General features: G+C 38.8%; 1 protein-coding gene across 1 annotated transcript; it reads left to right on the top strand.

Moving 5' to 3' along the window:
• Window positions 1-5,274: 5,274 nt before the first annotated feature.
• On the top strand, window positions 5,275-59,059 carry tspear.S (thrombospondin-type laminin G domain and EAR repeats S homeolog). The gene is made up of 12 exons (XM_018238964.2): window positions 5,275-5,825; window positions 18,491-18,708; window positions 20,192-20,430; window positions 22,934-23,024; window positions 23,906-24,065; window positions 26,589-26,720; window positions 29,035-29,267; window positions 46,957-47,143; window positions 48,153-48,382; window positions 56,512-56,699; window positions 58,175-58,276; window positions 58,628-59,059. The coding sequence occupies exons 1-12, from the start codon at window positions 5,732-5,734 to the stop codon at window positions 58,779-58,781; spliced, it is 2,028 nt and encodes a 675-aa protein (XP_018094453.1). The 5' UTR covers window positions 5,275-5,731; the 3' UTR covers window positions 58,782-59,059.
• Window positions 59,060-68,953: the final 9,894 nt, after the last annotated feature.

Consider the following 68,953-nt stretch of genomic DNA (forward strand, 5'->3'; position numbering starts at 1 on the left):
TATGTGTTCAAACATGGACAGTGAACAACAGAAAAGATGATATTCTTGCAATTTGCAATATTTTTATGGTGAAATTAAGTCAAAAGAGAGAGCAGAAAGCCCCCCCTGGGAGTCCTAACATGTAGAGAGTGGGGGGACGACGACTTGGGAATGTTAGGTGTAGGATAAAGGGAGGCATTATGGGGACTGGGGTTTGGGCTGGAGTTTGGGAATAGGAGAGCTATAGCTAGTTTTGAATGGCAATGGCCAGGGAGAAGAAACCATCTTACCTTGGTGTGCATGGGAGCGAGCAGCTTCCCCTCCCCCAATTTGGTGATAGTTACATAACTGTCATATCAGTGGCTAGGTGTTGCGTCTCTGCAGGGGGCAGCCAGAAAGGGTCAATATCAATGTTATGGCATATCCATATGTGATGTGCGATATCCATATGTGATGTGCAACAGATAGGCCTGGGGCTAGGTGTTTAGCAAGGGTTACTAGGAGAGGGATTAGGAGGAGGAGACTTTGCCTCAGGTTTAGGGGCCCATTTATTAATAATCAAATTGCATTTTTTTCCCACAAATCTCAAAAAATTTTGGTTTTCAGGTATTTCTAAAAAGCTCTAAAAATTCTATATTTATTAAGTGGAAACCACCACGCAAAACTTTAATACCAAACTTCCCAAGTAAAATTTGTAGAGGTGCTATAGAAGTCAATGGGATCTGCACTGATCTTATGGGGCTATATTACCATTAATGGAGAACTAAACCCTACAAATGAATATGGCCTGAAATGCCATATTTTATATACTGATCTTATTAAACCAGCCTGCCTGCATCAGCACAGATATTTACTGTTAAAATAAACTCGACCTAACTCCCATCCATGAATTCGGCTAATTTATTTACTAATAATTTTTCTCGGAAAAAATAGAATTGAGAAAAAACCTGACAAAATCAAGCGTCAATACGAATCTTACAACTTTTTCAAAGTAGCGTGACAAACTTGAGTTTATCGAGTTTATTCGAGTTTTTGAATGAAAATACCCCAAAACTTTTACAACAATTCAACAGGTTTTAGATGGAGTTTTTTCGAATTCTGACTTTTAACAGCTTCGGGGCATAATAAATGTCAAAAAAAGTTTTTTTTCCCTCTAAAAAACAAAACTCGACTAGAAAAAATTGAGTTTTAATAAATAACCCCCTCAATGTACAAAATGTCTACCCTACTTCTTTAGTTAAGCCTTTAAGTTGGGTTTTCTGTTTCAAGGAAACATTACTGTACAGGAATGAACTGATACCTGAACCCACTGAAAGGAACATAATCTCTGAATGTCGAATGCCGATATAATAGAGCATGTTCTACTTTTTACTACATTCAGGGTTGATATCCTCTCCCATGGGTACAGATTCATAGGGGATACAGAGATCAGCTAGCACTTGTGTTGCCTTATGGTGGAAAGCATAAATATCAGTCGCATGCCAATGCATACAAACATTTTCAGAAAGAAGGAAACATTCTTTTTTTCCTGTTTAGTCCACTCCCACAGGATAGACTGAAATCAGTTAATACAGTTAATTGCTGTATTAAGGAGTACATAAAAACCTGCCATATGAAACATACCAAAAAAATGGTTTGAATATGAGTTGTAAATTTTCATATGAAACAAGAACAGGCACACAATAAGGGGCCGATTCATCAAGGGTCGAATATCGAGGGTTAATTAACCCTCGATATTCGACTAGGAATTGAAATCCTTCGACTTCGAATATCGAAGTCGAAGGATTTAGCGCAAATTCTGTGATCGTACGATCGAAGGATTATTCCTTCGATCGAACGATTAAATCCTTCGAATCGAACGATTCGAAGGATTTAAATCCAACGATCGAAGGAATATCCTTCGATCAAAAAACTTAGGCAAGCCTATGGGGACCTTCCCCATAGGCTAACATTGACTTCGATAGCTTTTAGCTGCCGAACTAGGGGGTCGAAGTTTTTTTTAAAGAGACAGTACTTCGACTATCGAATGGTCGAATAGTCGAACGATTTTTAGTTTGAATCCTTCGATTCGAAGTCGTAGTCGTAGTCGAAGGTCGAAGTAGCCCATTCGATGGTCGAAGTAGCCCAAAAAACACTTCGAAATTCGAAGTTTTTTTACTTCGAATCCTTCACTCGAGCTTGATGAATCGGCCCCTAAAAGTCACTCGAATTAATAGAAAGTCATGTATATGCTTAATGGTTATGAAGATATTAAAAGTACTTTTTCTCTGCCCATTTTGCCTAGCATTGCATCACATATTTGTGTGTTTCACTAGTGGGTGTAGAGGGTTTGGCAGACTCAGTGTGTTTGACAAAGATTATGGACACTTAGGGGTAGATTTACTTAGGGTCGAATATCGAGGGTTAATTAACCCTCGATATTCGACTGTCGAAGTTAAATCCTTCGACTTCGAATATTAGCGATTTAGCGCTATTCGTTCGATCGAAGGAATAATTGGTCGATCGAACGATTAAATCCTTCCAATCGCACGATTCGAAGGACTTTAATCCATCGATCGAACGAAATTCCTTCGATCAAAAAAAGCTTAGAAAGCCTATGGGGACCTTCCCCATAGGCTAACATTGAGGTTTGGTAGGTTTTACTTTGCGAAGTAGGGGGTCGAAGCACAAGGGTGCCGACCCTTGTAGGCCTCTGTACTTGTTTTTCTGTATGACCCTGTACTGTCTCTTCTTAGACAACCTTGCATAAGTATCATCATGTACTATAAACAATATTATCAGCTTGCCTCAGACAAATATCATGTTAACCCTTCATCAGTAATGCTTTTTGTGATGAGATGATTTATTAACAAATAACTTTCTATTAGTTAGGGCACAGATTATGTTTTGTTCTCTGATCAAAACATTGTCCTCCAGTGGCCACTTTCCAATATGGCACTTTCCATTCAGGTGATCCATGTGTGTCACACAGGGTCCTTTTCATTCTATAATATTAGGAGTGATGATAGGTGAAGAGGAGTGTTTTGCCCACCACTGTTTTCAGCTGGATGGGAGCAGAGGACAAAATATTACCTATGCATCTTGTACTGCCATACTTTAAGGCTGATATTAAATGGTGTCAGGGTCAAAACTAGAGTAGGCAGCTACCAAGAGGTGCACCAGCCATGATACAAGGTGAAAACGTTAACTCACGCAGCATTTCACTGCAAGTTAACAGGAGTGGCAAAAAGCTGCTCCTGATAACTTTAAGAGCTGCAGGTTTTAAACCATAAATTAATCTCTTCTAGTGTATGAGAGCGCACTTGCTCTAGCTGCACTAGCAATGCGGATTTAGGTTTTATTTGTGTTTTCTCCACCAACATTTTCAACCAGGTGTGACATTAGCTAAAAAGAAAGAAATGCATTAGAAATGCAGCTTTCCAACATTGAAATCTTTGCTCATTCAGTAATTTTTATTATACTCTGTGACGTCCTGGATCATTCCCAGCCGAGGGCAGATACACATCCTAGAATCTGTTAATATTTGACTTTAAGAAGTGTGTGGTCAGATAGCAAAGGATATGTCGGCATTTCTAAAGTTACCAGTGTAGGGCTTCACGGCTCAGTGGGTCAACAAACACATCCTAACCTTTCAGCTCCCAGCAGCTGCTTCATACCCTTCCTTCTTCTAATAGGAGATTAACCCCTTTTTTTTTTTTTTTGCAAAGAGCCATCTGCAAGATTTAAAAAATGGGAGTTTATAAAAATAGATTCCATCTGAAAAAGTAGGTGTCACAGGGGAGAGATGTATAGCATTTAGATTTACGTAAGAGACAGGCTACTATTTCAGCTACATATTTGGCTGAAAAATGATTGGAAATGCCATTACATACATTTATTTTAAAGCACTGGCCAGTGGATATCATGAAAAAGTCAATGTGAACAGTGCATGCTATGTCAGTAACCATCTCAGTCACAGGACTTACTGGTGGCTCTGCACGTGGCTGTAATATGGCAGTGAGACATAATATAATAAAAGCTGCAGAGTTTTGCTGATGCCTGGTTACATCTGAGATGTTTGTTTTTGTACAGGTGACCAGTAGATGCCGCCTGCTGATTTGTTGCTATAGGTGACCTGCAGCATATTTGCATTTATTATATCACTGCCTTATATTCACCATGGCTTACCATATATTAAAAGAGACCAAATAAGTGTAGCAAACATTACACTGGTTCCATTCTCTGCAGTGTCAGACTGGGGAGGCTGGGGCCCACCAGGGATACCATCCAGGAGCCCCTACCATCCAGGAGCCCCTACACCCCCTCAGGAGCCCCCATCCCAGTCCTGTCCCATCCCAGTCCTGTCCAGGCATGATACCCAAAGCCCCTCTTCCTCTTGCATGTACTTTTTACTTGTTAGGTGGGGTTTAGAAGGAGCAGTAGTTTCCAGTGGTGTGGTTGTGTGATTCTCTGGCATCAGTGGTGCTCCTTAGGGGGAGATAAAATGTATATGAGTTTAAAATGTTAACCTATGACTTTGTGTGGAATAGGCCTATCGGAGGAGGGCATATGACATGAACCAGGAAAACACAGTGGTGTACTGTTACACAAATACAATATACGTTTTCTATCAGAACCAGATGTATATGTGTATTGAGTGATAAACATTAGACCTGCCATAGTGTATGCTCTGCTGAGCTGAAATTAAACATGGTTCATAAACTCTGATGCAAAAGTGGTCTTTGTGGCAGACTGACTGCTATATCTATCACATGGGGGTAGGTTGGTTTAATATTATGACTTGATTTTTTACTTCCAGACACTACATGGATTATGTTTCTCCAATACACTCTGCTTCTTGTATGGATATTCAGGGTTCTTACTCTTTATGCAAAAACAATGGGAAATAAAGAAACAAATAGCTACTCTTTTCAGGTATTTTTACTGTACATTTCTGAAATCACAAATAACATAGTAATTCTATATTTCTTTTCGTGTGTCAAACTAAAGATTTGACATGTTTACTATTCATTGTCTTGAAAATGTGCAAGATTTGTACATATGTTTAGCCATATTAATGCTGGACAGCCTTTGGCACAGGTTTATAGGATATCAATAGAGGAGTGGCGCTACCCATGCTATCCTTTCTGAAGAAGTGTCTGGGTATTTTTGGAAGAACACACAAGCCCATTTATCTACCTTGTTACAGTATAAGCATTTACACACACACTCTCAGGTGCACGGGCTTTATGTAGCTCCACCCATAATGGTAATATATTCTATGAAAGGGAAGAGTCATTTACAGTGGGAAATTCCTTCACCTGGGGAGGGCTGGGCAAAAGATGAAAAGATCTTGGAAGTTAGAGGGCTCATTTAAATGTCTGGATGTTTGGCTTTTCCTTGAACACTCACCTGCTCATCTCACAGATACATAGAAGCTTACCTGCCATGTCCTGACAAAACAACTGGCTCTGCAACTTCTAACTCATTTCTCCTGGCTGCACACCAGACTTTTTCATGTTTAGATGGTGTTGTCTTTCTTTCATCAAATAAGAAGAAGCTAGAGATGAAGCTTTTATGATGGTCATGCTGATGGGCGGCTTGTCCTCTATAGATTCTTCTCTAGAGATTAAGAAATGGCTGAAAGAGGTAAAGAGTACCATTTTGGACTATGAGGACTTGGCTGCTATTCATGAACAGAGTGTGGATTTAGGAAAGTAAGGTGACAGAGAGAGTATTTTTTCATGGACCCCAGCTCCAAGTTACTCCACCGATGTCTGCCCTGCTACTGGTCTGTTTGTGGCTTGTCATCTACGGGTATAATGCTGGCCTAACTACAGGACTGACATCATGGGCACCTTGCACGGGTAAGGAACGGCTGTTTAAGTCCTGTAATGTAGCAGGTGTAAGATCATTCTAGCCAAAGTAACATTGTGGTGCATTTACAGTGACCAGCTAAAATCTGCACAAAATCTGCAGGTAAAACTGAAGACATAATATTTTAAAGAAACCTAGGCAATTATAGTATGTATATACACACACACACCTAAAAATACATGTTGTTTCAGTATGAATGTTCTTTGTAACCTCCTCAAAATTAGTTGTTTGACATTGTGTACGTAACCTTAGGATTGAGTTGAATCTGAACCTTGCAAAAAGTGTCCAATCCATAACAGAATGCTGAATTTGATGCATTCCTACTTTAAGTGCAAAGATCTTGAAGTTAAATAGTATTGAGTTGTAACTCCTAGGGGGTATATTTATCAAAGAGTGAAGTTAATAGTGAAGTTCCGCCAATAGAGTGAAATTCCGCCACTTCCCATTCATTTCTATGGGGTTTTTAAAGGCGTATTTATCAAAGGGTGAAATTTCACTTTCACCCATGGATAAATACGCCTTTCAAAATCCCATAGAAATGAATGGAGAGCTGCGGAATTTCACTCTAGTGGTGGAACTTCACTTTGTGATAAATTTACCCCTTTGATTTACTTTACTATAGTTCATCAAATAACTCCAGAATGTATTGCCGTTTTGCACAGTTCTACAATATTAATACTGTGCATACCTCTGGTAATGTTAAAATAACAGCCGGTTTTTCACCTTGTACCTACAATATAGTACATGACATAATTCCATGTAGTCAGCTGTGAGACTGGAGAAGTTACTCATTACAGAGCAGTAAATGACTGGTGGAAATCTTTTATGTCATTTAATTTTTATCAGCTTTTTGGGAAATATTTAATTTGTTTAGCAAAAGCTGGTTTTGGGGGTGAGAATGTTTCAAGGAGTTATTTTTGTGTACATTATAAATCATGTTATTGTGTTTATTAAAAGAAACCATTCCAGTATTCCTCTCATATAATACTGCTCCAGCTCCACTTCCAGACACATCACCCTGTAATCAAAAGACTTATAATTCCTGGTTTATCAAAGGTAGAGTTGGGTCAAGTAGTATTGGTGCCCAAGGCTAAACAACCTGGCCTGACGCCCTGCTTGTCTACCCCAAATATTGCATTGCAAATAACAACATATACACATACTGTATATACAGAAAGGTATAACACACAAAATACTGTATATTTTCCTTATCTTTGTCCAGATCTGTGCTACCGGACTTGTCACCATTTAGAAGTCATGCAAAATTGTATTCTACAGCTCCAATGGGCTCTATAATGTACAAGGTAGAGAAAAACAGTACTGTAGTTTAAATCAGTACAATAATATAAATGTATTCCTGTGCATCAGCTAGCAGTGTTTCTACTTGATATGTATTTCACCTTGTCAAGAGTCTTTATAATAGGCACCTGGTATGAGAGAATAATTGATTTTGGCTTTCCAAACATTGTCTTGCACATTAGTAGCTGCCTCATTGAAACCTATAATCTCATTTACCCATAACATTTAAGCACCATGGTTTGTTTCAGCAGGAGCGGATGAAATTACTTGTATGTTTGAAATGTTGAAGGCAACCTGCACAATACATTTGGAAAATATACATTCAAAGTCCTTGGGGTATATTTATCAAAGAGTGAAGTTAGAGGTCGCCACAGTCCTCTAGAGTGAAATTCCACCACTCTCCATTCATTTCTATGGGATTTTTAAAAGAGTATTTATCAATGGGTGAAAGTGAACGGTCATCCTTTGATAAATACACCTTTCGAAATCCCATAGAAATGAGGACTGTGGCGACCTCTAACTTCACTCTTTGATAAATATACCCCCTTGCCTTGCTAAGAACTGATTCTCGGTCTGGGCACTGCCATCCTGCAATGCTTTTCTTCCCACCTTTATTGTACAGATCAAATTTTCAATCGCGCCTTGAGACCTTACAGGATACAGATAGAATTAAACATAATAAGTTGTCTAAGGGGGTCAGAAACTTGATCTTGGATACTTGTATATCTATACCAGAACACCAATCATAGACTGACAAAATAGATCTTGTGCACATTTTGCAAAGGATTTAGACATGAGTGGCCCAGACTTTTTACTCCAAAAATTGCATGCATCCAGTTAGTTTCAAGATATTAGCGTAAATATCACATACATAACAATAATCATACAAGAAAGTAACTTTAAAAAAGTTTTTAAATGTTATTTCCCATTAGTATAGACAGTGATCCCCAACCAGTAGCTTGTGAGCAACATGTTGCTCCCCAAACCCTTGGATGTTGCTCTCAGTGGCCTCAAAGCAGGTGCTTATTTTTGAATTCCAGGCTAGGAGGCAAGTTTTGGTTGTATAAAAACCAGATGTACTGCCAACAGAGGGGCAAATTCACTAAGCTTCGTAGTTGCGCAAGCGTCCGATTCGCCACACTTCGCCAGGCGTATTCACTAAAATCCGAAGTTGCGCTCAGGGGAAGTGTAAGGTTGCGAAGTTGCGCTAGCTTTAATGCGCCAAGCAAAGCGAAGTTATGCTAGCGATGCTTAATTTGCATACAGCGCCAAATTGAAGTTACAATGGAGGAATATGTAGCAGCACTACACAAGCCTGGGAAACCTTCAAAACAGCAATTAAAATTTTTATTTTGCCCTACACATGTGCCCACTGTATAGTTAAGGTGCCATGAGTTAGGAAATGTAGGGGAGAAGGAGGGTAGCCCCAAAAAAAATTTTGATCTTTTTCAGCCTATCACCCATAAAAAAAGAAAAAACGCCACTTGAACTTTTTTTGAAGCAATCCCTATCTACTCTATTGCACTTCGCCTGGTCTGAGGTGGCGAAGGAAGTCTGGCGTAAAAGGCAGCGTTCAGAATAATTTGCGCGTCAGTGAATTTGCGTAGTTACGTCCGTTGCGCAAATTCGCCAGGCGTAAGGGTGCGAAGTAACACTAGCGAATTTACGCCAGCGTCCGTTAGTGAATCGCCGAATTAACGAAAATGTGCTACACTATCGAATTAATGCTAGCGTTAGGCGCTTTGTTGTTTAGTGAATTTGCCCCAGAGTCTCCTGTAGGCTGCAAGTCCACATATGGGCTACCAATAGCCAATCACAGCGCTTTTTTGGCTCCATCCAGGAACATTTTCCATGCTTGTGTTGCTCCTCAACTCTTTTTACATCCGAATGTTGCTCACGGGTGATAAAGGTTGGGGATCCTTGGTATAGACTATTGCATAGAACAACAAACCTTATGTGTATACATAGTGCTTGAACTTAATTGCCAACCAGTCTGTGCTGATTTTCCAGATCCTTGTAGATTATACAGTTGATAATTCATTTCACATAGTATCATTTTATCTGTCCGTGTTGTATAACTGGAAATATTTCCATTAGTGAGAAACTTCATAGTGAAACTGAGACCTATCAGAAACTGCACTGTTCTAAGTTTGCTGCACTCACTGTGAGTTATCCTGTTGTATAAGATTCCATTGTACCTTCTTATGCATATATGATTACAGCATTTTCACAGAGTATTGAGAAGCTATTTTGAGTATTCAAAAAACATTAAAACTGAGCAGAAGCAAATATGGAGAAGTATATTTCCAGCATCTGCAAAAGTTTCCACAATACACTCAAAAAATGCACGAAACAAAACCAAATACGAGTGCAGGGATTATCATGTGGTCTCTGATATAGTAGATTAAATTATTTTCCTTCTGCACAGTGGGGCGACAGTGGTTACATGAGCTGCAGGGTCAGGCTGGGAGCATAGGGCAGAGACAAGTAAAAGTGATGAAATGATATTTTGTCTGCAGTGTTTTCATTTCACCTACAGAAATAGTGATTGCTTGCAGTGTGTGGTTTCTTGAGATATATAATATACTATATGTGTATATTACCCAATTTTAAAGGGGAACTAAACTAAAATAGATAGGGTGAAACTAGAATGGGCTGCAAGAAGCCCCAACCAGGAGCTTAGTGGAAGCAGCCTTCTGGTGGATACCAGTTAGGGGTACAGTAATTAGTTAGGCTTTGGACTATGACCAAAGGGGAAAAAATACTGTCTGCTATAACAAAGGGACGCTAATGGAAAACGTTGGGTTGTTGAGGGCAGCTTGATATAGTGATCCCAAGAAAGTGGGTGGAAGGAATTTGGACCAAATGGCAAAAGGAGGTACTGCTACACAAAAATCCTGTTGAGTTATGGGAAAGGCTTTATTGCATAGAGTGCTTATTGAATGACCGGATGTATGCTCCTCAAGGATGTATGCCCTGATGTGTTGGTTGAGAAAAGTGAGTGTCTGCTGTGTGTTTTGTGGTACACATTGGCCTATTCCAAACATCTTTGCTCCCTTTGGATTTATTGCATCAGAGAGAAGTAGTTGTTTTGTTCCAGGTTTCTAAACCCCTCATTCGTAATCTATCTGGCATTGACCCCATGCTCTCACTTATAAAGCGAAAAAAAAGTACCACCTGCATATTAAGTTGTGAGACGCTGCTGAGCTGAAATCCTGATATTAGTAAAAGAAAATTGCCAATATCCTTAAAGCTAGTTCAAATGTAATTGGAAAATTATCAGAAGAGTAGTCTGAGCATGTTTACTCTAATTAGTTTTACTTTAGATACCGTTAGATTTTATTTTCTGTTCTGTCTTGCTTACCAAGAGGTTTAGGAGTGAATTAATGGAGATGTAGATATTTTGAAGGGTTTTGCTGCAAATTTTACCAATCATTCTCCTGTCTATGCTGACTAAAGAAATGCAATGTGAGAACAGTGGCTGGTTTGTCAGACTGTATGAAAGAATTAGCCAAAGTAATCCTCAAAAAGATTTGCACTGTTGTGGTTATTTGCTGCCAAACATCACAGGCCAATCTGATAAGCCAGTCAGAAATAGGCCACCCAGACATAACGGAGGAAGACGTGTGTTTGCCATTCGATGTGATACCCATGCTATTGAGAACTATGATACCCATGCTACGGAGAACTAAGAGAGCTATGAATAATTGCTTAAAATGGTATCAATGGGAGATGGCCTTCCCGTAATGCTGAGTTTTTTGGATAATGGGTTATGGAAAGGATAAATACTAGGTATATTATTCCCTATTATACATAAGCAATGTCACAATTATTATATTATACCATATTTCTGCAATTGTGGCATCACAAACATACTATTACTGTACATTTGCAAAGCACTGACACCACAAGCAGATTTTTATATGGACAAATTTGAGGCATCTTCATATCATTTATTATGTACATACAACAATATATTAATTAAGCATTAATAGTTTAGCAGGATTAAGCAGATTCCTCTGTTATAATTAACATTTCTTATAATAGTGTAGCAAATGACACACAATTAGTTGTGTTAGGAGAAGGCACCATTTAACTGTAAAACAGTATTATTTTATTATGTGTATTATTATATTTTTTTGTTGTGCCAAAGCCCCTAGGATATTCACAGCAAAACAGGTAAAATAGGAGCATGTATCTTGCTTGCCCTCTAGCAGTCACTAGATTAACATTCAAAGATTTTTGTTTAACCTTGTTAAAATAAAAAAAAAGGTTTTTACTCTGTTCTTGGATTATTGCCATCACATGAATAGTAAGTACTGTGTATACATGCATGTGAGATGCTTTAAATGTGTGATTTAAAGAATTAACCGTTTAATGTAGGTAAATATACTGTATTTAACAGTCGTGATCCTAAATATTGTACTCAAGAGACTTATGTGATCTACAAGAAAAACTTTGTCTTGCTGCATCGGTAACCCCAGTAACAGAACTGCTCGCAGGTTCTTTGGGGGATCTATGGTATGGGATTTATAGCTAAATGAATCATGTAATATTCAGCGAGTGACATAGCAAAGGAAAAATGCCTTTGTTTTCTTGTTCTTTCAGTGTTGTCACAATTTCTTTCTGCTGCACTGGTGTCAAAGAGAAAGAGATGATCAGAGAAATATTATGTTTTGTAAAATGAAATGCACCATAAGCAATCGTGACCCCCCAAATTTATAGTGATCTCTGCATTTGTGTAACTCTAGAATTCCGAGCTCTACAATAGATTATGTTTGACACAAGCTATGAATAATGCCCCCAACCCTTTTAAAATGTATAAACAGTTTTTAAGCTATGCTGCAGGACTATAGGAGTTCCCCATCAGCAGTCCTTCAGATGTTGCAAAACTACAATTCCCAGAATCTTGGGACAGGTGTTTAGCTAAAGCTACATTTTAAGATAAATTTGAAAATTCCCAACATAAACTGTCCCTTAGAAGCCTATGATCTGAGATAGCAAAGCTGAGATAGCAGAGCAGCTCTTACAATTGGTATCCCACACCCATAACAAACCCCAAAGTGCCTTTAACAACCACCTTTCGCCTCCACCACTCGGGTGCCGCCAGCTCTTAATAGACAAGGGCAAGACAGGGAACCATGCGTTTTACTGAAACTGAGAACAAGGAACGTAGTCGGGGTCACAGGCCAGGTCAATATACCAGATGAGCAGAGCAGTACAATAACAGGAGAAAGTAGCGTAATCAAAGTCACAAGCCGTGTCAATATACCAAATGGGCAGCGCAGTACAAAACAGGAGTCAGAAGCATAATCGGGTCACAGGCCTGTCAAAATACCAGATCTGAAAAAATGGTCAAAACACAGGCAGGGGTACGAGACGAAGTACACATAATCACACCCAGGAACTAATGAATAGACCTTTACTTTGGGCAATGAAAACTACACTTTAAATAATTTGAATTTCACACCACCGAAGACGATAAATTCAGAAATAGCCGAGCTTCGCGAATCCGGAAGTATGCGTATTCAGGAGAACGGTGCCAAAGTAGACTGACATGGCGGGCTTCCCCGTCACACCCCCACTAGACCCCCAGGGTGAGTTCTTACAGCAGCTCTTCATTTCAATTATACTTACAGATATTAGTATATGTACTGTATGTATAATATCCAAACAGCTAGTACACATTTAAACTCATATATCCTCTGTGTGATAAATGCATGTAAGCAGTATTACAACCAAGCTGTGCCATTGTACCTGTGCACGTGAATTATGACACTGGCACACATGCAAACATGCACATGCCTGAATTACCTGATATTAACATTGTAATCAGCTGCAAAACAATATTTAAAATGTATTATTTTATATAAATAACCTATAAATGCACTTGTGGACTTATGTATACTGGTAATGCCTCCACTAACTTATGCTTACAGCCCACTGAGTATGTGCGTGGTGACCCCCTGTTACAGGTTTGAAATCCTAGATCATTGCTGCTGAAACTTTAGGCTGGTGCAATACGGTCATTATATAATACTGTATATAACATTTTTAGCCATATTAATTTTAAGGTTTAGGTTCTCTTTTAATATCTCAGTCCTGCAGTCAGAATAATTCTGGATGACAATAACCCCCTCCTTTGTCAGCTGGCCAGATAATTGACGTTAGGGTCACTGGCAAGCATATTTATAGCATCCCTTTTTACTTGCCATAGGTTTTTGGACTTGAATTGGCTTGAATTGATTTAGGGGTTTTAGGGGATTCGAACATACTCTTCACCTTAAATGGAGTGATATCTGTTGAATTCCCAGTCCTTAAGTGTTCCCTTTATTTCACTGGCCTTTTAAAAGTGATGGGTTTCTTAGGGGCACATTTACTTAGCTCGAGTGAAGGATTAGAATAAAAAATACTTTGAATTTCGAAGTCTTTTTTTGGCTACTTCGACCATCGAATTGTCTACTTCGACCTTCGACTACGACTTTGAATCGAACGATTCGAACTAAAAATCGTTCGACCATTCGATAGTCGAAGTACTGTCTCTTTAAAAAAACTTTGACCACCCACTTCGCCCACCCACTTCACCCAGTAAAACCTACCAAGCACCAATGTTAGCCTATGGGGAAGGTCCCCATAGGCTTTCCTAGCAATTTGTGATCGAAGGAAAATCGTTCGATCGATGGATTAAAATTCTTCGAATCGTTCGATTCGAAAGATTTAATCGTTCGATCGAACAATTTTTCCTTCGATCGTTCGAACGAAGGAAATTCGGTAAATCCTTCGACTTCGATATTCGATGTCGAAGGATTTTATTTGCCGGTCGAATATTGAGGGTTAATTAACCCTCGATATTCGACCAATAGTAAATGTGCCCCCTAATGTCCAGATTGGAGGTTCTTGTTGTAGGTGCGAATGAGAGACCTTTGGAGAGGACAGTCTTTTTAGTATCAGTCAGCTCACAAGTGCTAAGATTAAACATTATTTTCTTGGTGGTCGTGTCAACTTTTTGTTTTGTTGGTGCCCCCACCTCTTGTGTGGATATCACTTGCTTTTTTTATTCTGAGCAGAAGCAAACAAGTTATTTGGCACAAAGCCCCAACAGTTTTAATGCCAAGTAAGCTGACAGGTTATCCTGGGAGTTGTAATTAAACAATTTTCGGCCACCCACCTGCACATTCCCATAAAACTACAGTTTGCCTTCTGTTTAATGTATAAATAAATTTTATAGGAACAATAACTTGCATTACTGTTTGTGCAACAGCACGTTATAGTCAGTCTGTATATGTCTGCAAGCTATAACAGAATCCAAAAAATTCCGATTTTTTTGCGCGACAATCTGAAAAAGTCGCGGTTTGATGCGACAATCTGAAAAAGTTGTTGCTTTTGTCAATTGTTTTGTGGGTTTTTTTATTGATAAATAAGGGAAAAAGTTTGGTCGAACTTTTAATATTTAAAAAAATCTGGAAAAATCGGATTTTGATAAATAACCCCCTTACTCTGTAGGAGCTGCCATACTACCTCAGAAATGTTGCTTATTGTCAATGTGGCATATTGTTGCCATAAGTGGTGTCAAATATATTATTCCAAAAAACAATAAAGGTAATAGTAAGACATATAATAGTAAGATAGATAAATAAAATACTTTTAAGGTGCGCTGGGCAATAGATCCTTGTTAAACACATATTAGCACTCTATTGCTTGTCATACATATATCAGTTCTATGAGCAATAGTTCTAGTCTAGCTGTGCTAAAGATTGAAAGTCAGCAGGTTGCTTATTAAGAAAGCTTCATCATTTAACCTTGAAGCAGAAAGGTACCAAACATGCATATAAAATACATATTGTTTTCATGGCTGGAATAGCTAGAAGTTCTGGAGCCCTGCAGCAAAATCATTTCAGAGGGTCCAAATCTTTGGAAAATTATATTTCAAACCAACCAATTGTTTGTCAGGGTCTCCAAAGCGGCCTACATTCTCTTGGGTCCTTGAAATAATCTTAAAGAGCAATACTAACTCAATCATATCCCTGAGAAATGTTATCAAGGCCAAAAAGTCCCTTTCCTTTGGATTTCTTGGATCAACATAGTTCCTGCATATTCTAATGTATTTCAATGGGAGCATTTCACAAATTTTAGGTATGTTATCCCACATGTTTTTAGTTAAAAATCCCTTTTACTAATGTGACATCCCGTATTTTATGTTTTTTTGTTTACAGTGTTTTTACAGCAAAACTCAGATTTTACTTACCCCCATTTAACAATTGGATTTTAATTTTTTTCTCCTGTCCCCTGGAAAAGCGAAGTCAAGGTTTGGGGCTTTCACACAAGATTTTTTTTATTCCCAAGATAGTAATTGATTGTTCTGTCATGTGGTAAATGCAGGTTGACTCAAAATATCCAGCTGTATATATCTATAGATGTTCTAGTAGATCGTCTATAGATGTCTGCAACCAGATAGGAAGTTGTATTAAAATCAGCCTTTGATAATATTACCTGGGCACTGTGGCCAGCCCAATATTTCACTCCAGAAAGAACAACAAAATCATAGACTACAATTCACCTACCAAGTGATAATTATACAGGGAAAACTATGGCCAGAAAACACAAACGTTTGGTATGAAGAGTTCTTTTTAGTGACCCAGTTTTGAAAACTATATGGTTAATAAATTCATACAGTATGTCAGCTGTAGTTAGTGTTACCTTTTAATGCATCAACATGATAAAACTAAATTGTAAAATACAGAACCTTTGAAGTAGAACATATATATGAGATTTTAAAAGCACTTGAACCCATTTGATATACATATGTTGGTCCATTAAAATGTATAGTAAACTGCAGTCAGCCTTCTATTCCAGGAAGAAATATTCAACCTGCTTTCTTCTTACTGCAGAGTATAGAACAATAGCTGCTACTTCGTTTTTCTACCTTTCCTTTAATGTGCTATCTACCCTGAGTGTAGTACAAGATAAGGAGGGATGCTGTTCGGTCTATGTTGTTGGTGTAGTAACTGGTCCGTTTCCTTAGACGGGGGGGCCTTATTTATTACAGTCCAAATTTTTCAGACTATTAAAATAAAAAAAATCCGACCAAACTAGTATCCATGATTGGACCTTATTTATTATTAAAAAAGCATGAATTAATCGGATCGGGGACAAACACCCAAAAAATCGAGTGAAAATTCATTTTGTATGATTATTTCAGAGTTTTTTTACTGAATTGCACGATTTTTTTGGGCTTTTTCCCAAAAAGGCCAAATGTTTTGGATTTTTGCCCAAAAAAGTCCAATACAATTGGATTTTCGAGCTAATTCCTGAGCAGATCACAGAAGCTTCCAAATGGAACAGGGACCTCTTCCGTTGACTTATATACAACCTTAGTAGGTCTGAGATTCCCAGATATTTGGATTCTGACGTTTTCCATCCTCGGGGTATAATAAATCTTGAACAATTCGAGTTTTTTTAATCCACTAAAAATTCAGATTTTATAGTTAAAAAGCTCAAATTTTTCAAGTTTGTGGCACTTGGACTTTAATAAATAATCCCCTAAATGTATGTGTTCTGTTTGCTTTACAGTGATGGCACAAACATAAGATTTGTGAACCGAGAGAATACTGCGCTACCCGTAGGTGAAAAATCTCCAAAATATACCTTTGGTGTCCATGGCAATCTCAAGCACTTAAATATATGAAATGCTCAACCTCCAAAAATTTCCATACCCTACATTTTTGCATCCAAAGTGGTTTATAATGCAATCTAAATAGCTATTGCTTCTTTTTATAAGCCAAAACCACTTTTTATGCCAGAATTTTACACTCAGTTAGGAATTTGCATAATATAATTAAACAGTTTTATAAATAACCATGATTTTAACACAGTGTACAGTGTAAAAATCAACAGCACTTTTTTTTGTACTACAATGCTGTTTTGTATACACATTTAAAACTGTGCCCACTGTGTAAACATATATATTTATTATATATTATACTGTATACTATATTTATGATATATTTAGACTTGTTAAGTAAATGCTGTGTTTTATAAGAAAATACTTTTCATAAATTGGATTATGAAAAGCAACTTTTATATCCATATATAATATGTAATATGAGTGATATATACAGCATATATATCAATAGATATAAAGAATTAAGCATTAGAAACCAAAAAACAGGCATATCCAGCTTTTTTTGTTAAATGACAAACTATTCTGTATTGTCCGAGGAAGACACAGTTAGCAAGCTTTGAGAAAGCTAAACTTATTATATTTCTCCTTCGTTTTACTCTGCCTATGTAAGGATTCTACAGATAGCAAATTGAGATATTTTTCAGACATTATAACCAGCCATCAGGAACTCTGTGAGCAAAATGAGGTTTCCTTTTCCATGCTTGCCCTTGCTGTATCTCTTCAAAGGATCCTGCTTCTAAAGGTAGATTCTCTTGATGTCTACATGATATCCACCACCTCCTAAAATAGAATTGTGAAGGACCCCTAAGAAATCTAGCAAACTGAGGCAGAAAAGCTGAAATACTTTAACAAGAAAGGAAGAAGCATTAACAAGGCTCAGCAGAATAAACTCTTCATTATTGTCTAATCAGAATAGCTTTCAGTGGTTAGATCAGGACGGGTTCCATTGAGGCTTAGCCTGGATCACAGTACTTTGTTCATCATGTAATTCCACTAGGTTTTAGACTGGGTGCGTGAGCAATATCAGCAGCACAGAACAAAATCTATATACAAAGCATATTGTGAGGGCCATTCTTACATGTAAACTGTGTACATTTAATCATATAAATTTTATGCATTGAGTATTAGTTCTATGTGTTTTATCTGCTCTCTCTCTCTCATCCTTAAGAATTCACCTGCATTGGGCTTATATTGTGTAACCAATACAGGTATGGGACCTGCTATCAAGGATACCGGACCTGGGGTTTTCCAGTTAATACCTTTAGTCTGCTACAAAATGATTTAAACATTAAATAAACCCAATATGATTGTTTTCCCCCAATAAGGATTAATTATATCTAAGTTGGAATCAAGTGCAAGGTACTGTTTTATTATCACAGTAAAAAGGGAAAAATGTTTTAAAATGTTTAATTATTTAATTAAGATGGCGTCATTGGTGATGACCTTCACATAATTTAGAGCTTTCTAGGGTTTCCGTATAATGGATCCCATACCTGTACATTCATTCACCTGAATAGTGGTGTTTATTGAGGATTTTCTGGTTGTGTTTGGCTTCACTTAGGTGTCTTCCTCTTTAGATGCCCATTTGTCAAAAATCAAAATATGTTTTTTTCAATGGAATATAGTTAATGAAAATAGCAATAAACATGATTGTTTGCTATCATCCCCTTACAGACCTTCGCCCATTGGACATGCTGTCTGAAATGACAAACTCTAGCAATGGCTTAAGGCATATAAGGATGGTTCAATCACAAGGATCTCGTGGATTCCATCTCTCTACATTACCCCATGCCCTCAGCTTTCCATCGTCACGTCTCTTCCACAACTGCCCACTCTTCCCAGAAGAATTTTCCCTGGTTCTCACTGTGAAGATTCCCAGAATTCCACCAAAGGTGACATATGACTTTTTTTTGAGTATCTTCTACTAACAGCCATACTAACTGCCATAGTAATTAAGATTACGAAATGATGTGCATGGTTGAGGTCAATCTCTTCTTGAGACTTCCATATTCTCTAATAATAATCTAATTTATCAACTTTGCTTCCACTCAAAGGGAAAATCACCTTTAAGTTAACTGTTTCATATGTGCCTAATGTAGACATCTTCGAATTTAGTTTTCATTATTATAATGTATAGTTTTTCCAATAATTAAAGTTCATATTCTGCTTATTTCAAACCTGCAACTGAGAATGCAGAACAAAAAAACAGATTTAGGGGCTAATTCACCAAGCTCGAGTAAAGGATTCGAAGTAAAAAAAAATTCGAATTTCGAAGCGTTTTTTGGGCTACTTCGACCATCGAATGGGCTACTTCGACCTTCGACTACGACTTCAAATCGAAGGATTCGAACTAAAAATCATTCGACTATTCGACCATTCGATATTCGAAGTACTGTCTCTTTAAGAAAAAACTTCAACCCCCTAGTTCACCATCTAAAACCTACCGAACCCAATGTTAGCCTATGGGGAAGGTCCCCATAGGCTTGCCTAAGTTTTTTTGGTCGAAGGATAATCCTTCGATCGTTGGATTAAAATTTAATCATTCGATCGAACGATTATTCCTTCAATCCTTCGATCGCAGTTTTTGCGCTAAAATCCTTCGACTTCGATATTCGAAGTCGAAGGATTTTAATTGCCAGTCGAATATCGAGGGTTAATTAACCCTCGATATTCGACCCTTGGTGAATTTGCCCCCAACTGTTTAGTCTGTTTCATTTAATATTTCACTTTTTTTGTATAAAAAAATTAAATTCCGAAAAACTTCCTGTCTGGTTGGTAATAAATCCTTAACAACTACAAAGCATTTAAAATTCCAAGATTGAGAACAAAAAACTTAAACATTTAACAAACCACAAAACCATATAAATGGAACAGAAGACAAATTGCAAATTGACTTAAAATACTGTAGTCTACATGATAAAGAACATTTTTAGGTGCAATACCCAACTCACCTCAGGCATCAGCAGCCCCAAGTTACTAAGGGTGGGGCTTTCCAGATAAGGGGTCTTACTGTATTTTGGATCTCCATACCTAAAAATAATGTAAACATTAAATAAACCCAACAGGATTATTTTGTCTCGAATAAGGTTACTCATATCGTAGTTAAGATTCAAGTACAATACAGTATACTGTTTTACTAGTATAGAGAAAATCGTTTTAAAAATTTGAATAATTTGATTAAAATTGAGTCTATGGGAGATTGTTTTACCGTAATCCTGAACCTTCTGGATAACAGGTTTTTGGAGAAAGGATCTTATACCTGTAGTTCCAATAAATAACCAAACTGGTACCCCACAAAAACAGTGGTAAAATAAAAGCCTACATTACATTAATTTTTATTTTCCAGTTTTGATGTTGTGTTTTGGTTCTTTGCAGAAAAATGAATACCTGTTTACTGTAGTCACAGAGAGGAGCAGACATGTACTTCTTGGAATGCGATATTCAGAAAACAAGGTCCACTTTCTGTTCTGGAGCCCTGAACACACTAATGAATGGCAGACTAAAGTCACCTTTCGAGGAATATCATTGGCCGACAACCAGTGGCACACACTTATCCTAGCAGTGTCTGGGATTTCAGTCTCTCTCACTGTGGACTGCAGTGTTCCTATAGACCTGTAAGTGCCTGATACTTATTGGGCATATTTATTATGCTGTGTAAAAACGAAATTTGCTAGAAAAACTGTGTAAAATAAATCGCAAAGGTAAGTGAAATTTTATGCCATGCGAACAACAGATTTGATGTCATTATTTTACATTGCTTCTGGTGGAAGTCTAATATGAAAAAAAACACTTAAAATGTTATGCCATTTATATACACGGTGAAGTGTGGTGATATGTGGTATACTTACACATGTACCTTTTAATATGTAGAACATGAATGTTCTGTACACACAGTAAATGTGCTTTTATTGATTATATACGGGATAATGCATTGAAAAAAAATCTCTTTTTATAAATAGATTATCTTCCCATGCTAACGTAGTATAAAAGGAAGAATATTTCATTATAGAATTTGATCTGGAGTTAGATACATAAAATCCCCAAAACAACAGACAGTGGAGAGGATGTAAGGTGAGAAAGAAACCCAACATATTTTCCTGCCATTGAGCTGCACATAAATCTCTGCTCAGTGTCGGAAAGGGACACCAGGGGCCGCCCAAAAACCTTAGATCACTCTCTGTACTATTAATTCCTCTCTTTTCCTTACATGCTATAATCTATTATTCAATCTATTTAGTCTCTTTGTTCTCATAGAAATAGGTAATGGCCATGAAATAGGCCAAATGTTTTGAAGCAGGAGGGCCCACTGACACCTGGGCCCACCGGGAGTTTTCCTGGTATCCCTGTGGGCCAGTCCGACACTGTCTCTGCTCAAGAAGGATCTAGCAATGGTCTCAGCTAACATAACACCTAAGGTGTCAAAAGATTAATACAGCACCAGATCTAATTTAGATCACTCCCTTCTAATTCTCATAATTCAGCATCTATGATTTAAATAACAGGGGCTGAGCCCCATGTGACTGAAGCAATCAGAGGCTGTAGATACAATTCAATAAAAGGCAACACTTTTTCGAGATAATAATCAGTATCCTGTGGGATACTTAAGGTTTTCAGGAGGTGACTTCAGTGACAATTTAGATAGGAGCATCCTCCATTGTTATTACCTGCTCAACCCCTGTGGAAAAAATATATTCGCAACATTTATACTTCAGAGGTGAATTGGTTTTTGTTCTTTAAGAAAACAAAGTACTTAGGAGACTACATATTTATAGATAGGGTAAGCTTGAGTAACAAATCAAACATTCTAGTGCTACCAATGTGTTACAACACCTTGTTAGAGCCCAAATTGGCTTAATCTTCCTAGTATTGCCATAAGTATCATTAATAAAATAACTGAGGCAATAATTCCTAGCTTTCAAATAGCATATAGTAAATGGAATAGAAACCTCACAACACTGTTTAGTGAGGAGCAATCGGAAGACGTCTTAGAGAAAACGACAGTTTCTTAATATTCTGTAGAGATGAGTTGATTCAAATTAAATTCTTTCTTCAATTTACTTAACTCTGAACAAACTCTATTGAATGGGGAAGATACAGGCTCACATATGTAGGACAAAGAGAGGTGGGAATGCATATAATCTGCCCACTATTTAATCAGTACTGGAGTCGATAAAAATTATGTAAATTAAACTCTTGCACTCTTGGGGGTTATTGTCTCCAGAAATGTGACCTTTTGATGTTGTAGATGGCTTATCTCCCACTGACAATCCAAGAATATTAATTTGATCTCTTATATTTTATACCAAGAAATGTTAATCATATGATGGCCCAGCCCCTTCATATAAGTATGAATGGTTAAACAATATGAATAAAGTGCTACCCTTGATTAAACTCAGGTATGAAGCAAGAGATAATCTAGATGCATTTCAGAAGCTATAGGGAACTTGTTTAGAAACACAGTTGTGAAATAGCCCCAAATACTGTATGTTGAAGACCATACCCTTGAATGCACTGATTTGGCTAAGGCTTTCTTCAAAGCAAACAACAGCAACAAATCTATATGACAAAGAGTAATGTTATTGCAATTGTGCTGTAATAGATACTGTAACTGTCAGCATTTCCGATTGTTCGGTAGTGGTGCAATTAACTATCACAAAAAAATGTATATTAATATGTGCCTTCCCACAAGAAATGCTGTAATTCTAATAGAAACTTTTAAAAGTAAATCCTATTTTAGTACTGCCCTTGGCTTCTAATGTGGTAATGTAATAAAATGTGCAAGGTTTGCTCTTTCTCTAGTAACCCATAGCAACCAATTAACAAGTAGAATGTATTGGTCAGCTGTATGATTAGTTGATTGCCCTTTAACGGATAATGGGTCTGCATTTTCTGCAGATTTCTAGGGATACAGTTTAAAGTGAATTTATTTTTCTAAATACATTCCAGATGCTACTCTATTACAGTTGCATATATTTAGTTACTTTAAGAAAAAAATCAGCTTGCATTCCAGGGTGTAAGTGTTTTGTAGTTTCTATTGCCAACTGTGGGGATAAATATGTAATTACTCTTTAGTTTGTTGCAACCACTGAGGCATTATTATTTCATATTTGCAACCAGAGTCCTAAATAAACCATTCCCTGCATCTTTAAACACCAGTGGCTCTCATATATATGTTGGAAGCAGAAGACGTCAGAAAGGCTTTTTCACAGTAAGTAAAGATTATTATTGATAATTACTCTGCAAAGTGAGTTTGTCAGAGCAGTTTGTTTATCCGGTCTTTATGAATGAACGATCCTTTAGCTCAAGTTGCTCATTATTTATTCAAGCAGCAAAGCACCATCCTGATAAGTAACACAGTACACAACATAAATGAAACCATTTATAAACTATAGGGATCATTTATGAACCTGGAAGGGCAAAAGTGCAAGAGCCCCCCTGGACCCTCCTGATGAAAAATCTGAAAAGCATAGCTTCATGACCCACATTCTAGACCAGTCCCTATCACCTGCCTTACCACCTACATCCTTAATGTCCCTTAATAACAGTGACCTAGTTGTGAAGCCTCCTCGATTTGTAATTGTAGATAGGTTTCATTCTTCTCATTCTTCTAATATTTAATGGGTGGTTTGTAGCATATACCAATGATTACCAGATGAAATCTTTACCAAAAGGGATTCCTTAAAGGGATTTCTTTATTTATTCTGGCTTTACATAAAATTAAACTGCACACTTCTGTCCCTCCTAAAAAATATATAGTTATCCAGAATTCAGAATGAAGAAATGTCTCGGGGCTACTGTACACAGGCTAAATTTCCCATTGCCGTTACCAAGTGCAAAGAGTTTGAAACAGTCTGCTACAAGTTAGAAAAATAAATCCAAAGGTCTGATTAGTTGATTTGGCCAACTGTACTGGGGCAATTTACCCCCTATGCTAGTTGATTAGACCAGTGAAGTTTTAAATGCATTTAGAAAGGCACAGCAGGTGAATAAGTGGCACTTTAGTTTGGTACAATCAGCATATGGGGCTATGATGACTCTTTAATTACCCTTGCAGAATATTTTAAGAATTAACTTTATTCTGGTTTGCAGGGTTTGTTACGGCAGCTTGTTCTTCTACCTGGCTCTGACGCTACATCTAGGATTTGTCCGAACTCTAAGCCAAGGCTTGCAGAGCTGTCCATTCCTGAGGTGCTGAAGGAGCTGCCTATAAAGATTGATGATAGTGGTGCCCATCTGAAGTATCCATATGGTCAGTAGGGGAGGCATTCCCATCGTAGAGAAAGTTCATACAGTACAGTATTTGCACGTTTATCGAAATCTACATAAAGTAGCGAAGTACACGTCAATGGCAAGATTACCAAATAGTGTTCTTTGTTGCAATGCTTTGAAGAGTCAATTGGATTTGTGGAAAGGCCACAAAGGCCCAGGCCTAGCGCGCCAGAAATTTAGGGGGGCGGTATGCCACCCAACCACACCCGCATTGGTTTGGAAGCACTAGGGATTTGCAGGGGATACAATAGATTTCAAAAATTCCTATACACCAATCCCCAGTACTCTGAACCTGAGGATGAAAAATTCTGTATGTGCACAAAGGAAGGGGAGCCGACAGGGGTAATGTATGGCAGTGGGCCTAGGGGTGCCTGCTATGTAAATGTGGCCCTCAATTGTAGAGTGATACATGTAGAACTAAAGGCTACTTCAAAAGGCAGTAATTGGTAAGCTATTAGATGGAAAAACAATTCCCCTATGGTTTCTAACATTACACAGAAGCTAATATACTATCTTGAAGTGGATTTAATAAATGGAAAGTCTGGAAATATCATTAGAGACAGAGATATATAGAGAGCAAATGAAATAAGTGAATCACTTAACAGAAAAGAAAAGGGAAAATAGGATATACAGTATTTACCAACAGTGCAAAAAAACATAGGACAAGCAAAATGTTTTAAAGAGATAGAGCCATTAACTTTAAAATGGATTCTATCATGATTTTTATGGTGTCGTTTTTATTTCTAAATTATACTGTTTACACTGTAAATAATTTACTCTACCATTTACAATAACAATCCTGAACCAACAAGTATATTTTTTAAGTTGTAATATTGGCGTGTAGGCAGCCATCTCATGTCATTTTGTCTGGTCATGTGCTTTCAGAGAGTCCCTAAGGGCAGAGACAGATAAGAAGACTCGGGGACATTTAGTCGGCCGGTGACAAAATGCCTCTTCTTCAGGCGATTCTCTACAAACTGCCTGGGATGACACTCGGAGCACTTTGTTTTCCGAAGTTGCCCAAAGTTGCCTGACGAGGAGACTTTGGGCGTCTTTGGTAAACGAAGCTCACCATCTCACCGGTGATTTCGATTCTAGCCAGCGGGGAAGCAGTTAGGGGAGATTAGTCGCCCGAAGAAAAGTCGATTTGTCGCCAGGCGACTAATCTCCCCGAATCTTCTCGTCTGTCTCTGCCCTAAGTCCTTTCAGAAAGCACTTCAGGATGGAACTGCTCTCAGTTTGGCTATTGTTTCTCCTCAATATAACTGAAGAAGTTGGAGTGGGGCTTGGGTTTTTTCTTAGGTGATGTTCTTATATCTAGCAGGGATCTGTTATTTGGTTAGATTCCCATTATTCTGTTGATAGGCTGCTGGGGGGGACGGCTTGACATCACAAGTCACATGACTGAGGGCACCTAAGAAACTGACAACATGCCCAGTCTCATGTCAGATTTCAAAATTAAATATAAAAAAATCTGTTTCATCTTTTGAAAAATATATTTTATTGCAGAATTCTGCTGGAGCAGCACTATAAACTGATGCATTTTGGGAAAAAAACATCTTTTCCCCTGACAGTATCCCTTTAAAGTTCAAGTACTCCATAGAGGTGGGGCTTACACTTTTCTGCAAATGATTATTCAAAGCAGTGACCCTAATTTAACTGCATAAATGTGTTTATGCACATATATTTTTTCATACAGTATGTATATGCTGCACCAGTTGGTCTGATGAGTATATCTTTATAATGTCCCCTCGATTTGGTTACACTGGTGCTGTGGAGGGTGAGGATTATAACCCACATTAAAGGAGACGGAAAGGCAGTTTATTGCTAATAGATAAGCCACAATAGTGCAAGCTAGAATGCTATATTTATTCTATAATATGCTTTACCATACCTGACTAAACCGCTCTAGAAGCTCACTCTGTTTGTTTAGGATAGTAGCTGCCATATTAGTTTGGTGTGACATCACTTCCTGACTGAGTCAGGGACGGGAGGAGGGAGGAGGGAAAAGGGAGGGGGAGAGGAAGAGAGGAACAAACTGATGCTCAAGCCCATGCCCTGGAGGTTTAAGCTGACAGTAGGAAGCCTGATACAAAAGCCCATGTGTACACAATAGAAGGAAAGAAATGCATTGTTTCTTATGCCAGAGCACTCAGAGCAGCATTGTATTACTATATAATATTACTGGTGCATTTATATAGGCCTTTGTGATAAAGCTGATTTCGTTTTAACCTTTCCTTCTCCTTTAAGGGAAGCACTTGCTCATTTTAAAAGATTTACATTGTATTCCATTATAGCGTATTTAATCATCTCTTGGCAGCAACAGGGTTAAACCATCAATGTGCAGCAAGTAACAAATGGCACTGCATGCAGCACTTACACATGAGCGTACACTTTCAGCACAGTAAAAATAAAACAGCATGATCTTTGAAGTGCTAGACAAAATGGTTGTTCCCTGCTGCTAGTTAGAACTAACTAGCCTGAATTTTTCTTTCTTCATCAGAAACTGATATGAAGATGACTTTGGGTCCTCAGCCTCCTTGCACTGATAGGGAGGTGTCTAAATTCTGGATGGACACATCTCTGAAGGGTCTGTTCCTTTGTAATGGTGACAAGTGGATTCCAGTGCTTGAAAGTAAGGAAATAAATAAACTAACCATGTCAAATACGGCAATTGGACACTGTAAAATAAAATACACAGCTTTATAGATTTTCTGTTTATTTTACACATCATTTTGCACCTTTTTCCAGTGTAAATAACTATACACAGCGTGATAGACAGGCCTCAAATCAAGTCTCTTGAGCCTGTGTGCACAGAAAAGTTGTAGTAAAAGGTTCACTGTGCTAATACCCACACAATAATGTAGGCTCTAATCATAGATGGAGCGTAATTGCTTTGCTTGGGGAGGCTAAAGGTGGCTATAGCCAAATTATAGGCTAATGTCAGGCATAGTGGGTTTTACTATGGTGTATGACAGGAACCCCCTCTGGGGTGTCCCTTAAAGGTGTTAGAAGGATTTAGGGAGGCTTAGCTTGCCCAAGCCTTAATGAAAATCCTCCTATGCTGTCCATATCTCTGTGTGCATCACAAAATAAAGGGATACTGTCATGGGAAAAAAAAATTTTTTCAAAATGAATCAGTTAATAGTGCTGCTCCAGCAGAATTCTGCACTGAATCCATTTCGTAAAAGAGCAAACAGATTTTTTTATATTCAATTTTGAAATCTGACATGGGGCTAGACATATTGTCAATTTCCCAGCTGCCCCAAGTCATGTGACTTATGCTCTGATAAACTTCAATCACTCTTTACTGCTGTACTGCAAGTTGGAGTGATATCACCCCCTCCCTTTTCTTCCCCAGCAGCCAAACAAAAGAACAATGGGAAGGTAACCAGATAACAGCTCCCTAACACAAGATAACAGCTGCCTGGTAGATCTAAGAACAACACTCAATAGTAAAAACCCATGTCCCACTGAGACTCCTTCAGTTACATTGAGAAGGAAAAACAGCAGCCTGACAAAAAGTATTTCTCTCCTAAAGTGCAGGCATAAGTCACATGACCTGGGGCAGCTGGGAAATTGACAAAATGTCTAGCCCCATGTCAGATTTCAAAATTGAATATAAAAAAATCTGTTTGCTCTTTTGAGAAATGGATTTCAGTGCAGAATTCTGCTGGAGCAGCACTATTAACTGATTCATTTTGAAAAATTTTTTTTTCCCATGACAGTATCCCTTTAAGCAATCAACAGTATATGATTGTTCTTTTACTCAATAGATCTTATTTCTACTCCTCTTCAAAACTATTCTGAAGTTTGTGGAATGCATTTCAGAGCAATTTATATGCTCTATTTAATCATAATGAAATCATTTAGAAGTAGCAGCTTCATTGCCAGAACATACAGCAGGGGAAATCATTAAACGCGCCTTTTCTACTTTTTTTCAAACTTGACTCAATCTATGAGAGGTTAATATTTTCTATAACCCGCGGCACAAACCATTCTAAGATGAGATAGCCGACACTTTGGTTCAAAGCTGCAAAGTGCACAGCTGAGATGTACTGATGTTTGACTTCCAGTTATGGCTGTAAAAGCCCATAACAAAGCTACTTGGTTTTAATCTATAAAGAAATCACAGGTTGAACAGATTTTGATTTAAACAAAAATGTGAAGTCCTTGGAAGTGCTAATATTAAACAATGTGAGAATTATGACCCAGAATCTTTGAAAAAGTGTCTTTGTAAGAAACACTTTTATCAGTAAAGTGTGAAAGTTATTTGCTTTTATATTAAAATACAAGTTTTTAATGACTTGCAAATGCACATGTGAAAAGAGGGGTGCTAAAATATGAGATACTGACGTTCTCTAGCTGCAAGGTGAACGGGATGCGCGAAGGGCACAGCATAGGGGCATACAGCACAAAATAAAGAGAAAAGTCACTATAACCTTTCAAAAAAAATATTAAGTATAATGAACAATAACATTTCTTAAATTGTAACATCATTTAAATGAACTATTATAAGATCTTTTTAGGTTCGGAAATAGACCTACTAGTATTTCCTTCCACTTCCTTTAAACATTTGCAAAAATGCTATTTTAAACAACACTTGTGATTTGACTTACATTCCCCATTTAATTTAAAACCGGAATCAGTGACTGCTCCCACTAGGATCCAGATAACGTAGAGTGCTATGTGTAATAGGTGTCATAAAGACTTATTGTGGAAATAAGAAAGGGCTGATAGAAATTGTCTTTGGCAGGAATCCACTTGGCCCTGGGCAGGAGATCCTCTGGTTCTCTTGCAGGCCAGAGTTATGATAGCATGACAGATATGATTTATTACTTTTAACCTGCACCCCATACCTCAGGGTTGTACAACAGCCACGTGAAGTGATTCCTGAAAATATATGTCTAATGCCATGATCAATGTCTTTCTTCTCTGTATTTTTCTAGGGAAGGAGAAGCTAGACTATGTGGAAAACTATCAGAATTTGGCCACCATTTCTGAGACCATGGGACTGGAGATCTTTCTTATCCCAGATGTGGGGCATTTTGCTGTGATGGCCAACAAGAACACTCAACCTGGCTCTGTTCTTTACAGATGGACTGATGGAAAGTTTGTCGTTTATCAGTACTTTAACACCTACCAAGCACAAACCTGGAAACATTTTATAATTGGCAAAAGGGTAAGGATGTCATTTGAGAAACATACTATTAGTGTCTGCTGTTGTAATTTATAGCACTGTTTCTTTTCAACATTTTTTTATTGAGTATACATACAGTACAAAAAAAATAATCATTTATATATTTTTCACTTTTTCTATATAGCACTGTTTCTAAGGTCAGTCTCACTAGTAAGATCTACATTTAATGATGTTGAAGTGCAAGAGAACTCCTTGCTTCATGCATCTCTCCAAATAGGAGGAAATCTTATAATTTCTCGCTCCGGGCCAGATTTTGTATTGTGTTGCAGTACAAATGTTCTCATTATACAATTGTATACACTTATACAATGTAAAGGTATTTGTAACATAAATATTTGTGGACACGTGTGGCCCTACTTTTAATGTTTGAGTAGTTGTATCAGAGAGGGCCCAGTGAGGCTCTTGCCGGTGTGCAATTTCAATATATATCTTTGTCAACCAGAGCAGCTTCCCCGTGGTTTGGGAGATGGTCTTGGAAAAGATTTTGTTGTGCCCTGGGGACAGTGATAAGACCTTGGTGTTGATTATGAAAGTGAGCCCTTTGTGAAAATCATCATTGGTTTCTGAATTGGTCTGCTATTTATGGGATCCACAACGTAAAAGTCAAGCAGAATATTGATACGAGAATTTACCATAATCTGACATGACTGGAAATGTGCCCTCTAGTTTTTTGTAAGTATGTTGCCTACCTAGGTGCCATTATAACATCATACTTGTTTTTCATGCTTTATATGGAGTCATTAAAAGACTTTTCAGGGGAATGTAATAAAAGTCGCAAAGAGCAAAACGATTAGCACAAATTAAAATAAAAAACTCTAATTCCGCAATGTAATAGTCTTCCTTAAAGGAGAACTAACCCCTAAAAATGAATAGGGCTAAACATGCCATGTTTTATATACTGAACTTAATGCACCAGCCTGAAGTTTCAGCTTCCCAATAGCAGCAATGATCCAGGACTTCAAACTTGTCACAGGGGGTCACCATCTTGGAAAGTGTCTGTGACATGCTCAGTGGGCTCTGAGCAGCTGTTGAGAAGCTCAGCTTAGGGATCTGCACAAATTATCAAGTAGAAAATGAGGTTGGCCTGTAATATAAGCTGATGCTACAGGGCTGATTATTAAATTCTGGTGCTAGTTGCACTGTGCTGCCATGTAGTAATTATCTTTATTAATTACCTATCAGCCTTATACTGTGATATTTATATACTATGTGTACTGTATATTGTGAGTGGGTCCCTAAGCTCAGTAAGTGACAGCAACTCAGAGCATGTGCAGTGAATCAGCAGAAAAGAAAATGGGGAGCTACTGGGGTATATTTGGAGACACCGATCTTTACTGCTAAAGGACTGTGGTTGCAAGGGGCTGGTACAGAAGCCCAAAACATAATGTACAGCATTTCTAGCTACTTCTTTAGTTTAACTTTTCTTGTCCTAATATACTGTTATTACATTGCGAATTTCAATTGCACATTGCCTACTTTTGAGAAGTGCTTTAAGGTGTTGTAATCTTAGAGCAAACATAACAACTTTTTCAGTAAGAAGTTTTATGACATTCACTGAGCACTGGCGCAGACTATAAAATGTGAAATTTGCGCAAAGGAAAATTTGTTCGCACAAAGGCATAACTTTTCGCATTGCAAATATTTTTTCAGTTACCGAATTTTATTACATTCACCTCCATGTCTTACTGATGACTAGTCAAGCAATATGACAGCGCTGTAAGCTCGGGATAGACAGAGAGATGATAATATATATTATAGTATTTCTTATTTAATTGTTACACCTGCAGTGATATTGGGGTAGAGTGTCTTAGGCAAAGTGTCTATTTCCCTTCACCTGTGGGATTTACTTGCCCTTTAACCAAAATAATTTTAAATGGCACCGTCTGTGTTTCCAGATTTTATACTTACAGACGTTTAAAGGTATTGCTTGCGTAGTAAATAGTTGTTGCCCCTTGTTTTTCAGCGCTGTTGGCATCCATGGGTTTCTAAAATGTAAATATGCTTGGAATTAGCATATAAAAGTCAGCCCATGGGTATTTCCAGCTCCAATATGTTTGCTCCTCATAAGTCGATGGTAGTGGCCGGCGTTGTGTGCGTGCGATGCTGGGCTCCCTTGGATGATGTCACAGCCGACGCGTTTCACCTCGCAGGACTTTCTCAAGGCTTGGAAGGCTGGAAATACCCATGGACTGACTTTTATAAGCTAATTCCAAGCATATTTATGTGAGTGCAATTTTCTCTTTTAAATTTATTTATTAAAGGTTTTTTACACAATGTTGAGCACATCTTTTTAGAAACCGATGGATGCCAACAGCGCTTAAAAACAAGGGGCAACAACTATTTACTACGCAAGCAATACCTTTAAACGTCTGTAAGTACAAAATCTGGAAACACAGACAGTGTTATTTAAAATTATTTTGGTTAAAGGGCAACTAAATCCCACAGGTGAAGGGAAATAGACACTTTGCCTAAGACACTCTACCCCAATATCACTGCAGGTGTAACAATTAAGTAAGAAATACTATACTATATATTATCATCTCTCTGTCTATCCCGAGCTTACAGCGCTGGTTTATTCTACACAAATTTTACTGCTGCTTATAAGAAGGAGAACGGACTATCTGAACCGGCAAAGGGAGTGAACTACAGAAACCTTGGATTTTTCCTTTTTTATCTAATTAAGCAATATGACAGTTCAAACACTGTAAATCTATCGCAAAAGTAGTGACATTATATGGACACAATAAGCTATACTCTTCATATTTATATTGTATATATGTATGTGTGTGTGTGTGTATTGTTTATACAAATAATACACTTTGCATTCCAAGGAAAATACAGCTAACATACTGTTCTAAAAATCTGTAACATATTCAAATTCAAAAATAGGCCATAAGCGTATTGAAATAATACAGTATATATTGTTGAAAGCCATACCCATTACTGAAAAGCAGCTATAATTATGAACAAAGCCTTTTCAGCTCAGTAAAATTCAGTAACAAACAATGGCCATAGAATGGGTCATGCTGAAGTGCTCAGTGACTTCAACACTGGAAGATTTATCAAGGGTCGAATTTCGAGGTGATGGGAGTTTTTTTAAACTCCCATCAACTCAAAATTCAAATAGAAAAAGACCAACCGAAACTTATAAAAAAAAAATTAATTTTTTAACTTCGAGTAAATAGGATGTATTCGAGACAGTACATGATATATTTCGATATTCGAATTTTCAAATTCGAATCGAATTTGGACTATTCCCTAGTTAAAGTACACTAAAATTAGCTTGAAACATGAATTTAAAAATTCGATTTTTAAATTCCACCCTTGATAAATCTGCCCCTGTATGTAATTTTTCTAACAAGTCAGTTCAAAGTTCTGACTCATAGAAAGGCACTGGTAAAACCTGTAGTCCATAAAAATCTAATTTTCTTAATTGTAACATTGAGGGGCACATTTACCTAGGGTCAAATATCGAGGGTTAATTAACCCTCGATAATTAACCTAGCCTAGGGGGTAGGCTAACATTGGCCTCGGTAGGTTTTAGGTGGCGAACTAGTTGGTCGAAGAATTTTTTAAAGAGACAGTACTTTGACTATCGAATGGTCGAATAGTCGAACGATTTTTAGTTCGAAACGTTCGATTCAAAGTCGAAGGTCGTAGTCAGGGCCGCCATCAGAAATCATGGGGCCCCCACACAACAAAATTTTCTGGGCCCCCCTTGCCGCCCCTCCCCTGGCCACACCCCTTCCCTAACCACACCCTCCCACCAGTACAAAGGTCACACGGACAAGCACAGAAACAGTAAAAATCATTTTGGCAAAAGGGTTATTAAGCCTGCCACCACATCAAGGTAGACTCTTTAAGCAGGTACCTGCTCTAAGATAAATTGTACTTACAATTCTACATATAAATTGTACAAATAAGAGCCATTTGGTTTAACCCCTTGGTCAAAAAATAACCGGTCCTAATAAGGACAATTGAAATGTGCCCCATTAAGAACTTTGATTAGTATAAATAAAAGATATACAACTTATCAGGGGCCCTTCCTTGGGGGGATCAGGGGCCCTGCATTGGGGGGATCAGGGGCCCTGCATGGGGGGATCAGGGGCCCTGCATGGGGGATCAGGGGCCCTTGGAGCTTTAGGGGCCAGCATGAGGCTTCAAGGGGCCCTTCCTTGGGGGGGAATCAGGGGCCCTTCCTTGGGGGGATCAGGGGCCCTGAAAGGGGGGGATCAGGGGCCCTTCCTTGGGGGGATCAGGGGCCCTGAAAGGGGGGGATCAGGGGCCCTGAAAGGGGGGGGATCAGGGGCCCTGAAAGGGGGGGGATCAGGGGCCCTTCCTTGGGGCTTTAGGGGCCAGCATGAGGCTTCAAGGGGCCCTTCCTTGGGGGGGATCAGGGGCCCTGCATTAGGGCTTCAGGGGCCCCGCATGGGGCTTCAGGGGCCCCGCATTAGGGCTTCAAGGGGCCCGCATTAGGGCTTCAAGGGGCCCTGCATGGGGCTTCAAGGGGCCCCGCATTAGGGCTTCAAGGGGCCCCACATTAGGGCTTCAAGGGGCCCCGCATTAGGGCTTCAAGGGGCCCGGCATTAGGGCTTCAAGTGGCCTGGGGGCTTAAGGGGCCCGCACGGCGGTTTAGGGGCTCTCATTGGTGGTCAGTGGCTCATTGGTGGTCAGTGGCGGGATCAGGGGCTGACATTGGTGGTCAGTGGCACTTACCTGCAACTCCAGTGGCGACTTCTTCTCCTGTGCGGTCTTCTTATTCCTCCAGCGGTGTCTTCAGCGTCTTCGGCGTATCCAGGAAGCCATTCGATCTCCAGGAAGATGATCCTTCTCCAGACGCGTCTTCTATCTTCTGTGTGCAGGCGGCAGGCTGCGGCGGTTTAAATAGAGTTGCGCCCGTGCGTACTGACGTCACGCGTACGCACGGGACGCAACAAGTGTAAATTTCGCCGGCTAAATGAATTCAGTGCGGCGCAGCCGGGCCCCCCTCAAAGTTAAAAATCCTGCAGGCCCGGGAGGACTGTACCCCCTGTGACCCCCTGATGGCGGCCCTGGTCGTAGTCGAAGGTCGAAGTAGCCCATTCGATGGTCGAAGTAGCCATATTTGACCATTCAAATCAAACTTTTTTTCCTCTATTCCTTCACTCAAACTAAGTAAATGGGCCCCTGACAGTCCAATACTATCTCTGGAGGCAAAATTATCACAATTTACCACTTTTACCACTATTTTTTTGCGAGGAACATTCATTCTCTGCATATTTTCTCTAGGTGTAGCTGTGCTATAATAGCTTGTACTAGCTATTGGCATATATCTCTCAAAACAGTGTAAATAGAAAGGGCCAGTTCAGGATCCAGCTGAGTTTCACTGTATTGATGGCTTTTCAGCTGACTCTTGCTGCTACTGGATATGAAATACATAGAGGACATAAGGCTTATGTACAAAATGCTGATCACCAGGCCAACAGTCACTATCAAGTGCAATACAGGGGTTTAATATTTCAGGTTTCTTATATACAGAACATACTGTATGGTAAGACCTGCAGAAGCCACAGTTACATTAATGGAGAAAGAGAGAGAGACAGTAAGATTAATTTACCAGCACAGGTGCAGTAACCCTTAGCAACCATTTAGATATTTGACTACTGTTCAAGACAAATCAATGATAATTGCTGATTAGTTGCTATGGGTTACTGGTTGGATGCAAATGAGCAACTTAGATAAAACCTGAAGTCTTCTGTGACCATCCCAGAAGAGTGAGTTTTGCTGATCCCCAGCAGAATGAAATCAGCAGATAACATTAGTGTTTCTTTACTAAATGTATCATTTTAAAAGGTGTCATCCTCAGGAGATATGTCACTGAGCTACTAATCTCCCCCAAATGCCACCAGCCTAAAGCAGACTGGACTTTCTTTGTGAGTAAGCATCATTTGTCATACAAGGGAGAGGAGGACTGCTTTATCCTACTTAACATCAAAGACTTTGTCTATAATAGAGGAGTGTAACTGCATAATTATATTTTATGAAATGTGATTATTTTCTTATCTGTCTTCCTGCATTGTATCAGGATATGTCCACGTGAAACTAATAGTGCATGAAGTGTCCCTGTAGCCATATTGTTCCAGGCAACTTCGGGCGATTTCGGAAAATGAATCGCCGCGTGTGATTAGCGCAGGCGATTTTTCATTTTAGCCAGGCGCAGAGCGAGGGGAGGCATTCGGGGAGAAAAGTCGCGGCGATTAGTCGCCAGGCGACTAAATCTCCCCAAATCGCCCAGTGTGTCCCTACCCTAAAGCAAGTAGTAGCAGATGAGCCCTGCACTTAGATTACTGTCCTCTTAGAAGAGGTTTACTGAAAGAAATTATTATATTTACAAACTTAACAAGAACATAGATTCTAACCCAGACACAAAGTTTATATCTGAAGAAGGTAATCAAGTATAGGATAAGTTTAGCAGTAATGTGTCACCCAAAGGCAATCTCTCCAAAGTGTCTGAAAATACCTTGTAATGCAGAAGATTGGGGATAGCTCTTGCAACATACTACACATGCAGCGATCTAGCTTGATTGCCGGAAAATGCTTTCTTTTGTAGTTTTCTGCTATTAAGATTGACACGGGTAAAGTGTCACGTACTGCAAAACTAAATGGAACACACAGGTTTCAGATAAGCCATCATAATTCTCCTCCTTTAACAGGGTATTTTTGGATGTATTGTGTTGCCCCCTGGAGAGGTGATCACCAAATGCAAGAAATCACTTTGTCTCTCATTGTCCTGAAGACTTTACAGCTTTTGACAACTGAATATGACAACTTTTGTTCACAGATGATGCAAACGTATTATTTTATTCAATTTAAGTATGCAAATTAGGGTTCAAATTCTGTTCTGTGTTTGCAGAAATCGTTTATGGCTTTGTTCCGTCTCTACTCCTTAAAACGGTTGGTCTTACATTTTGCTGCCAGATTTTCAGCATGACAAGTGAACAAAACACTCATTTGTTACATGCCCTTAGAAGGGCAAAAATATAATACCCCTGTATTCAAGTTTGTATTTTGCCCCAAGTGTAGTGTAGTGGGTGTCTAGCTCTAGGCCCTTCATCTAAACATACAGGGGTTCTAAATTTCTTCTCTCAGTCTAGGGAAGTTAAAGACACATGCCCTAAACCCTGTAAATATGGGCAGGGCCAGCCTAAGGGTAAATAGCACCCTTTTATAAGAGTGTAGCGGGTTCCCCTTCACAATTTGAAATGCACAAAGTGCTCCTTTGATCTACTGATTAAAAACAGGCCTCAGTTAGCTACAACTTATCATTCAGTACATACTGGGGCTTATAACCAGATATTATACAATTACCTTTACTTTGAGTATCTGAAATTCATGATTCAGAAAAAAGGTTGACTATGAATGTAAGAAATTGAGAATGTAAGAAATTGAGTGTGTGTTTAAAGCTGGCCATAGATGTTGAGATTTTTAAAAGATCCGATCATCATCGTGAGACCACGATTTTCTCAGAACGATCTTACAAATTGACCATCAACTAAAAAGACCAATTTGCCAGGAAAACAAAGGGGAGCTGCCTGCTTGGCCCTGCAAACATAGATAGATTACACTGAGACCGACAAAGATTTTTTAACCTGCCCGATCAATTTCCTGACAGATGGCCGAAAAATCGTAAGATGTACGATCGTTCGAATTCCACTAACTCGGCAAGCGAAATCTTTGCTTCTATGGGCACCTTAACACTCTGTCCCAATTTAGTACCTAGGATGTATACGGGGGGTCTGGGGTCTGGCGTCAGGGGAAAATTTATATTATTAGAATATTTACAATAAATACATTACAAACCAAGCTATGCATCGTTGACACTGCTGCAAAATGAAAGCTCCCTCCACAACTCCCTTGTCTCTAGCACTTGCTGAAAGCCAGTGTGTATAATTTAGAGCTTTAAATGTTTTCAGCTGTGAAGATTTTTTTAAAAAAAGTTACATCTAAAAGAAGAAACAAAAGACCCACTAGGGATTAGGAAGTCTTTATACCCTGAAGAGTCTGCTTTGTACTTCAGATTATCTAGGGCAAATATCCCTGCACAGAAAAGACAAAGAACAACCCCAGTCGGCTAGAGATAAGATCTTGTCCCAGATACAGTGGTTTGTAATTGAGCAGCGGGTATTTATTAAGCTTGATTTCCCTTTATAATGTGGCAGACACATGTCCGGCCTTATCTTTTCTAGGAATGTTGTTGTGATAAGTTTGAGGAGCAGAGCAACGCTGGGACTTAACATTTTCTTTTATGTTTGGTCAAAAACAAAGCAGGAAAGGCGATGAAAAGATTTCTGAGTGATTATAAAACACCCCAGGAGGTATGAGGTACAGGCACGGGCACGCTGGGAAGAAATTAAGATTTTCTCTAAACAGCTGTGCTATTGGCTTTGGTAAGATAAGGAAGTTGCCTTTGCTGTGCATGGCACAGATCAGATTTATGAGAACATACCTAACAGCGCAAACAGGGTTTTTTACGTATCAGTCCGTTTTTTTAAATGCCATTTGACTGGATACCTCTGAGTAAATGTCCAATAGAACTGAAATGATGACACAGGCACCTGTGCCACTGCAAATAATGAGTCTCCATGTGCCAAGGGCTTTTATGCAGGTCAGGAAACTCTGGGGTTTTCATTTTTAGGGAAACTCCAGTTGTACAGCTGTTATTATGTTCCATTAGCAGCTCATGGCAGTTAAGAAGTTTAAAGAGATATGTGATATACCATTTGTTTGGTGCTAGAGATGCTTGGAGCTCTCAGTGTGTTCCATCACTTTTCATGATTTTTAATGGTGTGGGACAGTTTCCTAAGCCTAGCCCCCTGCTCTTCTGCTTATCTGTCTGACAACTTTGCTGAGCTGGCTGACTACTGTTACTTTGTATCAGCAGTCAGCTGTCCTTTGACTGCATCCTCCAAACCCCTCAATTCCCTGCACATGTGATTTCAATAAGGAAAGGAATATTTTTGGTTATGGAGTTCCTGCATGCTGTCTGTAAGCTGTGGACAAGTTATTACAATTTGTAACATCAGTGTTTAGTCCCTCCTTCCCTGACAGGATTTCAAATGATGCAGAAAGAGAAGAACTGTTAAACAGCTGGATTTCAGCATAGAAAATGGCATTTATTCATACTTTTTGAAGAAACAGGTAACTTTGATGGGTATATTAGGGGTTTCTGTGTTGTTTGGGTCTGTTTAAAAAACTTTGGTTTGGAAGCCGGAATTCCCCTTTATATAAAATATGTGATCATTTTGATCATTTTTTCACCAATAGTGAATAGAGAGCTGTCTTGTTCCCCTATTGGGTACTGTATGACATTTATATGGAAAATAAGGGACATATGCAGACTCCCCCATGCTATAGTCTAGGGGTTCAGTGTGATCAGGTGCCTATCTTGCTTTTTTCAATTATTATTTCATTTTCTTTACTTTCAATATTTATTTGAGCTGCTGGGTTCGGTCAGATGCAGCTGCCAGGAGAAGAAGGCATGCAAGGCCTGAGCAACAAACCCGACCTGGTGTAGATCATATGTATTGCAGTTGACCACTATGGACAGAAAATCCTGTGAGTAGAAGTCAGCTGATTCTGCAAGTAGGAAGTCATCAGATGACAGGCAGTGAAAGGAATCATACCAACCTCCCACTTTCTAGTTAGATCACTTTTATTCACTGGTAATAGTATTCAGACCCAGGGATGGATTTACATAGCAGGCACCCCTAGGCCCACTGCCGTTCGTCACCCCTGTCCCCCTCCCCTTCATTTTGTGCACATGCACAAATTTTCATTATCAGGTCGGGAGAACTGTGGATTGGCACATGGGAAATTGAAAAAACTATTGTATCTCATGATCAATGCGGGTGTGGTTGGGCTTCATGCCACCCCCTAAAATCCTGCCGCCCTAGGCCCGGGGCTTGGTGGCCTTTCCACAAATCCGGGCCTTTTGAGACCCAGTGCTCCCCCCCTCATACTGAATAGCAAATCCTACACTGAAATTTTGTTTATATCCAGACCTTACTTCAGTTGCACATGTCCCGTTTATAGAATCACTTTTCTTTTCAATATGGGCAAAATTGGTGAGGTTGAAAAGTGAGGATCTTTCAATGGATACTGCCCTTTAATGTAAGCAGTTTTGACACTGGACTTCTGCCTTTATTGCATACAGTTTATTAAATGCTTTTTTTTCTGGAATTTACCCAGTTGCTAGGTTCCCTGGCCTCAGCAACCATGAAGCAAATTGATTGATTGTCAAGCCTAATTTTTTCTGTATAGGGCATCTTTTAAGCTGGCTATTCTTGCTTGAAACTCTTTCTTGGGATCATTTTGTCAATACATTCAGCAATAGTCAAGTAAAATAAAATCCTAATTATTCTTTCCTATAAATGGAGGCTAATTCATTAGTGCAACCCTGGCACAAAGTGATGCAAAGTTAAAGTAACCTGCGACTAGAGATGTCGCAAACTGTTCGCCGGCGAACTTGTTCGCGCGAACATCGGGTGTTCGCGCTCGCCGGAAGTTCGCGAACGTCGCGCGACGTTCGCCATTTTGGGTTCGCCATTGTTGGCGCTTTTTTTTGCCCTCTCACCCCAGACCAGCAGGTACATGGCAGCCAATCAGGAAGCTCTCCCCTGGACCACTCCCCTTCCTATAAAAACCGAAGCCCTGCAGCGTTTTTTCACTCTGCCTGTGTGTGCTGAAGAGATAGTGTAGGGAGAGAGCTGCTGCCTGTTAGTGATTTCAGGGACAGTTGAAAGTTTGCTGGCTAGTAATCGTTTTGATACTGCTCTGTTATTGGAGGGACAGAAGTCTGCAGGGGTTTGAGGGACATTTAAGCTTAGGTAGCTTTGCTGGCTAGTAATCTACCTTCTACTGCAGTGCTCTGTATGTAGCTGCAGTGGGCAGCTGTCCTGCTTCTGATCTCATCTGCTGACTGCTGCAATAACAGTAGTCCTTGTAAGGACTGCTTTTATTTATTTTTTTGTTGTTTTACTACTACTACTACTACTACTATAAGAGCCCAGTGCTATTAGTCTAGCAGTGTTGGGGAGTGGGACTGGTGTGCTAATCTGCTGCTCCTAGTAGTTCAGCAGCACCAACTTTAATTTTTTTTTTTTAATATTCATTTTTTTTTATTTTACTTTTTTTATTTTACTACCGCTGTAGTAGTGTATAAGTTGACCTTTTAGGCATTATTTGCCCTGTAGGCATTATTTGCACACTGTTTTCTTCAACCCGCCATCTAGCTGTGTGACCTTGTTCACATTCTGTCTAAATATCCATAATATTACCGTCTCCAGAAAAAACACCGGAGTGACTTTTTCAAGCAGCATTCATATATTTTACGTAATCCGTATCCACCGCTGTAGTAGTGTATACGTTGACCTTGTAGGCATTATTTGCACAGTGTTTTCTTCAACCCGCCATCTAGCTGTGTGAGCTTGTTCACATTTTGTCTAAATATTGATAATATTATCGTCTCTAGAAAAACCACTTGAGTTACTTTTTTTCAAGCAGCATTCATATATTTTACGTAATCCGTATCCACCGCTGTAGTAGTGTATACGTTGACCTTGTAGGCATTATTTGCCCAGTTTTTTTGGCCGCAGCCACTGAAGCACAGAGGCCAGAAAAAATATGCCATATAAATGCTGAAAATAGTCATTTTTTGCCATACGTTGACTCAACGTATATGGCAAAAAATGACTATTTTCAGCATTTATATGGCATATTTTTTCTGGCAACTGTGCTTCAGTGGCTGCGACCAAAAAAACTGGGCAAACAATGCCTACAAGGTCAACGTATGGCAAAAATGACTATTTTCAGCATTTATATGGCATATTTTTTCTGGCAACTGTGCTTCAGTGGCTGCAACCAAAAAAACTGGGCAAACAATGTCTACAAGGTCAACGTATGGCGAAAAATGACTATTTTCAGCATTTATATGGCATATTTTTTATGGCAACTGTGCTTCAGTGGCTGCGTCCAAAAAAACTGGGCAAACAATGCCTACAAGGTCAACGTATGGCAGTTGTTTAAAGAGAACAGTAGATTACTAGCCAGCAAAGCTACCTAAGCTAAAATGTCCCTCAAATCCCTGCAGACTTCTGTCCCTCCAATACAGAGCAGTATCAAGCAGATTACTAGCCAGCAAACTTACTATCATCTGTCCCTGAAATCACTAACAGCTCTCCCCCTACACTATCTCTTCCAAGCACACACAGGCAGATTTTTCAGATACATTTTTGCCCTTGATCCCCCTCTGGCATGCCACTGTCCAGGTCGTTGCACCCTTTAAACAACTTTAAAATCATTTTTCTGGCCAGAAATGTCTTTTCTAGATGTTAAAGTTCGCCTTCCCATTGAAGTCTATGGGGTTCGCGAACCGTTCGCGAACCGCTCGCGTTTTTGCGCAAGTTCGCGAATATGTTCGCGAACTTTTTTTCCGCTACATCCCTACCTGCGACTCAACCAAATAGATAAATAATACAGTCTGCCAGGGCACCAAGCAGGATCCTGTGAGTAGATCTTGTATAACAAAGCCAGTTTTCAAAGGGCATCAAAATAGTTTACAAAGAGAAAATGTACGCTTTCAAAATGTGCAGGCCTTTCTTTATTATAACCCTGTGATCAGCTTTTGATTGCCAAGTGCCCTTTCAGTTATATTTTGTTTCTTGTTCCAACTGTAATTACCATTGGAGCAAAATCTTCCAAATTATGTTACATTGACCTATTGAAGTTTTGTATTAACAGAAGTACAGAGTAATCCAAAAATATAAACTTCCTGCAAAAGATTATAAAGAAGGAAGCACCTCTTTATTAGTGATTATTAACACAACAGCTTGCACTTCAATCAAAATACAAATAGATAACATACATAGTAACATAGTTGCCTATTCTCCACCAGTTTATATCAGCTGATGCAACCACAAACTGATACTGTCACAAACCAATACTAATTTTCAGACTGAAAAGCACGAGTACCAGTAGAGACATTGCCATAGCCCATAACATCTAAATCTTCCGTTTGTTGGGTTTTCTCAGGCATGGATTTGTGGAAACAATGGCCCAGGCCTAGGGAAGCTGCAGCGCAAATTTAGGGGCAGCTCAGCTTACCCTTTTACCATAATTAAAGAATTAGGCGTGTGGGGGAATCGGATGCAAATGAACCGGGCGGAAGTGTGTGGCGGATTGACTGTCAAGGCAACTTGGGCTTTGGGCACCCGACTGGTAAAGCCAGGCCTGGGTTCACTATTCCTATGAACCAGATCTGATTGTCATTTCCAGGCTGCAAAGAAGGACAATAAAAAGACCAATGCACTGGTGTAACTAGTAGGAGAGCAGGGGTTGCGACTGCACCCAGGCCTGTCCTTCATCAGGCCTTGCCAGGGGACTCTGCTCGAATTTAAGCCTGGCAAAGTGGCTCGAAGTATGTCGGAGCAGCCCAGGTGCTCTTACCTTTTTTACCAAAATTACAGAATTAGGCGTGTGGGGGAATCGGATGCAAATAAACCGGGCGGAAGTGTGTGGCGGATTGACTGTCAAGGCAACTTGGGCATGGGGCGCCCGACTGCACCCAGGCCTGTCCTTCATCAGGCCTTGCCAGGGGACTTTGCTCAAATTACGCCTGGCGAAGTTGCTCGAAGTATTCCCTTTAGTGGCTCCGTTGTGATGAAACCATGAGAAAAAATTGCAAGGATGCAAAGGCTTCTTGAGTATATACAGTTCTATATGATCTAGGTATTCATTATTCTGATATTGGTAGGCAAAACCTTGGTACAGGGCTGAAAAGCATAAACCCAGAAGACTTGTTTCTTTGCTTGAACCTTTAGAAATAAAAAAAATTCTATAGTGTAGTGTAGACAAAACAGAATTACATAAATATATGGGTTGAATTTTATGTGCTACAAAACTTCAGACTTATGGCTTAGTTTCATTGTTGCAGCAAAATATATTGTCCATATCAATGCCATAATTCTGTCTATAAAGCATGTATAATAGCTTAAAGGGGTACTCCACAAAAACATAACGTAAGCTTTTTGAAAATTAAACCTAATTTCAAGCAACTTTGCAATATACATCAATTAAAAAATATGTAGACTTTTTATGATTTTTAATGGTTTGGAACAGTTCCCTAAGCCTAGCCCCTTGATCTCCTGATCTTTCTGACTACTTTGCTGAGCTGGCTGACTACTGTTACTTTGTATCGACAGCCATATGTCCTTAGCCTGCATCCTCCAAACCCCACAAGTCCCTGCACACATGATTTCAATAAGGAACGGAACATCATAGTGCAATGCATTTTGGGTTATGTAGTTCCTGCATGTTGTCTGTAAGCTGTGGAGAAGTTGTTACAATTTGTAACATCAGTGTTTAGTCTCTCCTTCCCTGCCAGGATTTCAAATGATGCAGAAAGAGAAGAACTGTTAAACAGCTGGAGGTCAGAATAGAAAATGGCATTTATTCATACTTTTTGAAGAAACAGGTAATTGTGATGGGTATATTAAGGGTCCCTGTGTTATGTGGGCCTCTGTATCAAATTTTGGTTTGGAAGGCGGCGTTCCCCTTTAAGCATCTGGTAACCAATAAGAACTACAGTTTTGTGGTTCAAAGTGCCGACCATTAATCAAACACAGATGCATGAAATTGTATTTGCTTCAGAAATTCTTACAGTAAATACATTATCCTTGAATTTCGTTTCAGAGATAATAATCCAAAAATATCAGAAATATTAAAGGCAAAGGAAAGGATAAAATTAAGTAAGCTTTATCAGAAAGGTCTATATAAATACACCAGTAAACCCTCAAAGTAATGCTGCTCTGAGTCCTCTGTCAAAAGAAACACAGCATTTCTTTCCTTTTATTGTGTACACATGGGCTTCTGTATCAGACTTCCTGTTTTCAGCTGAAACATCCAGGGCAGGGCTTGAGCATGCTCTGTGTGCTCCTCTCCCCCTCCCTCCTCCCATCCCTGCTGTAATCTGAGCTCAGAGCTGTAAGTGAGCAGGGAGAGACTCAGGCAGGAAGTGCTGTCACACCAAGCTTATATGGCAGCTTCTATCATAAACAAACAGAGACAGTGTTTAGAGCTGTTTACTCAGGTATGGTAAAGCATTCTGCAGAATAAATATAGCATTCTAGCTTGCACTATTGTGGCTAATATGTTGGCAATAAACTGTCTTGGAGCTTTCCTTCTCCTTTAAACTGCAAAAAGTAGACACAACATGGTGTATCGTCCACAATAAATGTGAATTCATTATACATATGATAATTACCATTAAAGTGCAAGTTAAAAGCTATCTTTTAATACTACCAATTGAAAGTAAATGTTTGTTTAATATATAGGCACATCCCCTTAGATATTCTCACTTGTAGGTGAGGTGGTAGGTGTGTGGTGACGATATAGTCCTTAGTATCCCATATTATACAATGCAGTAGATAAATTCACAAATGAAAAAGCTTTTCCTGATTTCTACAAGAACTTTTTAAATCTATTCTTGTACTGAAATAAGCAAGGACAGAAAATTGGTGCACTTTACATAGGAGCAATTACACTTGAACTCTTTGATCAGATATTTTTTAACCAGTCTGACTGAAAGAACAGTACCTCTGACAATCTGTTTCAGTGCTCCTTATAAAATCATGCCTGTACGGAACATTCCTCTTGGTAACCCAAGTAAACTAACGTGTGTATTTTAATTTCAATCTCAAACTTTTCCTCCATATTTCTTGCAGGTAAATAGCTGTCCTTTTGGCCATTGTGTGCAATATCTGTTTATAACAGTGTAGATATTTTATTCAGTGTAAATGTACGTTCCAACCCCTGGGAAGAGTTTTGCTCAAGCAATTGCAATTTACATTGATTTTACACCTATATGCTGCATTCTGTAGGCACGTTTGAATCCCTGTGTCAATCAGCTTACAATCTAAGTTCTCATGCAGGAGGATCTGCAAGATTAATGCACAAATCTATAAGGAACTGATAGGGGACACAGAGTCACAGTGTTAATTACTGAATAACTCACAGGGCCTAATATAAGGTAGGCAATTTCGGGCAGATCCGTTTAATTGGATCAACAACTTGGTCAGAATTAGAGGGACAATGACCATATCAACGGCCTGATTTTCAGGCAGATATCAGTCGGACAGGGCTGTTAGCTGGCACTATACAGGAAATGAGTTCAGATGTTATGTAGTTCGACAATATATTTTTGTAGTATGGCCAAATGAACCCTTTAGGAAACAAAAATAACCAGAATGCAATAAACTGGATGTCCACACGGTCTTACATGAATTCAGTAACCACTTTATTCATACACTAGAGCAACTTCTCCAATTCTTGGTAATACACACAGTTGCTAGGATATTGTCAATAGTTAAAAAGTACGAGGATTTCCAGGCTGCTTGCTTGGCCTTCCACTTCTGCCTATCTTCATGTTAGTCTTCCTTCAGATCAGATGGTGCTGAAGGTTCCAGGGCTCCTGGTACAGGATAAGGCTTGCATTAAGGCATGTCCCCATAAATCCCATCCACTTAGATTTTAAGCTCTATGGGACAGGGACCTCCTTCCTACTGTGCCTCTTACTGCAGTTAAGCTTAATGTCCTTATATAAGCTCAGTGTAATGTGCATGTTTCTTTTATTTATTATGTGACTTGTCCTCCCTTTGTGTAATTTTTATATATTGTACTTTTTATATATTGTACTTTTATTCATTGTACGGTGCTGCGGCTCCTTTACAAATAAAGTTATACATACATAAATATATACATGAACTGGATCCCTGACTGGTGAGGTACCTCCAGGGTCTTGACCCCTTTCTTCCATTTTGGTAGAGCCTCAGCTGCTCAGCAAGCTGGACTACTGCTAGAGTGAGCTCAAGAGATTTGACCTGACCACTAACTAACCTAACTATATGGATCACCAAGGCCTAACTATATGGTTCACCTTGGTTACCTGTTTGAGGTAGGTGACCCCAAGCGACCTATCATCATCCACTCCTACATTCTCACATAAGCCAAAAAAGAAGTGGCCCACTGCACTCTGCCTACACCTAGTCTTAGTGCAATACCCTCCTGATCGATATTGAGATTTTGACATTACACCTCATTCTCATCAGTCACTTCACCAGTGAAGCTTACAATCACATTCACACACACATGCTATGGTCAATTTTATATCAGGACCCAGTTTAAGTGCCTGTATGTTTTGGGAGTATGGGAAACCCATGCAAGCCCTAGGAGGACCTACAAATGCAGATGGTGCCCTGGTGTTATAGCAACATATCTTTTCAGTGCATGTGATGAGACCATTCAAGTTACAGTATATGGCATAGAATTTATGTTTTTTTACAAAGAATGTATTTTTACTTAAATAAAGGCATAAAGACATGCAGTCATGCTAAACAGGGCATACTAATATTCTAATAGTGAAGCATACTTTATAATATCTAATTAGCTGATATATTACTTCTGTATAAAGCAAATGTAAGATCCTTAATTATCCTGTTTTCTTGATGAGTATAATTAGACAGGATGGATTAGTAAGCTAGGTTAACAACAAAAACAGACATCCACCTCTCATCTTAATCAAGAGTCTTTTGCTGTCTGATTTGTTGTGAAGACCTTTTCTGTATTTTCTTTTAATTAGATATTCTTAGCCTTGGCCAACTTCGAGAAGAATGAAGACGGGACAGAACACTCTATCATTTATAAGTGGAATCCAGTAAAACTGAAGTTCCTGCCATACCAGAAGATAAGAACATACAGTGCCCGTGACTGGGAGGCTTTCCACATCGATGGAGAAACGTTTCTGGCTGTTGCGAACCATAGAGAAGGTGTGGTACAAATATTTATACAGTATATGGGGCTGTAATAGTGAAAGTTACATAATCCTTCCCCTGAGTCTATGCCCCTTTACTAAAGGTCAATATCTTGCCCAGCTGTGGCTGACTGTTATAACTTGCTACAATTCAGTTTTAAATCACAGGGGATACCATGGATCAAATGATCCTCCCCTTATTAACTGTTCCTGAAAGCTAAGTATTGCATCAACCAAGTGAGTGGGAGCACAGCTGCCTCTTCACAGGGCATTGTGCCATTAAAGGAACTCATAAGCCATCTTTGCTACAATTGACACAAACAGACAAACTATGCTAACATTTTCTTCAGTATTTGGTATTCAGCTGAACAATCCTGGACACTATTCTGTTGTCAGATCTGTAATTTACAGATCTAAATTTGAAAGACTTACTTGTATTATAAACTAGCATGACAAGGGACAGTTGTTTTTATCTCACTTACTGTAAAAGAGCGACCTTGAGTGTAATTATGCAGTTGCAGCTGCAGCCATCAATAATAGGTCTTCAAAGGCAGGGAGGGCAGGGCAAAGGGAAAATAGCCATTTTTGACCTATGTATTACAACTAGTAAAGCATCCCCTATAGTGCTTAATTAGTATGTTGCATGCCACCTTGCAGTTCTGCACACTCTGCTGACACTCCTTATTTCTGAAGACTGGTAAAGTTCTTACTGATCTTAGGTTACACTGCATTATTACCAATTTGTTTGGATCAGGAGCAAAGAGCAAAATATATATATATATATATATATATATATATATATATATATATATATATATATATATATATATATATATATATATATATATATGTGTGTGTGTGTGTGTGTGTGTGTGTGTGTATATTTTTTTATTTATTTATTTATTTTTTAAACTTGTCAACTACCACATTTACATGCCAAGCTCTGCAACTATTAAAGAACGATGAATCAAAGGAAGTTTTATACATACCTATTGTGCATTAACACAACATTTCTCATCTTCTAGGCAATAATCACAACATCAACAGTGTAATTTACAAGTGGAACTCAAGTTCTGGCCTTTTTGAAGTCAACCAGACCATTCCTACCTCAGGCGCTTACGATTGGGAATTCTTCAGTATTGGTCCATATTCCTTTCTTGTTGTAGCAAACACATTCAACGGTACCTCAACCAACATCCAGTCCACTATCTACATTCGGCTGGGAAACTCATTTCGGCCTTTCCAATCCATAATGGTAAGTCAAACTTATGGAGGAAATACACATGGCTATTTATAGCGCAACTGTCTGGAATGAATACTGGTGTAAGGTTTAGCAATATGCTGTGATCACTTGCACCATTAAAGCTGGCCATGCACTGTCTGACTTATCTATTGGGCATTGGGTTTAAAGAATCCGGTGAGTCAAGGATGGCGTGGTCCTCTCCTGAATTGCCCTGTGGCCAAAAGATCTGATAAACCCAATTTGTTGGTGGTTAAATTGGGCAAAGACCAACTCAATAGGCAACCTTGCAAAACAAGTAGATCTCTTGTATGTATGCCTAGCTTTAGACGTAAATTACAAAAGCTAAACTCTGTGTTTTCCTAGTAATATAATCTTATTTGTTTCTAACTATTTATATCTTATGTTTCCATGTCTTTGTAAAGCTTATTTGAATTCCAAGTGGTATTTTGACTGGGTGTCTAGAAAAGATCTGACACAAGATCTGGGACTACAATATGATCTTTAGAAGTAATAGGTGTGCTGTAGGGAAAGAGGGAAACAGACTTGCAGTTGTGGTTACTTTCCATAGCCTAGTACAGGGACATTAGGCACACACACAGGAAATTGTGTTCCATTAACATCTTAGCTTGACTTCAAGACAATTACATGTTACTAATAATGTTGGCATTCAGAACTGAGGAATATGTTCATATATAAATATGTAGCTTTTAGCTTGTTTGACCAAACAAGATGTCATTTTAAAAATTCATGTTTTTTAACACGTTATCATAAAAGCTACCTTCAAGATCTTACCACACCCAAAAAGTCATTTGGAAGGCCCAGTTCTATCAGTATTATCTTACCAAGTCTGTATAATTGTGGGGCAAATTTAAGAAATGTAAAACATGGGGAAGTGTCTTGCTTCAATTTCCACTTAATGCCCCTATTTTCTGGCCCTGCCATCACTACCAGAACAGTATCTAATATGTCTCATTTAGTTGATTTTGAACATTGTGTTGATCTGCTTGATCCAGATTTTGCAGCAAAGTGATTCTCTGGGTATTAATCTGCATGCACAGAATTTGTGAAGAAAGGCTAAAGAGCCAGTGAGGGACATCAGCACATTAATGGATGTTAATGCTAAGAGATGGTAATGTTTTCAGCTGAGATGGTGCTAGGGCTATATTATTAGAAAAGGGGCTGTGGAAATACCCTCCAGTAAACAGTGGAATAAAATGTAAGGTATTTGTGTAAAATACAAGAGCCACAGCTACAGATTCCACTGTGTAGCATAGTCCCTTGCTGATCTATGACTTTATACAGTCTAATGGACATTTTATCTACTCAGTAATGTCCTGTGTCCCATCTAAATCAATTACAAGCTGCCTTGTCTCAAATATTAGACAGAGAACAGGGCTTGTTAGCTGCTGTTAATGTTACATGAATCCCTTGGTGCTCAGAAGAACTTGAAATGCAAGGTGTCGCAGAATTCTACACGTCATCCAAACCAAATATAACGACTAAAATATTGCAAAGTCTGAGGGAACACTGGCCAAGGGTCAGGTATACACTAACTTTAATCCCCTGATAGTCCAGGGTAATGAAGTGCAGTGTTGGAAAGGTGACAGCAGCACTATGGATAATACATGGTTGCAAACAATGTTGGATAGCAGTGCATAGCAAACTCAGGAGGCAACCTAGACACATGAGGATGTTAAAGGGCAGTGCTGTCATGATGTCTAGTCTGGCGTCAGAAACTAGTGGAATTTTCAGCCTCAAATGGATTTTTAAAAATATTCTTTATTATTTTTCTACAAATATTTAGTAAATGTTTAGGTTTATTTATGTGCTTCTTCATAAGAAATGGAATAGCCATATTTGAGCTAACAGGATTCTTAGCCAAAAACTCTAATGATAATTTGTCCCTGGGTGAATTATCAGTGAATATTTGACTTGCTTTCTTGAAGAATTAGACAGGCTCAGATTTGTGGGAAGGCTACACAGGGCCAGAGCTAGGGCAGCCAACTTTTGGCAGCCACAGGGGCAATGCTGCACCTAGTGCTGCCTGAGGTGGTCTAATTGGTGGTCTAATTGCTATTTTGCTATCTGCACTAGAAATGCTGAAATTCCAATTCAAAAACTGGAATTTCTGCCCTTAAAGTTACCAGGAGTAGCTGGTAAATGGTAACTTGAGTGATGCTGTATCACGTGTAGCAACCCCAAACCCCAGGGGAAGTCACTGGATTCCGGTCTAGGCCCTCAGCTACTCTGATGCTGCCAGGTCTAACCTCACAAGAATTCAGCACCTTCCACAAGGGTAAGCAAGGGAGCCAATTATACAGCGGGGAAGAAGCCAAAAGAGACAAAATAATCGTAGTCAGGCAGGCTGGGTCATAACCAGAAAATCAACCACTGAGGCGTGAGGCTAATGCTAGGTCAGGAACATCCCGGGGGCAGAACCAGAAATCAATAAAGCAGAATTCAGAAGTAGGAATCAGAAACAGGAAATCAGCACCAAGGAACAAGTAAGCTTGACCTACAACGGGCAATGTGTGAGTGTAGATCAGAGGTTTTTATAGCCATGCTGATGCCCAATTGACCACAGGTGAATTCACTATGCCTGCCTGAAAAACAAAGGTGACCAAAGCATAAACTAAGTATCCTCCTGCCTGCTTAGAGCAGAAGCAAGTAGGCCGCACAGCCGACAGCAGGTCCCGAGGTCAAATCGAGGCAGGATGTGACACGCTGCTCCCTAAAGTTGCTCAACTTGAACCCTGATGGCCACTTCTACACTGGGGACTGGACTGAATCTTTCACCTACCCAGTACAGTGGACTGCAATATGATTAGGTTGGGATAGAGTGGATACTTGGTGGTGCAAGCAGCAATGCCATTGAAATCTTGATTGGCCTGTTGCCTTGTTTTAATGAATATAAATGTCTCAAGACAATTTTTGCCCCTAAATCTATAACATCTTTGTATAATGACCTTTAAATTGCCCCTTGTACCTTGTGACCAGACAGTGAGTCATTCATGAGCCGCTGAGACTGTCAGCAGACATAAGAATATGCTTGCAGCCTGCACCCTGAATAATAATGCTAAAATATATGGCTTAAAAGTTCGCCTCTATATTTGTAGCTTTTTAAATATAATTTTCTGGAAAATACAAAGGGTATAAACTTTATAGGAAATGACAGTCTCTGCCAAGGAAAATTTAAGGTTTATTTCACGAAGCTTAGCCAGACCTAGACAATATCACATTAATATGAATTAGGGTGGGAGTCGTTTTTTTTTTTTTAGAGTTCAGCCTCTGTACTGTTAGCTATATCACAATACATTTCAGTGCTTAATATATTTTAAGCTATTGTTAATTTGAGGCCAAAAACACTGAAGAAATTCTTTTCCCTGCAAGGTTCAGTGTCTTCAGAAACAATATGAGTTTTAGAGAGGTACCATCACATTTACCATCTGGTTAATCCTTCAGCACCATTTAATTGTCAACATTGTGAGTGCAACAGTTCAGTTCTTGGCATACAAATGGTTAAGTCCTTCTGAGCCCTGCAGTGAAAACAGCAAATAAAATGGTAATCATCTTCCATCTCAATTTTGAGTAGAGACTGAATGTACACACAGTAACCAATGGAAAGATACAGGACATCCATACCCTTAATTGCTTTACTAAAACCTATGACTCTTAGGAGATTGTAATTACAGAATTAGCACTGCTCACATTAATATTGCTTAATACGTTATTAGGAGTGCGTTTGTGCATGCATTATAGGCCGTGTGAAAGACAAGCTTTTCATGTTAATCAATAAAGCACAAGGAACACATATGTCTTGCTCCTGGGGAACTCCCAGTACTGCCTGGCTGCACATACACAGAATGCAATAATATTCTCTTATTATATACGCTGTTATATTTTACTGAAATGTAATTCCTAATTCAGTTTAGGGGGATAATGGCCTTGTTATGGAAAGACCTCCAAGCAGGGAAAGGGACTTCCATGGCTTTATGAAACATGGATTTTATCCTCTTGGCCTGGAAACGTTAGAATCTGACAGAAGCTATAGATCAGTGATCCCCAACCAGTGGATGTTGCTTCCAGTGGCCTCAAAGCAGGTGCTTATTTTTTAATTCATCGCTTGCAAGAACGTTGTGGTTGCATATAAACCAGATGTACTGACAAACAGAGCATCCTGTAGTCTGCCAATCTACATAATAGCCAATCACAGCCCTTATTTGGCACCCCTAAGAATATATTTAATGCTTATGTTACTCTGTTTACATTTGAATGTGGCTCATGGGTAAAAAAAGGTTGGGGAACCTGCTATATATCTGACCCATTTAGTCTTTACATAGATTTTTTCCATTTCCTTAAATTCTACTTTTTTTTTAATTCTTTAAAACTATATGTATTTGTAAAAATATGGATAAAAAATTATCCATTTTACAAAACAGGGCAAAGGTATTCCATTTCCTAGTTGTTTTAAACACAATTCAGGAAAAAAAAACTACTGCTATGTCTCCTAGCAATTGATTATCAGTGTAACACTGAAATAGCACATTCAAAAATTATACTTTACATATTATTCACATAGACCTAGACCCCAATCGTGTTCTTTACAATTAGTGAGGAGTAGGCTATAATGTTGGGAAAGGTCACCAGCATACAATAGATATTAGGTGCTTCCATGCAACCTTTTGGACATTGGTTGTTTGGTTGATTCCCCTCTATTTCAAATTTAATATGTGTTATGTGATTGGTGAAAGCGGATCACTCCACCCCTGATAAATGTTTTGCAGTGGTATATATTAAAAGTTATTTCAACCTACATTTTCTGGCAGTCTCTTTTACAGCTTAAAGGGGTTGTTCACCTTTCAATTATATGTTAGTATGGTAGAGAGTGATATTCTGAGACAATTTGCTATTAGTTTCATTTTATATTATTTGTTGTTTAGTTATTTAGCTTTTTATTCAGCGGTTCTCCAGTTTGCAGTTTCAGCAATCTGATTAAGAGGGTCCAAATTACCCTAGCAACCATGCATGGATATGAATATGAGACTGCTCAACAGTTCCATATATGCAGCAGTAACCAAGAAGATTCAGATGGCACACACATAGCAAAATGTGCATAAATTTTGTGATTTATTTGGATCTCTGCACAACGTTTCAGGGGATCAACCCCCTTTGGCACAAACACTGTCAGGTGATTCCTATGCTAGTTAGTGGGGGCACTTTGGCGCCATATTATCTGTGCTACTTAAAAACACACCGTTCATACTGTCCCAAATACCCTATGTGCCATTACACTTACAATAGAGTAGTGTGGAGAGCGTATAATTATAATATACATTTTTATATTTTCCTAAGCTTTATATAAATCACTTCTTAGTCATTTTAAAAAGTGACCATTATTCATGCCTCATATTCTGCTGCACAGACATAAGGTCCATGAGAATACAAAGATATAGGGGCAGATTCACGAAAGGGCAAAGTAGCTATCGCCAATACACTTAACAGGCGCAGGCGACAATTCACTAGCGAACGGGATCGCTGCTAGCCGTCATTCGCACTCTATCACCAGACGACTTTCAATAGAAGGTGCCTGGTCTGAAAGATATATGTGCAGGGCTACACCATTTTTGATCAACAAGTTCTTGGCCCAAGAGTGCACCCTTGAGTCCAAGAGATCCCCCAAATGAATGAGAGGTGAATACGAGCATTTTGGTGCAAACCTGCTGAGCTCCCAATCCCTCGGGCAACAAAACACCATGAATTGTCTCCTATGCCATTGGCCTTGTGCAGAAAAAATACAGTAGCTTGTAATTTAAAAAAATATAATTTAACTATTTCACAATAAGCTGATTACATTTTACTATTGTGTCTGGTGTTATACAATATGTTACTGTATAGAAATAATACTATGGGGGGGGTATTTGATTATTTACCTAAAATAGACATTCTAAAATAGCAGAAAATTTATCAAAATTTCATAATGTTCTTTTTGTAGCTCTTGATATACACTGTCTTTACTAGTGCATGGCATGAGCTCACTACATTTACATTCTGTAATTCCAGGAATATTATCCTATATTGAAATACAGTTGTCATACTGTGAATTTTATTATGCCCACTTTAATATTCACAGAAATGTATTGTAATTGTCATGTAAGTCAAAAGTGTTTTGGACTAGAATAAGAAGGCTTTGGCACTTGGAATTAAAAACTATGTATCAAGTGGAACAATCGTTTATTTTACCTGTGACAACCTAACCAAATGTTTGCAGAAAAGGCAATATTTTGATAGATATTAATATTAATTGAGATAATATAATACAGAAAGTTCTACAAAATGATAAAAGATCATTTGGCCATGAGGACTACTGTGGAGATCTAATAGATGTGTAATGATATTCTATTGGCTACTAAAAGCTTTTATATAGACTAGAGCAATCATTGTGCACCAGATTTAGTCCAACTCTGCACATCTCACCAATGTTTTGTTAAAAGGCAGCCTCTTAGCTAATACTGCCCAGGAGGGGCCTGGATCTTAGCAGAGGTACATACATCTCAAACATGAAAAAGAAAATTAAACCCTGTTTATTGCATTTGGAAATGCTCCCAGTTTTATCTAGTTTGCAGATGTTACTACCAGTGTGCCATTATATATAAACAATCAATTGTATTGTTATCCATTTATTTATTTTCTATCCATATAAGTGTGATATGCTCAGTTTATATGCCTTTTTCCTCTTATTTGAGTTTCTTTTTCCTTTACAATTTTCTTGATTGGATCTGCCTGAACATGCTTTTTTATGCTACCGGTATATATTATTGTGGATAAGACTGAGCCAACAGGGGGTATTTCTGTTTTTGGTAATGAGGTGTTGCCTGATACACTCAGTGCTTTTAGTTTGCATTTGATGCATATTCCATTGTTTAGATGATGTACTTATAAGGATGCCATCAAGAGGCTTGATTTAGATTCAATTAATAGAGCTAACATCAGAATTCAGTGATCACTACAATGGTGAATGTGAAAGGACCAGGGATTCTCCATAGGATTTATGATTCCAAACAGCAGCAAATTTAAAGTAGAGGTATGGGATATGTTATTCAGAAACCCTTTACCTAGTAAGCTCCAAATTATAAGAGATACTCCATTTTATTCAAATTATTAAATTTTTTAAAAATTTAATAATTCCTGCAATAATAAAACAGTACAGTACCTTATAACATAGTACGTTAGGTTAAAAAAAAGACATGTCCATCAAGCTCAGCCGTTTAAGTCTATATATAACCTTCCTAACTGCTAGTTCATCCAGAGGAAGGCAAAACACCCCATTTGAAGCCTCTCCAATTTGTCTCAGAGGGGGAAAAACTTGATTCCAACTAAGATAATTAATGATTACTGAAGGCAAAACAATCCTATTGGGTTTTAATGATGTTTTAGTAAACATAAAGGAATTGTTCAGTGTAAAAATAAAAACTGGTTAAATAGATAGGCTGTGCAAAATAAAAAATGTTTCTAATATAGTTAGTTAGCCAAAAATGTAATGTATAAAAGCTGGAGTGATTTGATCTATAACATGTCAGTCAGATCACTACTTCCTGCTTTTCAGCTCTCTTGGTTTACACTGACTGGTTACCCTGGTTACCAGGCATTAACCAATCAGAGACTTGAGGGGGGCCACATGGGTCATATCTATTGCTTTTGAATCTGAGCTGAATGCTGAGGATCAATTACAAACTCACTGAACAGAAATGTACCATGTGGCCCCCCTTCAAGTCGCTGACTAACTCAGAGTTATAGAGCTGAAAAGCAGGAAGTTAGATTCTGGCTGTTTTATTAGAGATCTGTTCACTCCAGCCTTTATACATTACATTTTTGGCTAACTAACTATATTAGAAACATTTTGTATTTTGCACAGCCTATCTATTTACCCAGTTTTTATTTTCACACTGAACTATTCCTTTAAGGTATGGAGATCATTTAAGGAATGGATCTGTAGTGAGTTGACTGTAGTCCCAAACTGAACATGTTATAATAAAGGCTATACTAAATAAAACCTAGAATGTTACCTTTTGGGTTTGACATTGTTGAAGTTTTGTTTTCTCTTTCCCGTGATCCGTTGTGCCTATTAATGTTTTTTATTTCAGACATCTGGAGCTTCAGACTGGGAGTTTTTCAAAATACAGGATCGCTTTTTTCTTGCTGTTGCAAACAGCCATAGCTATGATATAGGAACCCAGGGGCCAAAGAATTTGTATGTCATCAACTCAACCATATATGAATTAAACATCACCGGACAACAGTTTGAGAAGTTCCAGGACATCCTTACCCTTAGGTACGACATTTTGGAGAGTGTTACACAGACATTGTTGAACAATAACCAGCTCAGCTGTCCTCTATGCACAGTGCAGAACCAAATTGTATAATAACTGCGTCTGACTGATTTCTGTAGTTTGCACAATGCAGTTCTCCTTCTCAATAGCACAAAGCATTGTGGAGTGGCTGGAACAAATGGAATATATATATTGTATCACTCTAGCAACCGTAGTGTGCCACTTATGAGCAGAATCATCTAATTTCTCAGCCAGCCTCTTTTTAATATATAATTAATGACTCATTTACATGTATTAGTAGAGATTGCAGCAAAAATGCCTATGCATGGGATTAATTTATATATTAGACTATATGCACAACCTTTTAGGAGAGAGCATGGACAGAAGATTGTACAGTTTAGTTAAATGTTGGCTTAATTGTATAGAACACAGGTGTATGTGGCCAGCTTTTGTCTAGCATAAAAAGCAACACTGTAATGGTAGAGAAGCATGAACCTTTAAACAAGGAACTGTTTTTGTTATATTAAGTTTAACTGTGCATTGTGATCAAAATAACAAAATAAATTATACTGTATGTACTGTATATGGGGCACAGTATGGATGAACTTAAGTAAAGGTGAATAATGACACACCCACTTCCAGCCCTTACTGAGTATGTCTGTACATATTTTTTATTGAACATATGCCACTGAAAAGACCCCCTTACATAAGTAACCAATTATTTTTATTGGTTGGGGTCAAATTATGGACCATGATCAAGTAACATAGGAAAGAGGGTCTAAAATGTTGTACCCTAGCTTGAATATTTCTATTTTATCATTATATGTGGGATGACAAGGACTGAGTGACATGCTGGGGGTCATTATTGGCAGCCCTGGATACAAGTGCGAGAGCACTGATTTGTGGCCCTTAGTACTGGATTACAGTGCACTTTTCTCCTGGGCATTGCTGTGCTTTGCCTGTAAATGACATTGTTAGGAGGCAGTTTAAGAGACATCCATATGCTGTCCCAGCCAACCCATCATGAAAACAGATCTGTCAAACAGTCAATTTTGCCTCTCTTAATACTCTGAGCATTTGCTTAATCTAGTATAAGTAATTTTAAGTTTAAATAACTGGACTTGCTGAGTAATCATTGAAGACGTTTCACTACTCATCCGAGCAGATTCTTCAGTTCAACTGATTGGTATGAATCTCTGCATGTGCCATTGTAATTGGATTAGTGGAAGAGTTTATATGCCGAGGACTTCCCACACCAGTCAGTTGAACTGAAGAAGCTGCTCGGATGAGTAGTGAAACGTCTTCATTGATTACTCAGGAAGTCCAGTTGTTTTAGAATTACCTGTACTAGATATACCATGACCTGGATGAATGCAAATCTTCATTTTGCTTAGAGTAGTTTTATTTATAAAAAATCAATATAAGACTTAAATTCAACCACTTTTTCATCCAACCTTTTTATTGTTTCCCCCAACAGTGCCGTGGACTGGGAGTTCTTCACACTAGGAGAAGACTTTTTTCTCGTTGTGGCAAATTCATTTGATGGCAGCTCCTTTTCTGTCAATAGTGTTATATACAGGTAATTGTAAAGAGTATATAGTAAGAGTGGGCATGTATCATCATCTTTAACTCGAAAAAAAAATGTTTTTGTTTTTTCTATGAAGATGGCCAGAACCATCACTGTTGTATTTTGCAGAAAGTGTTTTGCCACCCATAGCCAGAGAAAAATGTAATGGTGTGTTTAGACTTGCTATCATTATACTACACTATTGTAAAAGCAAATGAGCAATGTAGTATGAAGGAGCTCCATAAATTCTTGGGGGAAGGAGGGAGATTGCATTTCTTTTGTGTTTAAATCATTACAATCCTTGTATTCTTAGCAGAATAAAGACATTATCATGTGTTTAATGTGAGTTTTATTTCTTCCAAGATGGCAGGGGTATGAAGGTTTTGTGGCTGCCCATTATCTGCCAACCTACGGCTGTCGGGACTGGGAAGCATTTACCACCAATACAGGTTCCTACATCATGTACTCCAGTGCTAAAGAGCCAGTCTCCAAGGTGCTGAAATTGAAGACTCTATAAAGGACTTTCTGTCAGATTTTCTAAAAACTGAAGCGAATCTACATTCCTTGGTATTAGAAGTATAAGAAATAATGCTGAATTAGAAATGTGTACATGGGTACACTTTTGACAGGCTACATGGTTGACTTTTTTCTGAGTTTAGTAGCATAAAAAAATGATAGTTATATTTTATAAAAATATAAAAATTTAAATTTTTTATGATTTACAAAACAACCACGGATAATGTTAGAGAATACCAGTAAACCCCCGATTCTCTAAAGAATCGTTAATGAAAGAATGGTAACAACAGTGAGGCAGCAAAATGCGATGGGTGCTGATTCACTCGGCATCCCCAGGCAGCAACTGGCGACGCTAATTTGTGGGGATGTAGAGTGAATCTGTGCCTATTGCTTGTTATTACCTATCTGCTATTAGAATTCTTAAATTTTGAGTTTATTGGTAGTAAAGTGTTACTGAAAAATTTCTTTATAAACAACATTTTTTGTGAAAATGTTCTCCTGTCCTTGAATGAGTTCTCCCTGGTGAGCTGTACTTAAAATCTTGACTTTAACATCAGATGAACGCTGCACTCTTGAAAATGCAACATAAAGTTGACCATGACCAAACACAGGCTCAGATAGGTAAATGCCGACTTTATCCAATGTTTGTCCTTGTGATTTGTTGATTGTCATGGCAAATGCAGCCTTAATGGGGAATTGTCGTCGTTTAAGTTTAAAAGGTAATTCCTGGTCAGAACTGGTAAGGTCAATTCTGGGAATCAAAACAGTATCACCGCTATGGGATCCTGTAAGCACTTCTGCCTTGATAACATTTTGTCTCATGCTCTTCACAACCAACCGTGTACCGTTACATAAACCTTGCTTAGTGTTAGGGTAGGGGCACACGGCGCGATTTCGCCGCGATTCTGCGCTGGGCGAGTTGTCGCTGCGTTTTTTAAGCCGAAATAGCTTTGCTAACTTTGGCGCTGGCGTCAATGCAAATCGCGGCGAAATCGCTGCGCTAATTCACACGCGGCGATTCTTTTTCTACTGTCGCCCGGAAACGCTCAGCGAGGCAACTTCGGACGACAATAGAAAACGAATCGCCGCGTGTGAATTAGCGCAGCGATTTTGCCGCGATTTGCATTGACGCCAGCGCCAAAGTTAGCAAAGCTATTTCGGCTTAAAAAACGCAGCGACAACTCGCTTAGCGCAGAATCGCGGCGAAATCGCGCCGTGTGCCCCTACCCTTAAGGTTTCTTAACAGCATGACTATTGTTCCTACTTTGAGTATAAGATTGTGTTGTGGTAATCCAGCATTGTTGATAGTGTTTAAATATTCTAATGGGAAGTTAAGTTTCTCACTTTCGTCTTCAGAATCAATACAGTCAGTACTCAGAAAGACACAGCTTTGTCCAGGAAGTAATGCAATCACTTGGTTGTTTATCATGTCAACATCAATATTTTTTGGAGATAATATAGCCCGTTTTGCTAAAAATGGCCACCCACGCAGGTACGCAACCGGTTCCCCTCCTAGAGTGACGCTAGCGCCGCCATTAGACAAACTTGCAAAGGAGTAGCAAGATGGCCGACGCTTATACAGACTTTAGTGGGCGGATGACAAACTCGCAGAGGAGTAGCAAGATGGCCGACGCTTATACAGACTTTAGTGGGCGGATTTGGCAGTGGGCGGATGACAAAGTCGCAGAGGAGTAGCAAGATGGCCGACGCTTATACAGACTTTCGTGCAGGTACGCAACCGGTTCCCCTCCTAGAGTGACGCTAGCGCCGCCATTAGACAAACTTGCAAAGGAGTAGCAAGATGGCCGATGCTTATACAGACTTTAGTGGGCGGATGACAAACGCGCAGAGGAGTAGCAAGATGGCCGACGCTTATACAGACTTTAGTGGGCGGATTTGGCAGTGGGCGGATGACAAAGTCGCAGAGGAGTAGCAAGATGGCCGACGCTTATACAGACTTTCGTGCAGGTACGCAACCGGTTCCCCTAGTGTGACGGTGAGCGCATCTGCCTCCCTAGATCCTAACCTTCCAGCGGTCGCCGCCTGAGTGAGCAGGAAAGAAGAGGCGGCGGGAGGCAGAAGGAGACGGTGAGCGCATCTGCCTCCCTAGATCCTAACCTTCCAGCGCATCTGCCTCCCCGATCCTAACCTGTTCTGATCCTAACCTTCCAGCACATCTGCTAATCGAAGGCCGCATCTATGTCTTTCGGCTGAAGTTGCGCGCGCATCTCATAGATCCTAACCGAAGTTGCGTGCGCATCTGCCTCCCCTCCACTCGGGACATAGATAGGCCTTCGGTTAGTATATAGGATAACTTAGTAGTGAACTAGCAGTCCAGTTAAAGGGCAGTTCTATATCTAAAAACAAAAAACACTGGGCAAATTTGCACCTAGGCAGTTACCCACAGCAACCAATCAGATGTTTGCTTTCATTGTTGACCTTGCAGCTGGCTGGAAAAAACGAATCACTGATTGGTTGCCATGGTTCACTGCCCAGGTGCAAATTTGCCTAACATTTATAAATGAGCGCCAATTTTCAAAAGCTATTTTTTACTGGAAAATTAAGAAAACATTCTGGCATTTGGCTATGACAGACTATTCTAGTCTGTGTATAAAATGTAAACTAGGAACATTATGGTAGTAGCCATGCAAAATTAGAAACAAAAATATGCAGATAAGTAACCTCAGGCCAATATGCCAACATGTATCACTGAGAGAGATAAAGTGAATGTGCAATTAGCTTATAATAAAATGCATTTTCCTGTAAAGTTTTTTATCTACCCTTTATCTGGCGAAACATTTGTTCCACACGGTGCCGAGTTGGTGGCTTTGTTGTGCAAATGCTTTATCACTGGCTTGCAGCTAAAATAAAATCTAGTTCCTACTGCTTTTAACAAATGTAAACAGTGAATGCAATATTTGGGTAAAAATCAAAAAAGGAGCAGCAATGTATTAGTTTCATTGTCTTCATTTATAGGAGGAAGAAAATGGCATTTCCTGCAATTTGTTTCTAAAGAAACTATAGATATTTAACTCTATTGTTACTTTTCAGCATTTTTTAAAAAAAAACATGCACATGATGTGATGTTTAAAATTTCATGTGTTTTCATAAAGCAGATAATTTTCCCAAATATTGATTTATGCTCCATTATACCAGGACTGTCTAACTGGAGGCACGCTAAAGTATATTTTTGGCCCCAAACCAACCTATGGGTTTAACAGACTTCTTTGCACTATATCATGATTTTAGCAGCCTCAGCCATTGTGCATATTATTCAGTGGCCCTCTATTAAAAGACATCTGAAAGGTAGCTACCCCTTGGGTCACGCAGGTGGTATGAATTTAATTAAAATGCAATCATTTTACATATGAACTTTGATTTAATCAGATTGATTTGGTTATCTATACCCTACCTAGGTAGCCTTTTTAAGTAAAAATCGAATAACTCTTTGGCTCCACACCTGATCACAATTACAGACTCAGCCCAGGTAAGAAGTGCAGGAGTGCATCTTAGGGCTTATTCCACTGGTCTGGCTGAACTTTGCACCCTGTGCTAGATAAAAAATTCAGCTCAAGGAGTAGAGCACAGCAACAAAGGATGCAAGTTATAGGATGGTTAGGTGGTGATGGGGGGGGGCCCAATGTGCCACCCCAGCTGCCCTTCTTGACTACCCCACTGCCAAATAAAGGCAGAATTCAAATTAGAGGCCTGCAGTATTTTTGCTGCAGAGAAAAGAGAAATTGCTCAAAATAAAATCCCACCCTATATAAAAATGCACTGTTTTCCTTCAAGAAATGCAATTTGCAAAATAAAGTGCTTAAGCCAATAAATAGCTGAAAATGCTCAACTTATGTGTGGTTCTTAGGAAGCTCTTGTATAGCTGTACTAGGACTGGAGAGGAATGTAGTGCTTTGCTTATACCTATGATTTTTACAAATACTGGTGCTATTTTAACTGTAGAGAAAAAAAGGCTGTATTTACTTGGGGGTGCCAAAAGTTAGGCATCCCAAGTGATTGTATTGACTTCATCATCATCATCATTTATTTATATAGCGCTGTCAAGATACGCAGTGCTTTACCTGAAACCCCGGGCCGGTGCTCCTATCAACAGAAAACTGCACCGGTCTGGGGATTTTTCCAGCGAGCACCACCGAGCGATCGGCTTCCCGTTTCTTCTTTCCTCATGCAGGTGCACATGCGCAGTAGAGCGAAAAGCTGAACTTTGATGAAGAAATCGGCTATTTCGCTCTACTGCACATGCGTCTGCCCCGGGAAATTTGAAGAAAGAAGAAGAAGAAGGAAGCCGAGTGCTCCGTGGTGCTCACTGGAATAACCCCTGGACTGGTGCAGTTATCTGCTGATAGGAGCACCGGCATGGGGTGTGAGGTAAGTAAATACAATCACTGGGGGTGCCTAACTTTTGGCACCCCCAAGTAAATAGGCCTTTCTTTCTCCTTTAACTACTAAACGGATGTCATTTTGTAGTAGAAGAATTGAATAGCCTATATAAGCTACAATTTTGTCTCCATTTGTGGTTGAAGAAGGCTTTGTAAATCCATTGATTTGCTGTATAATGTATAAAATTTTGCAAATTTGACTCGCCTGCATATTTTATAAATGTGTTTATATTGTATAAATCAAAGCATATATCACATTTTACAAACACGAGTGTAACATTTTAATATAATTGAGATATTTATTATTTTTGATCATTAAGTCTCGGATTACTTGGCAGACTTGTGCAATAAAATATGTAAAATCAATGGCATTAGATTATTATGTCATTTATTAATCATGCAGTAATACCATTGTTGGAAAACAAAAACCCTTTGAAACTGTTCCTATTGCTTTTTTCCTATAGCACCAAGCTATGATAATGACTACCTTGAGCCTCCATTGCGTCCCCCTTCCAGGTATCATTTAGATAGTACTGGTGTTCAGTTTTCAGACTGGGGTATCGGGGGGGCCCCGACTGCAACACCAAGGGGAATATTTATCAAGCGTCGAATTTGGAGTTTATAAAAACTCCCATAAACTCAAAATTTGAAGAAAAAAAATTATCTAAATTTATTAAAAAATTCAAGTTTTTTTAAATTCGGGTGAATAGGATCGACCCGCAAACTCGAATCAAATTAGATTCGAGTTTTTTCACCAAGTTTGTTTTTCCAAAAGTCCACCAAACGACTCCAAATTGATTGTAGGAGGTCCCCCATTGGCTTAAACACCAATTCGGCAAGTTTTAGATGGCAAATAGTTGAGTTCAAATTCTTAAAGGGACAGTACATGATAAATTATAAAAATACAAATTTTTTTAAAACTGGAATTGAATTTGGACTATTCCCTAGTAGAATGACACTAAGGGACATATTTATCAAGTGTCGAATTTCTAATTGAAAAAACTTTGAAATTCGAATTCAAAAAGACCAACTGAAATTAAGTCAAAGGTTTTTTTTTGTCGAATAGGCCCATTTTTGATCGAGTAGGTCCATATTTGGCCAAATTCGAATCGTCCGAATCGAAGGAATAGCGTAATTGATCGAATTTGATTCGACGTTTTCCCCAGAAAAAAGTCCACCATTGACTACAAATAGGTCATAGGAGGTCCCCCATAGGCTAAAACAGCAATACGGCAGATTTTAGAAGCGAATGGTCGAAGTCGAAGAGACAGTACATGATAAATTTCGATATTCTAATTTTTTAATTTTTTTCAAATTCGAATCAAATTTGGACTAACAGCAAGGTAAAGCAAGTCAGTGCACCTCCAGTTTACCAAAAAACATTCAGATTTACTGAAGTATATCACTGTAACAAAGCATTGCAGTGGTGAAGGATATCAGATCACATGATAAATCTGGACAGTACTAGATAAATACGCCATCAGTTTGCACCCTAGATTGGTGTAGAGGAGTGCCTAATAACTTGCTCCCCCCTGTCCCAGTAATTCTTTTCCTTTAAGTGCATTTGCCTGTGTGAATAATGAGAACATTGAATTGAGGACTAATAAATGCACAGAGCTCTTGTTCTCGCTGACGTTTTTACAGCTTTACAGTATCACATTACAAATGCCATGAGTATGACAAAAAGTGTTCATATTTCTAAATTGCTATTCACACAGTGAAATGGAATATTCGTTTTTGGCACATTTATTGCTTTATTGAAATCCGAAATAATAAAACCATTGGTGATCATTCATCAACTTCTTCACAGTTATTGGAACTGGGGGCAGAATTACGTATCTCGCCATTGTTTTATAGTGCTCTGAATCAGATTTTACACACTGATTTTTTTCAATGAGTTGTTAATACTGAATTTTTAGAACAACAGCTTACATTATTTTTTCCCTTCCCTTTATCTTCCCAAGCATCTGTTATTTCTGGGATGATGTCAGCCAGTGCTTCCCTGCTCAGCAGATACATCACCAGAGGGTTACAAGCACTTCACTTGTCTCTGATAATTGTTTCCTTCTCACTGCACCCACTCAGCTGCTCTTTCACAGAATCTCTTGCAATTATTGGTCCCGACACCAACTATAAAGAAAAACAGTGACAATCTATAGCAAGTCATAGAACAGATATATAATAGAGGCCAACCACCTCCAGACCACCAGCCTTAGGAAATGCATAAATGTTCATGGAGTTTGCACGTAAGGTTGCTGTGTGGTCTGCTTCCATGCATTTTATGCCAATACATGGGTTACTTGGTCCCAGTCACTCTGGCTGTGGGTCTGTATCCAGGGGGAATAGAGACCAAGGCTAAATGCAGGAAAGTCATTTTTTGAACTAGCAAGATGACAGCCACAAATGCACTTTAATACAAAAGGAGTATTCTGTGCACAAAGAAAGCTATTCCCTTGACAACTTTCTTAAAAAAAAGCAAAATGGAAGTTGACAGTAAAGGTATGGGATCCCTTATCTGGAAACCCGTGATCCAGAAAGCTCTGAATTGTGGAAAGGCCATTTGGATTTTATGCACACAATTCAAATTGTTTAAAATTATTTACTTTTTCTCTGTAATAATGAAACAGTACCTTTTTATTTGGAGGGGTTTAACTTGATGGGCTTTGGTCTTTTTTTCAACCCAACTTAAAGGAAAGTAATATCAAAAAATTAAAGTGTTTTAAAGTAATAAAAATATAATGCAGTGTTGCCCTGCAGTGGTAAAACTGCCTTGTTTGCTTCAGAAACACTACTATTGTTTATATAAATAAGCTGCTGTGTAGCAATGGGGCAGCCATTCAAAGGAGAAAATGCTCAGGTTACACAGCAGATAGCAGATAAGCTCTGTAGAACACAATGGTGTTATCTGTTTTCCACTATTTAACCTGTGCCAAATAGCCTTTTTTTAATTTCTGCCATTGCTACTCAGCAGCTTGTTTATATGAACTATAGTAGTGTTTCTGAAGCAAACATCAGTTTTACCAGTGCAGGGAAACAGTACATGATATTTTTTACAAAGACAGGGGTTTTTTATTTACAAAATTATGATCATAAGCTTGATAAGCCACCATACCACATCAAGGTAAAACCCATATGGTGGTCCCTAACCATAATACTCAATTGCTAAAGCCCCCTGGCATAACAGCATTACCTAGAATAAAGGTCTCCAGACCTGGGCATTGGTTTCAATCATAGGGCTTAGTCCTCCCCTGCCATTAGCTTTCAAAGGAGAGAGATAACCTAGACCCCAGCATTGGTTCCATGAGATGAATCCTTGCCCCGCTTGCGGCTTTTAAGAGAGAAAGACTGCCCGGACCAACACCCATTTCCAAAGGCATGGGGCCACTATTTAAAGGGATAGATGTGGGGGTGCTACAACAACATGAAAGCCTGGCCTGCAGCATAGATGCTAAACTTCCAAACAGAATAGATCTGCTACAATACAAAATGCAAAAAGGAAAAGGTTGTGGGAGCTCTCCATGGCTAAATTCTATAATACAATGGAAGTGCTACTGATCTGGCCAAATTAACTACAGACATTGAGAAAAATAAGAGCGATTGATCAATGCCGATTCCTTGGTTCCCTGTCACATAAGTAATCTATGCAGATGCATGTATTTACAAAGACAGGGTTTTTTTAGTTACAAATTTATGATGATAAGATTGATAAGCCACCATACCACGTCAAGGTTAAACCAATATGGCGGTCCCTAACTATTTATGATCATAATACTCAATTGCTAAAGCCTCCCGGCATGCCATGTAAATATTGTATAACACAGTAGATAAATCTGGAACTTCATGAAACTTTTTAGTGATTCTTATGTCTTCTAAATACTTCTTGCAAACAGAACATTCCCTCCCCTACAGCTCAGAAGAAGTAGCCAGGCTAAATATTACTGTGCAGAGTGGCAAATAAATCCATTAGCAGTGTGCACCTTCAACATATATATATAGATATATAAAATCTAGAAATCAATTACTTAACAAAAGTTTCACAGCCATCATGGAAGTCAGCACCCAGTGCCACTAATTACTACCGGTGCACATCAGAAACAGCCATTTCGGGAACTGTCTGTGCTGGCTCCATCTAAGTAAATGCAGGTTTGGTGGGGATATTGTGACTGCAGGTTACAATTACACTGCCTTATGCTTCCATAAGGTCATACTACACAAGCTCTGCGTTTATTTGAAAAGGTTAGAATGTTATACTGTATAGCGCTTGAGAATAATGTGCAAAGCAGATGATCGTTTAAAAATACAAATTTTTGTTACATGCCTGCTCTTTTCTTTAAAAAACATAAACAGTACATTGGCAAAAATGAATCAATAGTTGATCAATATAATCCATGAATGATTTGATTTCTGAGTTAATTAAGCAGCTACCATACTTTCATGTTTAGGATTATGCATTAAAATCTCATCCCCTGTTGCCCAATATTTTGGTCGACAATGCCAGTGGAATAAGTATAGATAAAGCAGACCCTGTAGTCTTGGGGGGGGCAGTCTTTGCAGGGGACAGAAGTGCCCGAATTGCAGGGTCTGGTTACACTGTAGTTTTATAGTAACCAGCCACCCGCCCTACTCCTGTTCCTGATCCCCAGCTGCTTACCTACCAAAAAGCGAGCATTGCAAACTGGTGGAGACAGCAGGGCAGGAGGCCATGTATTTGGTGCAGGTTATCGTGGTAGTGCCCCAAAGATTTCTTGGAAGGGGGGGTCAGCATGAAGTAGTTAGGCCACTGGATAAGGCTAAAAAATTGCTAGTCCTGGGGCTCATTTGTCACACTGGATACATTTGCACCTTAGCATAACCTATATTCAACTTGCAGCTGGCTAAAAAAATCTCAACGGTGATGGGTACAAGGAAATACAGCTGTTCTCTGCTCACATAACATGCTGGGCAGCTGCATATAGTTTGATAATCATGGTAGAACTGGGTTAAGAGGTACTTATGCCTAAGACAAACACCTCTTGTGCCTGCTGTCTGCTCACTATGACCTTCCAACTTGCCTCCCAACTTGTTTAGACCTTTCCGTTCACCCTTTCAGGATGCAAGGTGGGCAGGAACAGAGCACATTATGCAGTAATTTTTTAATTAAAACTTTTTACTTGCACCTCCTTGCAATTGAACCTTAGGCTTATACCTATATCCAGCCCTGAACCATGGCTAGATAAAAAGAGATAAAAGAAAGATAAAAACAAAACTTGCTCCATCTAGTTTGCCTATTACACGCTTAATTATAATTTTGCTTAGGGGTACTTAACTTTAAATATGTTATAGAATTCCTTGCAAAAATTGTGCAACTTTTTAATTGGTTTTATTTTTATTTTACTGGTGATACTGTTTGAGTCATTTTTCTTCTAGTTCTGCTTCTTTCCAGTTTTCAATTTAAAATGCTATCTTGTAGCCAAATAAAACTTGAGAGGCAACAGTTTAACTGTTACTTTTTACTACTTATCTTTCTATTTAAGGCCTCTGCTATTAGTTTTCATCAATGTTTTGAGTCTGTCAAACTGCTGTCTAATTGCTAGGGTAAATATATCTCTAGGAACCAGATAATGGCCACAAATCCAAAATGGAGATCTGCTGGAAAAAACAGGGAACTACTCCTTTTTTAACATCCTTTTATATTTATCTATCTAGTTATGTTCCCCTACCAAAAAAAGCTTCCCTACACATCTATTTTAATTCTCTTGATTAGGGCCTTTTTTACCATATAGGTAGGGTTACCAGA

The sequence above is a fragment of the Xenopus laevis genome, chromosome 9_10S (assembly GCF_017654675.1).
Source record: "Xenopus laevis strain J_2021 chromosome 9_10S, Xenopus_laevis_v10.1, whole genome shotgun sequence".
Classification (NCBI taxonomy): domain Eukaryota; kingdom Metazoa; phylum Chordata; class Amphibia; order Anura; family Pipidae; genus Xenopus; species Xenopus laevis.

Bases quoted from the DNA above. Each gene is read 5' to 3' on its own strand.
- tspear.S (XM_018238964.2), top strand. From the start codon at position 5,732: ATGTCTGCCCTGCTACTGGTCTGTTTGTGGCTTGTCATCTACGGGTAT. The intron at 20,431-22,933 runs GTAAGTGCCTGA...ATTTGCAACCAG, and splicing joins TGCAGTGTTCCTATAGACCT to AGTCCTAAATAAACCATTCC. The intron at 56,700-58,174 runs GTACGACATTTT...TTCCCCCAACAG, and splicing joins CAGGACATCCTTACCCTTAG to TGCCGTGGACTGGGAGTTCT.